A 60,948-nucleotide genomic window follows, 5' to 3' on the forward strand; every position below is an offset into this window, starting at 1 on the left:
TATGGTGGCTAAGAAGAGATTAGTGTTCAGCAGTAAAACATTTGCATTCTACCCTGTTTACTAGGGAAAGAAATCATAGAAAATCCAAAAGGGTTGAGGGGGGTGAGGTCAATCTATTCATTCACCCGGTGGTCAGTTTTGTTTTGTTCTTTTGCTGGTAGAAAGACAGACAACGGCCTGTTCAGTTAGTATCAGCCAAGGTCTCACATGTTTCATGACACAGTCACAAGAGTTATCATAAGTTCAAGCCCAATTAGGGCTGTCTTGTCACACAGTAAAGTCTGAAATTAGTGAGTTACTATCTCCATTTCTTTCCTTCCCCCCGCCCTTTGACTCTTTTCTCTCTAAATAACCATAGCTTTTACAGCTTATAACACAAATACATGCACCAGCACCCTTGGCTGCAGCACCTTCAATTTTATAGAAGTCATCTGTGGAGAAAAGAAAGGTGACTGCTATTTTTTGAAGCACCTTTTTTGATACCAATAACTTAATTGCTTCCTCAACATACCAACTTGGATGAAAATTAAGCTGAGAAAACAAGGTACAGGAAGGAGTAGAAAGCAGGAACATGTGCAGCGTTACAATATACCTTTTGTTTTCAAGCAAACTGAAGGCAGCCATTGTATTTAGGATTCAGCATTCCCTCCTCATCTATCTCATACCCTAGTCAGATGCCAAGCAGAGTTATAAGATAAAAGGCCTGCAGGATCAGCTATTTAACTGCAGCATTAAGATAACTAGCACAAAATCTTGACACAGTAGGAGCTAATGGCACAACTCCATCAGGTTCTGATAAGCTAAGATTTCTTCACGTTTAGTGTTTGCCTGAAATCTAATCTTCAGCTTTACCTTTCTTATGTATTAGTTAGTTTCTTGTGATCTCAATTCAGTGAAAGTCAAAGTCACAGGTAACACTGCACATTTAGGAAGGACTTGTCCCCTATGTCCACAGGAACACACTTTATGGAATTTGTGTGCGTACCCCCAAATAATAAATCTATTGATTTAGAGGTCGACACCAACTCTTAAAGATTGCATACCCTCCCAAGGTTTATCCTCTTCAAATACTAAACATGATTCACATATACCAGAAAACACACACAGAGCAACCTTTCCCAGCTGTTGGAAGAGTATGATTTTACAGTGCTACATGATTTACATTATGATCAAACAAACATGGCTTCTGAGAAGATTAAGAGCTACTTTGCAATCTCCAAATACTCCCTCACATACATACTTTCAAGCCAAAGATGTCCTTAAATCAATACTTCACAAGCCCTCAAGGAACTGGGATGTAATTATTGGAACACCAGCTCCTGATTAAGGACTTGTTTTTTAAAAAAAAAAAAAAAAGAAGAAGCTCATTAATTTGCATGCACATCTGGTTGATTATGATGGAAGGAAGCTGGTAGCAAGTTACACAGGGCACTGGCTCCACTACCTAGTGCTTGTAATGTCGAATATGTATCCATTAGAAAGAGAACTGCAACCTATTTGTCTTCTAGCTCTTCCAGGCAAGGATCTTAACCCCAAAAAACTCCAACCTCCTATTTTCTCACTGGCCCCAAACAATAACAATTCCATGCAATTCTGTCCACACTGTAAAGGCAGTCACAAAGCACAAAATAATTCAGAAAACTGACCTGTTTTCGAAGAGTATGTAACAGGAGAGAGGAAGGCTAACCTAGCTGGGGAAGTAACGCGCTTTGAATTATCCACTCCAATCCACTGCTACATGAAATAAGGTCATTTTAGAGCAATATTAAAAGTAGCAGTATACAATTGTAAACATTATATGAAGTACTGCTGATGGGAAAATAACCCAATTTTAAGAGTACATTTTAATAAGCAGAAAAATTTAATCACCGTTTTACTTGCACTGTGAAAATGAAGTAACCCAGCCTTACACCAATGTTACAAATACACTTCCTGCAGCACACTTTTGCAGCTTTAAGCCAGGGGTATGCAACTTAATTGCCAGGGCAACTGGCCAGAGTTCTGCTTGAAACCAGAAGGAAGCTAGCTAAGACTACAGCACTGCTTAAGCAAGGCAGAGACTGTTGAAATAGGAATTACAGGAATAATAAATATATAGGAATACGGAGGCCGATTGACCCAGCAGTGTTCCTCCAGTACCAGCTAATGCGACCACAAACCAGCCACAAGGATGGATTCCTGCCTCAGGCAAGCCCAGGCGCCAAGAGAAACAGTTCTCTCCCCCGCTCTGCCCCCGAGTCCTGTGCACATGTGAGCTAGCCACTTTGGCTTCAGTCTCTGGTGACTGTGGAGAGCTTGCAGGAGGTAACTACAATCTGATTTTAAAGACAATATATGTACCCTCACGCTGACTGTTTTGATGGAGCATTCTATAAGAGATGGAAAAAAAAAATTAAGTGGTTGTGCAGGGATGTCAGGAAGGCTCATATTCACCAGCACAGTAGTAAAGCAGAGTTAACACCTTCATCCTCCCAGTTACTTTTGCACTTCCTCCAGTTGTTTACCACATCCATTATTTTAGGTTAGACTCCTGTGCTTTCACACAAGCACCACACATTGCACACAAAATTCCTCATGTTCTTAATTTCATTAGTTCTGCAAGATTTCTCAGTCCCAGGGAGTTATGCCCCAAATAAATGTTTGCATGCTCTTTGGGTGCACTGGCTCTCTCTTCCCCCATCTGAGGAATATTTGACATCATCATGTCTTTAGGCACTAATCTCTACTCAAATACAAAGATTACACCTACAACACTAGCTTTTCACCTACTGCTGATTCCAGCCAGTCTTTAGCTTTTTCCCAAGCTGCAATCATTTTTTAAAGTATTCACTTGCTTATTGTATTTATCTTGGCAAAAACGTTTCTGTGTTCACAGTTAAACTTTCAAGTACCTGAAGAAATCCAAGAGACTTTCTCTTTCTTCCCTCATCTCAAAGGCACCTCTGCAGCTGGTATCACCCTTCCATACGGGGGTTAGAATGTTCTTTCCAAAAATCATTTCTCTTCTCTCCCCCTCCCTAAGGATTAATTCTCACACTCCTAACAACCGAGTTTTATTAGATATCTAGACCCTGGAGAGCAGTTTTTATCTGCAAAAGGACCACCATTGATGTGGACAAATGCCGGGTATTCTGGCCTTTTACATTTTTCCTACAAAACTTTCGCAAAGAAAAGTCTGCTGCTCTGCCTTTCTATTCATTTAATTTTAGCTTTGCTTTCCTTCCTGTGTTCCATATGCTTTTATACTGGTGATAAAAACTAAGGACTGATAGCAGTGAATATACACAGCTCTCTCTTGTCAATAGCTGTTTAGCAACTAGCAAGCACCAAATGCTCAGAACGGTGATCGGTTCCTCGGGGGATTATTGCCTAATCCAGTATTAGGGCCGAACCCTTCCCCAGCATCCCTGCAGTTCTGACAGCACTACAACCAGAACTGACACACCGCAGTTCACAACGGGCGTTTGCATGCTTCTGCAGCGTGCTAACTGGGGCGCTTCAGCAACTAACCTGCTCCCATGAAGTCAATGGGAGTTTAATCATTTTGGAAGATTTGGTCCCATTCTTCTCATTTCTGTGTATCCGACACCCCCTCTCACACACACACGCTTGCACGCTGTTCCTACTGCAGAAAGGAGATGGAAAATTACCCAGCAGCCAGACTGGTTGGCAGCTCTACGGTAACCTCCCTTCAGCAGGGAAGCGGCTCTGCACACCAGACCTGCACGCCTGGCACGAGACGACTTGTTTCAGCACCTCGTGGCCTGCTACAGGAGGAACCGTTCCGAGAGGAGGGTGCCTCACACCTCGTGGGGCCCCGCCAGGCTCCCTGCTCCAGTGCTTAACTCAGCCATACTGACACTGCACCGATACAGAGCCCCTGAGCCCAGCTTCACCTCCAAGCTCCCGGAGAGCCTGCACAGCGAGGATCCCAGCCTGAACTCAGATGCAGGTTTCAAATAACCCTCAGGGAACAACATGTGAAAAAGCAAAAGCCCACAGAGTCCCTGGAGAACGGGCTCACACTTGGCCCTTGTCACTGCTGCCCTCCCTCTGCCCAGCCTTTGCAGCGCTGTCCCAGGTACAGTCCCCACAGGGAGGGTGGGATCTGTAGGCAGCCCAAATTCAAGTTACTGCAGGAGGCAATAAGAAATGTAATGAATTTGAGTCCACTCCCCAGCCTCGCCATTACAGACAACCCAGCAAGACTGAAGCTGGCACAACTTCAAATCTGTTTCCCCATCACTGTTCCCCATCAGTATGGCACAGAGAACAGTTTTCTTCAATCTTAACACCTTGCCTTGTCAATTCATATTGAAGACAACTGCATAAATCAAGATCAGATATACTGCAAAATTCAGAATTATAATGTGACCTACTCCACCCACTGCTCTTGTTGATGGATGTAGAACCAGAATACAGTTAAGATTTAAAACAATCATAAAATGCAAATCAGCATACTTAAAGAAACACTGTCAGCTAGTATTAGGTCCAAGAAAATCTTAACTTTGTATATAAATAAGGTTTTTAGTAAGAGCCCAGTAGGAACGGAAATATTTTCTTGAGAAGCAGGAGAGAAAAATGTTTTAATCAAGCTGTCTCTGCATGGCTGCAAATCAAATATTGTTCTGGTGCATGGGAACTGTGCAGTTTATAACCTGACTCTAGAAGTACTAGACAGATCAGGAAAGAAAAGTAAGAGTTGCTCAAATGAATATGAACATGAAAAAGTTCAAAATCAATATGAGAAGTGACTTATTTTCATTGCTCAAACATGGAACAAAATAAAGCTTTAACACCTGCAGGTAAATCAGTTACAGCAACCCTGGTTAAAAAGTTGTCCTTACTCCTACATTTTTTTGATATTACCAGGACTGATGGTTGGGAAAAAATGAAATAAACAATGTCAATAAAAACCTAAATATTATAAAAGTGTATTTGCATTCTATTTAGGAAAAATCTGACATAGAAAAGCTAAGAGCTGCTGATTGTTGCTTTTGTTTCAAAAATGTAAACCCAGTGTACATTGTAACATCTACAAAACCAACAAATATGATGAGTTCATTAAACTAAATGTTCACTTTAACCCCAGCATATATTAATCTGTGTACAAACACTGTGCAAGAGCAGCTTTCTGTTTCTCAATTACACATTGTGGTTTGTAGACATGTGGTAAATAACCTTTAGAAAGACTGTCTCCAACTCCCTTGCATAGTCAGCCAAGTCACTGCTCAAATGTGAAATCACATACTTCTGGGGAAAAAAAGTCTGCTTTTTGTAAAAATCCTGAAAAGTGGAACCATTTGTCATGCATTCAGTATGTGTATTTGGAAAAAGTAACTTATAGGGACAGCTTAATTCCCTATACTACTTTTCATGCCTGGGAAGAACACAGTAGAGGGAGAGACCATCTTAGTTTTGTTTAAAAAAAAAAAGTTTGATGTTTTTCAAAGTTACTATATGATTTAGGATACTGAAAAATAAGTGTCCATTACCAGAAGCAGTCACCGATGAGATGTTTTTAGAAAGACACATGGTCATTACATTGGCATAAGTGCCATCTGACAGTATAGGAAGGAAACACAGCACAATTACTCAGAATCTGCTTTTCCAGATCCTTGCTGAGGCAAACTTATTCAGTCCTTACACACCACACTTGAAAATAACCTGCAAGCACTCAGACCTCGGTGCAGAGTTTGTATTTTGCCTCACCAAGACACAATTTTAATCAGTAGCAAACATATACAGCCCTAACTTGTTATGACTCTTTTGAAGTAATCCAAGCCAGAATGGAGGATAAGGGCATTTTTCTGTTTGTGTGAAGTAGTATGTACTGCAGTCTGGTGCTCCTCTGAATATTCTTACGTTTCTTCAAGGCAGGAGCCTTTAACTGCTGCAATGACTAACCTGCAGCCTACTTGGGAGAGTGAGCTCAGACAGAGGTAAACTCATTACCCTGGGCTGAGGCCTGGGCCATGAATATCATGGCCTGCTTGAAGAGCAAAATTTCCTATTGATGGGTTATGTGTAGTTCTTCCAAAGCACTTAAATGAAGTCAGCAGGAGTTCGGCACCTATATATCTTTGGATATCTGGGCCTTAGTGCCCACAACAAGTTATACAAATCTGAGCAATGTATCTGTTAATAGGAAAGGCAGAAAAAAATGAAATACACCATGGAAAATGAGATGGTTCTAAAAGACACTTTCTAAGAACTGAAGCAGGATCGGTTCTTAGAGTCTTCATATAGCTTTAAAAAGTTGTATACACACACATATACACATGCACACATATACATTGGCTTCAAAGAGTTTTCTGCAGAGTAAGAATTATAAATCAACAATCCCATAATGTATATTCTGGGTTTTTTTTTTTTTAATAGAATTTTTGCTGCAACAAAATTGCAAAAAGGTTTAAAAACAAAGAAAGCTACAGTTCCCACTTCAAAACTCTCCTTAGGCTTACTTTAAGTCTCCAGATGTACTGCATCCTACAATACCTTATACAGTACAGTGACATTTATGACACTCCTATATTTCACCGTTCTGTATCGTCCAATTCCTCTAGAAAACAGAGAATGGGGAGTATACCCAGGAGTGTCTTCACGCGGCCACTGACTGCCTTAGCAGCCCTCATATTCCAGCCTACTTTTTGTAACTTCCTTTTACCTGCAGAGTGAGATAAATTAAAGTGTTCTTCCTAGCAAGTGAAAGGATTTGGGCCTGTCTTATAGTCTAAGTAGCTGTGAGTCATCAACTCTCTTCTGAAGCCTGAAAAGCACCCGACTACTGGAACCAATAACCCAGCACCCTTGGTGAAAGTTAAGATGGCAGTGGGGAGGGAGGGCCTCCAGAAATAAACTGAAAAATAGTTTTAGACAGGTGCTTTTAGACTTTTTCTTCCACCCTTTCTTCTACAACACAGTTTCGTCTCAAACACTGTCACACAACGATTCTATCTAGCAATATGCATCCTGTTACTCTAATCAAGCATTCCCCTCCTTGTGCAATATTGCTGTAACCGCCAACATGTGAGAGATGTAATCTACTTTGCCTCTGGCATAATCAGGAAAAACCTTTAGGTTTGAAGCACTGCACGATACTAATGCTGAAGAAAAGGGAAAACAAAGATGCCCAATTTGCTCTTAACAGGGGGAAAAAAGTAATTGAAGAAATGGAGAAGGATGAAGGTAGAAGGCTTCTTTTTAAATGACTATTTGCAAGTGTTTTTGGTTTTGCCTTTTTTGTTAAAGAAGTGAAAATCTAGGTCCTGATTTAAGTGGTATGTTTTAGATGAACAAAATGAAGGTCTGGCATGAGAAGTATAGCAAAAACTCTTGAACATCTTTAACTCCAGTTTAGTAGAGGACAGACACAGGAGTAATTCCCTTACCACAGTGGTAACAAGAAAGGATTGATTTCTGCCCTGTCAGATGGACACCTCCTGCTGTTTTCCAAGGAGTCTGAGACAGCAGCAGGCAGCTCTGTTTCACTTGGAACGATCCCAGGACAAAAATCCAGCCTCTCCTGCTTCAGCTGCAGGCTCCATGAATCCCCAAAGCCTTAACACAAAAGACCTTTGTAGAAGTGCCGAGCCACCATTACACACGTAGCCTTTGATTTTTATTTAGAAAAACCTTTAAGCAGCTTTCTGGCCCAACACAGTTCCATGCTGAACAGCGGAAGGATGAACTCGCAAACGAACACGTGACCTGGGACTCCAGGCCATTTAACGCAGGATGCAGACACCTGCAGCCTCTCTCTCTCAGTGCGATGACAGAGAACTAGTGAGGAGAAATGCTCTCCTCCTCTCTCAGCTCAAGAAACAGAATATTGCCAAGACATACTAGAGACATGCTGTCATTTTAATACATCTTATTACCTATCTCCCTTAAGTCTGGACAGTTAAAACTGCTTTTATTTTAAAAGTCTAAGAATAAATCATGAAGTCTTATTTTCAACAATGGTGAGTATCTGTTACTACTACTGCTTAATAGGAACTGGGTTGCTTTCCATCTTTGAAAAATGAGGTATTTGTTCATCTAAATAAAGGTGCTTAATGCTAGACACCCAGATTTGAAGATTTTGACCAAAAGCTAAGAATTTATTACAACTGCTGAAAGCTTGTTTCCAGCAGGCACGGTTTAGTATTAGAGCAGCAGTGCAGGAGAGAGCATGCGAAGAGAAGAACACCTGATAAAAATCCAGTAGAGAAGAAAGCTCCTTTAAGTGAGCTGCAAGCTGTAGGTTTACTTTAAAAAGCCATCTCATCTCAACTTAGACAAGAAGCATTCTAACAGCAAATGTACGAGAGCATGTTCTAGCTATTTCTTTGCTGTCCTCTAGCGTCAGCTTTTTATGCTAAACAATTGGAAGAAACCTTGTTCTGTAGCCCATTCTATATTTTTTTTTAATGAACAAATACCTGTCATATTGTGAACTTCAGCAGGGATATCGATGCATGAGAAGAGGCCAAATTTTGATCCAATAGTAAGTTTGAGACAATGTCACAGCAGCACATGAATGCAACTAGAAATCTTCAAGTAGGAGATTTACCCCACAGGGAGAATCACAGCAGAATACAGAACAAAACTGATTTTGCTCCCAGCTTTTCTTTAAACAAATGTTTGTTTATGCACATCGTTTGTGTAACTGACACTAACAGAACTATCTTTCCCTCCTGACTGTTTACAATATACCTATATATGCAGGTTGTTCTGCTTAAGAGCATCTCTAGCCAACCCCAGCCTACACTAAGCAGTTTTACCAGTGGTTTCAAGAGCAGTCATAAATTTTACCAAAGTAGAGCAGCTCTATAAAATGTACAGTTGTCTCTGCATTTAGGGGTTGGCACAGTAAAGTATCACAAAATTTAGCTATACTAATTTAAAATTTAAAAATTTAATTAAAAACAAACAAAACCACAAAAACGTTAACCAAAATAACCCCTGCACAAAACCTGCAAGTATATCAGCACAGATCAGAGCTGGCCGAAGACCTCCAGCACCCTCTTCTGGTTCCTAGAGGACACGCTGCACGCTCACAACTAGAAACTCCCCCTCCTGTTTAGCGGGCACCAACTATGGCCCAGCTGTGATATACCCAGATGCTTGCTAATTGCATGCTGCTGCCCACACACAGTGGCACTGCAGTGGACAATACAGGACATCCTATTATTTTAAAAGTTTCAAGAAGAAATTCCAGTCCTTGCAACACTGTTCCTATCAGTCTCAGGATGCATTATTTGTGTTACTGTATCAGTTAGAAGCTGTATGTGCAGGGCCAGAACCTTAATACACACAAAGTACAGACACAGGGAAAAATTGCTTACAAGAGGCAGATGGAAGAGCAGAGGACAATTAACATGCAATAAAGTCCGAGAGCCCAGCAGAGATCAGAGCAGTCTGGCTTGCCAAGACTCCTCACTATTTTGTTTCATTTTGGAAGGTTTGAGGGGTTTTGCCAGACACCATCTCTGGGAAGGAAGAAAACAATGTAATTTTGCTTGCCTCCAGAAACAGCAGAGAAGAAAGCATAAGGATGCCCTCTTCAAAACTGAACACATGAATGACAGCCTCTGGAGTCACTGGCTAAAGGCAGGTGCCATCCTCTTTGAGATGAATGAGAAGTGATGCATAAGTTAGAGGTGTCTACATTACAGAAGGCTTGAAAGCGGGACAAGCAACCCATGTTTAAAGTAATCAGGGCAGGAAACAAGAAGAAGGAAGGAGCCAGAGATGATCCACGATGGGAGAAGATTCTTTGCAACATCACTCTGAGACAGGCAGGGCAGCACTGTGCTACAGCCAGACAAAGAGATGCTGCTGATTTGAGAACTAAGTTGATGAAAACAATCTCAATGAATATGCTCTAAACAGACAGAATAGGTTATACCTTAGAGATGTTACCCAGCGTAGATCTGCAGTATTTAGATGCAATACCAGAACCTAAAGGTTTGGAAGATTGAGACAGACAAGATAAATTAATAATTAGGAAGTGAAACATGAAACAGTCAAAAGATACTATTTAGAATTAAGAAAATAGAAAGTAGACCATTGATTGGGAAGTCTGTGCTCTCAGTTAAGCGATATCACTTCCACACTGCTTGAAGCTACTCACTTTTCTGCCTGTAGTGCTGACACTCTACTTCCTTCGTGCAAATTGCTCTGGGGGCCAGGCTACACAACATAAAGCAGATTTCTTCCTCCTTGGGTACTGCAGAAATGAGCAACTACAGCTCCCTTCTAGTCTCTTTTAATCATATTGGGGTTTTTCTCTCCCTGTAGTACTTAGAGAGTAAGAAGTCCTAAGTGTAGCAAAGTCCAAAGCCCTGGACTTTCATCACTTTGCATAGATACAGAAAGGGGACTTTTTGTATCTACTTAAGGGACCACTATACAAAGAAAAAAAATGAGGCCTTGACCAAGCAGCTGGAAAGGGAAGGATACAAGCACAGTCCTGGCATGGCCCAGGACTGACTTTACTCTAGGACTTTGGCTCAAGTAAGCCAAAGACAAAATGATCAGTGTATCCCTACGTGGTCAAGGCTTCTTGCATGACATGAGCAGAAGAAGGTCATGGCATGAGATACCATCAAGGCGCACATCACAGAAGAGGTTAACAAGAGAACCAAAATTATGCCGAAGATGATCTTGGGAACAAGAATTTCCTCAGGACCAGAGAGATCAACCAGATGCCTACACAGCTAAAGCGACTCCTACATGTACTCCAAGCTAAGCCACTACTCCCCCATTAAAGACCAGGAAACCAACCATGAGCACAACCATTAGATCTGTATACATCAGTGTGTGATGACAACAGCAGTCAGCATATTTTCTGGGCATGACTAACATGAGCAAGCATTATCAAATACCCTTTTCAGTGCCACTCTCACCCTTACCATGCAGCAGAGCCACCATCCCTCACCATGCAGCATTCCTCTGCAAGGCAAGGGCTCACCCTGCTCACCTTAACATCCATGCCTGCATACTGTTTCCTTTCTCTAACTGCCTGATTAAGCCAATTAAAATATTTGTGCTTTGTTAACCCACAGCTTTGTCAAGATTACAGTTGTTTCAGAGGTCATGAGAAACACTTCTTCTTTGCTGAGGTTTTTTATTTATTTGATAATAAAGTCAATCTGTCCTGGTTTGGCAAATCCTAACACAGTTACCTGACATTGCAAGTGGTGCATTTATCATTTTTTTCCTTACAATTCCTTTTTTTCCTAACAATTAACACTGAAACAGAATTGGTCTCCTCTGGTTAGCCCTGGACATCCTGCCTTCCCATGCACTCCCCATACATACAATTCCTTCAGACACTGCCCAGCAACTCATTGCTCAGGAAGAAAGTGAGAACTTCACCACCTCCACTTCATCCACTCATTTGTGCATTTGCTCTTTGACAGGGATTAAACACCACTAAAGCAATCAAACACTGACCGTATTCTTGTACTTACCAGTTCGCAATCAACACAGCACTGGAACCAGGTTTGCAGGTCTTCACTGCACTCACCAGGTAACTAGCAGTGCCACCAAAGACTTCCAGCTCAGGCCAGCAGCTCTATTGCCTCTCCCACAGCAACTGCTTTCCATGAGTCTTCCACCTTGCAGCTTCTCCTCCCCAGCATCTTGCTCAGTATTTGCTCCCCCCAAATCCTACTCAGCACCTGCCAGTCCTCCAAACAGCACAGCACAGCACAGCACAGCACAGCACAGCACAGCACAGCACAGCACAGCACAGCACAGCACAGCACAGCACAGCACAGCACAGCACAGCACAGCACAGCGACCTGCAGTCTTCCTTGCACCGCTCCTCACAGCTCCCCTTCCTTGCCAGCCTGCAAGGCCCCCTTGCTTCCCCCACCCCATCAAGCTGCTCAGTTCCACCTGAGAGCCAATTAGCTGCTAATTAGCTGCTGCTGCACTAGACTGTTGGGCTAACCCTACCTCAACTCTGATCTGAACCATTGTCCATTCTTCAAACATTTACCTCAGCTGTTTCTGCTAAGAACATTAACATTGAGCTCTTTCACTGCCTAGCTCCATGAGCTCTGTCTCATTACAGTCCTCTTTGCCTTATTCTTACTATTTCTTTAGAAGCTGTTCTCCACTACTAGAGCAGTTCCTGTTCCAGCCTTACCTCACCACATTTGCTCCTTAAAGCAGCTTCCACTGTAATCCCTTCCCTTTCATCCTGCATCCAGGGGAAGAACCCAGCAAGTGAATCTTTGCAGTTGAAGACATCCTGCCCTATGTCCTGCTGAGTCCAAACGGGGCAGCTTCTGGGCCTGTTTTTTTTTCTTTTTTGCTACTGACTCATTGGTTCTGCACCATAAAATAATCTGCCTAAAATACAAACATCAGAAGATAAGCCTTTAGGAAGTCTAATAGAAGCCAAGCAAAAATATACATATATTTGCTAAAGAAAAATGCAGATTAACTCACACTGCAGTTGCCTAGTTTTGACCAATGCAGGAGTTAAGCCATGCTGCATAGACTCTTTTGATTTTGTTCAAATAACAGCCTCAGCTCTTTAGAGAGCTCTGGCCTATTCCCCCTTTCTGCTCTACTCTAACAATGGTGCACCCTTCTGCAAGGGCACTTCTGCACCACTGGGTTTATTTGCAATCTGCCTTCAACCCTTACCTCACAGGACTGTTTTGAGGTTCACTCCTAAATCCTATAAGGATTTTACAGAAGCTCTAGCCTTTTTTCCTAATCCATTTTTCCCATTTTGATTTTCCCCTTCTAACAATAAACTACTCTAAAATCAGGACCACCATTGTTAAGCAGTAAGAAACATACCCAAATAAAAGTAAAGTCAAGCATTTGCGAGATAAGGAACACAGAACTTGACTGAAGGCTAGGTAACGTAAGCCTGTGTAATCTTCACACCCTTGCAGACATGCCTTATTAGTTAGTCTTTAATTGTACAAACACATACCATTCACTTGACAGTACACCTGCTTATTCAGTAGTTTGTTTTTACCTACCTAACAAATGTTGTCCAGACTGTACAAAATGCAAAACCACTGGCCTCCTCATAAGTATCTCTCTGGTACTGTTGTATTGAGACCTTAACCAAGACAAAACTTCTGTTCACATTCTTGTGATTAGCCCATAACATTATCCACTTTCTCCAAATAAAGTCATAAATTCAGTATGAAAATTTTCAAAAACATCTACTAAATTCAACATCTCATTGACTGCAGGTTTCAATTAAACTATTCTAGTTTATAGCTAAACTGGAACATGGATATAGTCCCACATTTTCAGAATTTAATAACTAATTTGTTAACCTCAACTAATCAAACGATTTTATTCTGTAAAAAGATTATTTGTGCACATCCACTTCAGAGGTGGACAAAGCAAAAATAAAATCGTAAAAAGTAACTCAGAGCACAGAAAAAGTGCTCAAGTGAACAGTTTGTGTAAAATATCTGTGTACTTTACACTCCTACTCGAGCTTCTTTTTGAAATAGCTTTCCAAGGTAGATAAAAGCATCTTGCAACTTTTGGTAATGAAACGTTTCATAGCTTAGCACAAACAGTGGCTTGATTCAGTAGGCTACTTATACTCAAACATATTGATTTCTATGGACCAGCTCATTTCAGACATTACCATTTAAGTAATATCTCATTACCTAAATAATGTTACAGGAAAACAAACAAATCTGACAATCAATGAGGAAGTCTTTCTGTTTGGATATAATTTAAGTTTCATGTATCCTGGGTAGCAAAGAACCTGGATACTCATATGAAGAGTCACCAATGATATCCAGAGGTATAAATGGCAAGAGTAGGAATAACTTATTTTCTAAAAGCATTCTACAGTGTTCCCTTGTATACATGCGCATATGTACGCCAGATCACTCAAGTCTTGATAATATTTTACCCATACATAAGGCAAGTCCACAACCTACACATCTCCAGTTGTTTCCTGAAATGCAGGATCCTAATGACTGCACTGTCAGAGACACTGAAGAAAAGGAGGAGGATAGGAGATAAGTGCACACGTGGACAACACATCTCAAAGTAGTCTGCTAATAAGAAACTTTTCTTTGAGTGACTGTCCATACGCATATCTTCACTGAGTGACTCCAAAAAGCAATACTATATAGTTATAATGGAACAATGCAGAGTCCTTCACACAAACAGCGATTCCAGGACTGCTCTCTACCAAGTGATATTTTGGCTCTAAAATATACTCCAGTAGTGCAGCATTTGGTGAAGGCATAAATAAAACTGGAGATTAATGAGAATAGACACTTAAGCTCAGATAGGATACACTAACTCACTAAAGGTGGTTCTGCTTCAGCAGTCTTGCAACAGGAAACAACATGAGATGGAGCATGCGAAGGTTAGGATAGCACAGAACTCCCAGAGACCAAGCTATCATATAGAGAAGAATAAGAAACAAACAGAAGTCACCATACAAAAGCAGCCATATTAGGATAAGCCAGATCAAAGCAGTACATCATTTCTTACTATCAGCTAGACCGAGTAACAGATCAGAGGAAAAGCTGCATCACCTGCCTTCACCCAAATGTGAAGCACATATGGCAAGAAATCAGGAGGCTGGCTGGTTTCAGAGAAGGTCAGAAATTGTCTTCTGATATGTGATGCAAAGAGGTCCATTTCAGAATATCTGTAGACTTGGAAGATGCTAATTCAGGACACCACACTGTCAGTCTGGTAGTGCAGGAAAATGAAATAGCTCAGGCTACCAGGTGCTTAAAGTTCATCTTCTGAGAATTTTGAATCTGTTGCATCAATTCCAAAATTCGACCTCTTCCTGGCGGACTGGAAGGAGTTTGCAGTTCTTTACTTCTGAAGATGAAACTCTGTAGTATATTATCACCTGAACCAGGAATCTTCCACTTCCCCTAAGGGGACATCTTTCCCTCATATAGCCCCAAACGCCATCAGGCTGATGTGGAGATGCTTGTCCAGCCACCAACAACCTTACCACTTGCTGAAAAGTATTCCCCCCCTCTTCAAAGCAAGATCCTTGATCCAGACAGGACAGGATGGTAAATGGTCATTTGCTCTGCAAATATGGAAGGGTTACCATTCCTCTACAGGAATCACGCTTTTGCCAGGGGAACAAATAACCACATACCAAGACGCTGTCTGACGAAGACAAACAGAATCAACCTTAAATAGCAAGCATGCTCTCAGGTATCCTTGCAGGAATTCAAGACGCACATACCACCACAGACCCTGTAAAATCTCACTATGAGATGGAACTTCACATCTCCATCAGAGGATCATATCTGCACAAAACAGACCAACAGAAGCAAGGTGTTGGTAGGCACTGAGTTTAGTATCAGAGCAGTACTCTGCTTACCAAGAAGGTACAAACTTTTTTCTAAAATTGAGGCTTTTGTCACAAGTAAAATAGGATAGATGGATTTTTTCAGATGCAATTGTGTAGGAGAACACAATTAAATTTCCTCCATACTTGATAATATTTACCAATGATTGCAATTACAAGGAGAAAAAGTCTTCTTCAGAATTTTGACTGGGTCCAATATGCATCAATGGACAACTTTACTGTAATCAACACTGCAGCTTCTCTTACCAGTTAAGACAGAAAAAGGCCTTATACAAACTGATGAGGAAGGTCTCTGTCGTCATTCTAGAAGTAATGGAGGAGCCACAGCTCCCCTACTATAAACAAAAGTACCCTTCATACCTTTGGCAGGCAAGAGTGTATATCCCTCATCACCAATTGATCAAAAACTGACAACTGACTGATTAAAATTCTTCCCCTCAAAAGGAGGATGGGAAGGGGAGCCAAGAGGATACAGTACACTGTCAGCAAAGACAGGCTAGATAGAGAAGAGAAATTGTAGTGATTACTGCAAATCATACATCTGCGCCAAGTCTGTACGCAGCATTCAGTGATTACTTTCATTAAAGTTGAGCTTTCTGGACTCGGCACTGACAAACTCTATATCCACTAGACACAAAAATGTCTGTGAATCCTTTCCAGAGCATGCTAGAAGCTAACTAAAGGATTAGGCAAGCTTAGTCCAGCAACTTTTTAAGCCTTAAGGCAGCCATTTTTCCAAAGAAACAAAAATGTATCCTGGAAAAGGATCATGATACAGGGAAGACAGAGAAGGAAGGTTGATGAACAACTAAAATTGAACTGCTCTGGGACAGGAACAACCAAAGTTAGAGGTGAAAAATTTGTATTGTTACATACTAGTGAATCAGTGTTCACTCTGCTTTATGTACTCATTTGGGGAGCAAAACGGAAGGGGACAGGGTGGGCAAAAGACTGTCTTCATGTTTTCTGAAAGTAAAACAAGAAAAACAAACTTTGATTTAATAAGCCAAACCATTTGAAATAATGTCCATATGTATATTCATGACTTCTAAGTGTGAAGAGGAGACAGGATTCCTGATGAACAAGTGAGCTAGCTAGGAAGACAGCAAGGATTGGAAGGCATCTCCCAGGAAAATCAAAGTTGAAAGCTCAACAGAAAACTGCTGAGAGTTCCTCAGTGAGTAAGTAAAGGAAGTGTTTCTTAATAAGGGGGGAAGAAAGAGGCCCAACACACTACTCAGCTTTGCCTTAACTAATTATAATGCAAGGCTGGCCAGGTCCTTAGTGGGAAGATCAAAGCTTCACCACTTCTATCTCTTACTACAATGAGGGGCAAACTAAGTAACAGAGCAGGCAGATAACCATTTAGCTAAGGGTTATGCAGAATTTGACACCCCTTTCTGAACGAGCATGAAAGGTACTCTTACAGTTTCTGCATCTAGAGAAACAAATAATCCGAGTACAACTGTTATTTCTATTATCTCTAAAGAGAGTATTCTCTGTTAAAACCTGCAAATTTCCCAAGTCCATAAACTTATTATAAAATAAGTGTTCTACGATTATAGAATCTTCCCAAAGGATGAGAAGAGGTGACTTGTCACTAAACCGAAGACAGGAAAAACACTGAAGTCCATGTCCCACTTTGAGAGATGCCAAGGCAAGAAAGTTTTCAATTAGTAGCAAAATGAGTGCACTTACATACCACGAAGTAACTAGGATAGGCAGAAGACCCTGTTGATAAGATGAAACAACCAAAAAAACCAATAAAAACTGCATCAAGATGTCAAAGTAAATTTAAAAAAATGTGGGAAAGGGAGGAAGAGATCTGCAATGCATACAAGTACCTAAAGCATTATTGATGTGGCAGTTTCCCCCTCCCCCCCAAAAAAATCCCTTTTATCCTTTTAAATTTAGACAAGAGCACAGCATAATATTCCAATATATAGTGTCAAAATTAACTACACCAACACTTGTATGCCTGTTCCAAGTAAATACCTTACTTAATAGAAACCTCTATTTAAACTAAAAAACTAAAAATCCCTAAAAAACCCACGTATTTCACATCCTTATCCCAAAATTTTTAGGTGCCACCATATAATCTTTTCCTAAAAAAAAAATTTAAAAGATGGAAAAGAACCTCAACTTTATAAATATTTTTGCTTAAGTTTTACATTGCAAATCAGTAATATAAGAAAGTGCAATTCAAAAACATCTTGAAGGAGGGAATGTCTACATATAAGCTATGTTAAAAAAAAAAAGTATGTGACATCACCAAGACCAGTTGTGCCTACAGATTAATTCTATGTACTGTTTGTACAACCTTGGGAAATATATTTAAGCTAAAATGAACCAAATAAAATTAAGTAACACCATATTAGTTTAAGAATGCGTGATTATAAAGAAAACAAGGTTTTACACAAAGTAACTGAAAAAAGTGCTTATTGCATCGATATACTAGCATTGCTATAAAAGCATGATCTGGTGATAAAAATATTTTTACTCATTCTGAAATGCAGTAGTGACTGCTGCCAGAGTACATTTAATGTAAACGCAAACAGAACTGTTACTAGATTAAAAAAACCAGTACCCTTGATGCTATGCACTGAGACATTACTCTGTAAATCAGTTTATTTCCCATGTAGTGGACAAATCCAGTCAGTGTAGTTATTTTTCTGCATGTGAATAATTTATCAGTGTTTATTTTCCCACACAAATATGTTCACTGTGAGAACACTGGGTCTTGCAGTACCCCATAAAGCTTTCAAATTAAAGGTTAGTTCTAGAAATTTGGAACTGTAACATTAGGGTTTTTTTGCTATAACAATGACTACACTACAAATGGCTAAAGAGCAATTATGTGTGGAAAAAGTAGAACAGTACAACAGCTCAATTAAGGAAAAGAGTTTTAGTGCACTTTGCTCATTTTAGCCAACATGCTACATTGCCCTTTTTGCGTACAAAGTGGATTTGAGGATTTCCATTGTAAGAAAGAAATGACCTGGCAAGCAAAACACTGTGTCAACTGCCCTTTTTTTCCTCATAGTCTTGGACATTTTAAGACAGAAGCTTTGCAAGACATTACACAATTCTTTTTGTTTTTATTATTAAATGAGAAAGTCTGATTTGTTACATTGTCACATTGCTAGTCAGAAATGCTGCAGTGATGAAGAAAGTCAATGCTGGGTCAACCCAAGTCCTCATTCTACAACATTCGTTTACAAAGAAATTATAGTAATGTTCAACACACCCAACACAACATTCCTCGCTTTCTTCAGAGAGAAGTCCATCATTCGTTCTCTAATGGGGTATGTTACTACATAAATTAGATTTTTTTTGGACAATATACCCCCAAATTTTCGTGAGATCAAAACGAGCTTCTACAGATGTTAGAGAAATCTTCACACATCATCATCATCTGATGTATCGCTGCTGCTTGTCTCAGAATCCTCATTCTCCAGAGCAGGTTTGAAAGTGCTGTTTTTCCAGGGGCTAAATTTAAAGTCACAGATGAGGCCATTTTTCAAAATGCCATTTTTCCGAAGGCCATTTTTTTGCAACTGAAATAAAAAAAACAAGATGTATTTAGAGATATAAAAAGCTAAGTACTACAATTAAGCTTCAATATTTTCTGGATCTTCATCTATGGGCTACAGCAAATCTACAGTACTACCTATTATACATATACACACAAAGAAAAATTCAGCTGAGTGCCTTCACTTTTGGATCAGTTACACAGATCCAAGAACCCCTAACTGTGTTAAGTTAGGCTCTTGCAGTGAACAACAGCTTTATCCTCTTCCGCCTCCTCAGATTCCTTGTCCCAATGATCACTCCTACATGTTCTCTCCTGTGATACAATTCCCCTTTTTTCCAGCCTGCTGCAAACTTCTGTACTAAGGGGGGCAGTGTCTGAAAAGAGGAAGGGGCTCAGGAAGAAGACATGGGTATTCCATTCTCCATCTACCTGATGCAGTTGGAAAGTTGAGGACGGAAGAAAAAGGAAACAACTAGTTCTAAGAAAAACCCCACAAAACTGAAATGTCAATCTCCCTAACCATCAAAATTACTAGAGGTCCCCCTCAAACACAGGTATTAAAGACATTCACCTACAAGTTCACAATGGAACATTAACTTAGCATCACCTGTTCACTAATGACTTTGAATTCCCTCATCTCATCCTCTGTTAGTGGAGCGCATGTTTCATCATTTTCACTGTCTTCCTGCCAGCCCATCTCCTTTAGCAACCTTTAAAATAAAGAGAACATCATCAAGGAATTTGCTTCATGCACTCAAGACTTTTCAAGCTTTGCCTAGGTAGATAAAGATCTGTAATAAGTAGATTAATCAGTCCATAATTATTATTTTAAACAAAGAGCTCTTATACAGAAGTATACATCTTTAACTTTTTAAACATAAAGCACAGTGGCTACAAAGTTACCAGGTCCTTCACAGCTGACCTTGTTTTACCTCTACACACTTGATTTCGAAGGTTGCAAAAATTAAATGGTTAATAGTTTAACAACAGAATATATTCTTATTTTCAAGCATATATCCACACCATCACTTGCATGTACCAAGTATTACATTTCCTACCACTAGGCTTGGCATACAAAATACAGCCTGCTTTCTCTGCCAATCCACTAAATGTAGGGCTGCAAAAGCTAAATTTCATACCATCTTGGTCCAAGAGGTAGACCTTTATTTATTAATTGACAGAATTCCAAGATATAACTGTTCATAGCATAAGCAGCCCAGTTTTTCAAGTAAACTCTTAGGGAAACCAGCCTAAAACTGATGGCTTTCCATATCCTGTTTCAGTGGAATGGCTGCTTTCCAGAACTACAGCAATAAAGAAAGCAAAAGAGACAAGAATTTGGATCGTACGCATGTTCAGCTGTTGATACATAGGGTTTCTCTTAAAAGCAGATCTGGAGTTGGCATTATGAACTTTTGGCTATGGAGGTATCAGTTTAATGGGCTGTAGAGATTGACATAAGAAGGTATCCAAGCCAAATGCATTGAATACATCCAGTGACCTTGGCTAGAATACGGTATTTGTCATATTCCCAAGGTTCAAGCAGCAAGAGAGCACAATCCAAGCCAGTGTACCTTCATTTTAAAGCAAGAAATTTCCCCAAAGAGGAAAAGAACGAACACATTTCCTTTGTAAAGCTGGTCTGGCAGAGCAGCAGTAAACATCCTCACAATTGGTGTGAAGCAGCAAAGACTCACACCGAGCTAATCTACAGTTTTGTGGATAAAAGAGCAGCCATGAGGAACACTTATGGTGTCCTTCTACAGCAGCCAACACCAGAGACTGTTTCTCACCTCAGATCCACAGTATCTTATGCATCAAGTCTGCAGATGGGGACAGTGCACACTGGAGGAGCTGCACTGCTCCTCAGTGATAGAATGGGCAGGCATGATTCAGGACCCAATGGCCTTATGTAGTTTCTTTTCTAGCACATGCTAACGTCAGAGCCAGGAGAGATTTCTTGGCATTTGCTTGAGTATCACTCTAAGGGCAGATGCTGACATGCCAGCATAGACAGACTACATCTAGGAGTGAGTTTTGGGATGAGGGAAAGGGAAGAAATGGGGACAGATTCCTCTGATGCCAAGAGGTTTACAAAGTACATGCCAGAACTGATACAGGAATCCTAGGGCTGAAGAACACTGAAAATTTGAAAACAGAAGTTAGATAAACTGACAATTGATGTCACATCACGTACTTCATTTAGCCAGATACCAACAAGAAAAGCCCTTCAACATAACCCTCCGCACACCAAACTCTTAACAGGTGTGCACTGGGCCGACCAGCAGGTAACCAGTGACAGCACTGACAATTCTTAAAACCAAAATAAAAGCCTGGAATTTGAGGGGGAGAAAAGGAGAACAGCACCACACAGTTTGTAAAAGAGAAGTTAAAGAAAAGAAAGGTTTAAAGAACAAATAACAGAAATGGCATCCTCTGTAATGTTTGGACCAAACTGGACAATGTTACAATGAGGAACGGTGTAATCATCAGAAAGCTGAAGAAATAATATGCAAGTTTTTTTTTTCTTTTAGTAAGAGAAAATGTGCATTTGTACATATACATACAGAAAAAGACTCTCCATTAGTCATGGCCAAATTCAGTTCAAGGACAAGTATATTTTTAGCAACAGTAATTTGAGTCAAAAAATTTTACTGCAAGCAAGCTAAGATGTTAATGCTATTATATACAACACAGTGAAGAGTTATACAGCTTCTGTTAATGTCAATAAAATTTACCTAATTAACTTCTAAGCAACTAATTAGCTAATTAACTTTAAGCAATATCATCTAAACTCAGCAGGACCACTGTCACTTTAAAGCAGCCCTAGACTTCTGGAAATGCTTAAAAGAATGTGAACCACATTTAAAAAAAGAAAAATATATCTGAAATGAGCCAAATTTGAAACCAACAGGATGAGTACACAGTCACTGCATACTGCAACTCCCTCAGCGGAAGGGGAGCCTAAGACATGCTTTATACAAGATGTGCCAATAAGTATGCACAGCTATCCAAAAATTAAGCTGGTCACTTCAAGTCAGATTTATCAGAAACAGACTTACCATACCATGTGTTTACATGCATGTAGAGGTCACAGCTGAAAGACTGGTACAATACAGAGACACTATGTCTCCAGAATACCACAAGGAAAGAAGCTTGCCCAGAAAGCTGTGAGGGATACTGTTTGAAGTGACCAGTGAGATTTAGATTCAACTCCTACCTTCTAGTCTAATATTGCTGTTAATAACCTAGAGCAGCAAAGGATTTTTGTCTCCAATACCAATATGGAGGAAAATAAAGGTGCAGAACAGAGCAGGGTGCATTTCACTTTTCATACTCCTGAGGGAAAAGAGGTCATGAGAGTTCCCTCTGTAGCTACTACAAAAGAAAAGTTCTCTAGTCCTATGTGTACATAGGATCCATCACTAGAAAAGGATACTGCATTTCTTTAGTTACCAGGAACAGGAGAAATTAAAACAGACCTCACAACAAGCTCCCCTCTAGACTTTCAGAGCTGTGATTTCCCAGCAGCATCATTCTCTATCAGCTGCTACTAGAGTTACTTCTATGAGATACTACAAATATGTTTCAATCCTTTTCTGAATTTACTTGCTCCCTTTCCATTGTCTTGTGATACCACTGACAGAGTCGACCAAATTCAGCTATATAAAAATAATTAATTTCCTTATTTCAACAATGAGGAAAAACTGTGTTACATAAGATGTTAACCTGAGCATTTACAGTACTATTAATACAGACAGGAATTATATGCATTGTTCTTTCAAGATATGCACACATCACTATCAGAGATGAAGGTCATAATGCAGTTTGCTTTACTTCTTTATAAAGAAATACATCAAAAATTACTAAAAAGCAAGTTTAAGATGTCAGTACCCAACTCTAGGAGAAGCAAATTACATTCCATGTTAAATTAGAAACCATCTAAGAGTTAGACTTTTACAGTATTTTTATGAAATATTTAATACATTCTCAGTTTTCAGATTCTGATCTCTGAGCTGGTAAGAATTTAAGACAAGCTCATTTACAATGAAGGAACACCTTTTATATAAGAGTACATACCTATGTTCTGCCTCAAGTGAGCTTGAAAGAACATCCGCCTGAGGGAAAGTTGAAGATCGAATGATCTGTTGAGAAGTAATTGAATCATTTCCATTCTCTTGTGGAATTTCATTTTCAAAGTTTCGGTTTATATCTCTCTCATGATGAGGACTGTTGCTGTTGTGCAAGTTAAAGGAGTCATCATCCTGTCAAAAATAATTACATAATTCCATTCACAAATAATCCTCTGCAAATGCTGAAAGTCAGTGATTCTGTTTTATTTAAATTACTTTTACATGGAAAACCTCTATACTACTTCAAGAAATAATTTGGTTCATACTTCAAGAGCTTACAATATCTAGATACTACAGAAACCTTAAATTATGCCACTGATCAAGTAAAGTAGAAAGCAGTAACTCCATGCTCTGCCTCAAACTGTTTTTCTACACAGTTTGTTTCAAACATATCTTAAAATCCAAACTTAATAAGTTGGCTTTCATATTTTAAGAAATGGTAAGTTATCTGTTGAAATTACTAACGAGGTTTCTAACTGAATAAATATCAGAGCTGTATGTGTCAGGAACAGTTTGAAAGCAAGAGAATTAAGTTTACATCATTTAAGAAGCAGGCTACAGCCACCATACTGCAACCAGCAAATTCATCTGCCACAAATTCAAAACAATCAGATGTCGCTCTTTAAACCTAGCCAACATCTTCCCCTACACACACACACCACAGCACTTCTCAGGCTGTTGTTACGGGAACGATACCTTATCTAGCCAAGAAATAAGAACTAGGAAGAAAGTGCATTTAAAAAGCTGATTGTTTAAGTTCACTCAGATATTAGAAGCTCTTGAATCAAAAGAAACATCTCTGGCTAGAGGATTTCACTCATTCAGCAACTTGTAACTCTTAGTCAGTAATTAGCCAAGTAAACGTAGAAGTTTTATCAACTGTAAAAAACAAAACAAGAACAAAAAAGAAAGAGCAGGATTTTCTAGCTAACACCCTTTTGACCATAAAACCCCTACACGTGGTGTGTAACATCATTATCCACTGCAGGAGGCAATCACTCAATCAGCCAGCTCTGCACTTGTGAGAAATCATACTTCAGAGTCCAGGATCAAGACCATCATCATCATGCCCCTTCTGTTCGCAGTGTTACCTGCTTCCAGAAATTTTAGAATGATGAGCAAATATTTAAGAACAAATATTCCAGTAAACACATGTTCAGCTGTTAACCTCTAATGTTAACCTCTAATAAACAATATGTTGTTCAGATGATCAAAGAAAATCCATAGAAATATTAAACAATTTTAATATATTAGGGCAAAATAAGCATGATTTGGCCGCCGAATATGATTTGCCTCATTATTTTAGAGATGAAGTCTGTTACAGCAAGCTTTAATATCCCATCACCAGGATAATATTATGGAAGACTTGTGTGGATATCTCCCTGTCCACTCAGGTGCACACTATGCCTTCTCGTTATGATCACTAAAATGAATTTGGAAGTAGGACAACTATTACAAGTACATGATTTGTTAACCTTTAACCTCTTTTGATGTCTGTTAGTGAAACAGCAATGGCAGGGAACAAAATATATGGACCTAACAGCAAATACTACAGATGACACCTTATGTATACCTGTCCAAGGACTTTAAGACTTTCCGCAACTAAAATGCTATTTTTTTCAAAATGTACTAATTCTGAATGTCAGCTGTGTACAATGGGATAACCAAATGTCTTTGGTGTATGTATCATCAAGATATTAAGAACTCAAGACAATTTCAGGACCAGAAACTCCCACCAAGCTCATATATTATTTTACAGAATTCTGAAGTTCAAGATAGCACTTGCCAAAATATCTTTTTAATCTTAAAATCAAACTCTTTCTCCACTTCTTAAACACACACAAATATCATCACGCCCAACACCCACCTCAAGGAAAACATGCTCAGCCACATAATACTTAAATATATGGTCTGTATCTTTCCATTAAGTTGTACAGTCCCATTACAGCAAATTTTATTAGAAAACATGAAATAAAAACAGGGTCAGAAGTCACTCATCCCATTATAAGGAATGCACACTGGCATCACTTCTCTTATTTCTCTGAATCATAATAATCCTTTCCCCAAAACATCCATTTTATTAATTTTGCTGATTTGTCCTTTGTGCCTTTTTCACACTCTAAACCACTTCACTCATTTACAACAAACATAGGCTTGGAATAGCTTCATCCTGGAAAATACATTACTTGACTAAGCATGACAAGAATGCTTATGGCTTATTGCTGGCTGGCAGCACTGACGCATTATATCCTCAGGTGCCAGCTAAACACTGCATAAGCTGATCCATGCTGAAAGAAATCTGACACATTATATCATATACAGAATGTACATATACATCCCAGTTCTCAATTAGGAAATAAAAAGACAGATTCTTTATATATGCATAAATCAAACTATTGCTCCTACGACTAGACTAAGAGGAGAGAACTTCTGGCTATCTAAACACTCCAATTCGATAGAAAACAGTCTGAGAAATAGAACTCTAAAGGCTTGGATCACATTTTTTCATCAATTGTTTTATAGGATGACAGTCAAGATGTGAAACACTGCTCTACAGAAAGATTAGGTTAGTGTACTAAGCTTATTCTTTTTGTTGTTTCTTAAGATACAGGACTAAGACATGGTGCTATTCATATACATGAACAGATCCTGCAGGAAAAAAAACAGCTAAGTAGCACTGGAGAAAGAAGTAACTGGGTTTTTAAAATGCATCAAAAAGTCTTGGTTTCCTGTATTTAGAGATCCAAGGCTTAACTGTATCACAAGTGTCTCCAATGAACTTATTTTCTCGGCATAGCGTATCTGTTTACAGCCAAAGAAAAAGTAATTTATGTTCAGTCCGAAACCTGTCATTGCTATATCTATAGGAGCTTTGAACCAAACTACCTTCTCTTGCCCAGCATGATTCTCATCTTCATGTTCCTCTTCCACTCTATCTCGTTTCAATGCTTTCAAAAATTCACTCTTCTTATCAGTTCGCATTCTTGTCAATTTTGTTAAACGAGGCTGACCAACTTTGTCAACAGGGGATGAAGAATTTGACCGATTACACTAAGGGAGGGGTGAGAAAGATAAGAATATTAGAAGATTATTCATTCAGAAAACTTTGAACAAAAGACAAAAAGCTTCTAAAGTACCTATAGTTTCAGGTTTCATGTATGTCCACATTCAAAACCAAGGAGAAACATATTTCTATTTCAGTATAAATAGTTCTTATGTGTGATGCATATTTATGAATTTATGGAGATGCAGACTTATGGAGCATTCTTAATGAAAGGTGGACCTCCATGAAGCATATCACACATTAGCAGTTTTTAAGTTTAAACCTATGAGGTTATACTTCCCATGCATCATTTTTACTGCATATCAAACCTGCAAAGCAAACTGTCAAGCACTCAAAGGCCACTGACATTCCTTCCCTATTTCTATATTAACATCCACAAAAATGCTATTTAAAACAGTTCTACATAAATGTATTAATCCAGTCAAGTAATCAAGCTAAAAAATGGACAGATTTGATAACAAAGAAAAAAACCCAAAGATTTGCTTTACCTCTTTCACTGAATTCTGTGATACACTAAATGCCTTGGCAGTTGATTTGAAAGCACTGAAGTTGCCAATACTATATGCAGATTCATGAGGAAATGGATTCCCAAGTTTATTTTCTTTTGTTTGGCTTTTCCACTGTGTCGGCTAAACAAAAGTTTAAAGAAAAATTTAAAGACTCATTAACTATAACATGATTGTTTCCAAGAATCTTTAGAAAAATGATTAATCAAAACTGAATCAGCAAAACTAAATCTACAACCATAATTTAGTGCAAACACCTTTCTCTTGTGGAAAGGACAGACTCCTTTTAAGTAATTCATCCTCTCTCAAATACTGTTCACGCCTTTAACATAAAGAGTTAAATTTAAAAACAATCAAGACCCTGATATTTGATGCATTAAGAACTGAAATGTAAGAGCTTTTCATATCTGAAAGTATTGTTTTTAATGCAGTAAGTAAGAGAGCTAATAACAACTCCATGAGACGCCTTCAGGGGCACAGAAAAATTCCAGAAGGAAATCAGGAGATGAACAGGGAATGTTGCAAAAAGAAAGGGACCAAAATGACTCTACTAGATTGCAACATCACTACATCAATAACTGGAATAAGTTCTGAAGGTAGTTTTATGCAAACTAAAGTTTTTCAGTAGGTATTTACTCTTCTGTTAAAAACACACAGAAAAAAGGCACTGCTACTCCATAAGTTAGAAAATCCTTCTCACACTCACCTGGACAGCTCTTGCACACCTCAAAAAAAGGTAAGTCAGAAATAAAGAGAGATCAAAACACAGTACAGTTTAAAAAGAAAAATAAAGAAAAGTGTTTCCAGACACTTTCAGGGTATGCTACAATTAAAGTACACAAGACTTGAAAGCATAATACTCTAAGAACAGTATTCTTCGGGTGAAACAAGCACATTCAGAATTAGAGCATAATTTTTTTCAGCATGTTATTCATGCCACCAGTATCCAAAACTTACTTTTGCAGGTGGAGTGGCTGGTTTAGGGACTAATCCTTTATAAACACTTGTGCCGGTTCCATTCTTGACTGACTGTGAATGAAGACTTCCTACTACAGGGAATCCAGATATCTGCAATTCTTTAGTACTGCCCTTCTTAATGACCAGCATTCTTGGAGATCTAGACTTAGGATTCAAAGGATACTCTGAAGGGGGGGAAGAGGAGGGAGGAAAAATGTTTTTATTATATAAAAATACACACACACTTAAGTTTCTAGTTACAGGGTGCTAGGTAGTCATACAGTCCAGAGCAAACAGGAACTTAGTCCAGCATTAGCTTCATCAGTAACACACTGTACAAAGTTGGATAAATAGAAGTTCTGCACCATTTTCTACAATCATCATTTGTAGCGTTATTTGACTTGGCATGGTAGGAATTCTAGCTTTTGGAAAAATAAAGCTATTCTTCAGTCAAAGAAAAGAGCTATATAGCATTTGTTTGCAAATCCAAATACTGTTAGTGGTTAATAATTATCTAATCTTCAAAGTATTATTGTTTCTAATTTCAGTTTAAGGTTATAAAGAATAATTTTATATATTTATTAAAAGCTCACTTTAGAGTCAAGTGTTCCACACTGATGCTCCACAAACATGAGAAAAGGATGCGTACTACTCTAGACCATGGCAATGACAGCTTTCTCTACCTCTATGCCTCAGTTGAGCGTAAAATTTTTGAAGCTCACCCTATTATTTCCAGGTTCAAGAGCACACTAATTAGAGATACAGTCAATTGCCATACTCACTAAGCAACTGACACTTAACAGTCTCAAAAACACCTACAAAACAGATCTAAAATTTACAAAAAGTGAAATAAACATTTTAATTGATTTTTTCTGCACAGGTCTTTCAATCCTGCAGTAATAAACTTTTCCAACATCATTTCTTCTCCTCGTATACTACTTCTAGGACAAGAACCCTAGCTGTGCTGGCATCCACAGACCAATAGAATGATACCCAAATAGAAGTATTACCTCTCTTATGAAAAGGCAGTTACATTATGGCAATACCAAAGTTTCCTCAAATTCAAATACCATTGTAATATTCCAAAAAACAACACCCCACCACCACCTGTTTCAAATAAAACAACTTCAGATCTCTGCTAGATTTTTATATTACAAAGTCAACAATACTCACCCCACACACCTGCAGCTAAAGATTTATTCTGGTTTGGTTCTCTCTCATATTCAGGATTCAGTGATGGCTGAAAGGAAGTTTGAACATTATTAAAATGAAATTTAACAGTAAGTTCTTTAATCTGGAATCAGTGAAATAAAGAATCACAGTAAAATATGAAGCATACCCTCTGCTAACAAAGATTTTTAAATGGAGACGGATTAGACACTTCCCCCAGAACACACCCAAGTAACTCATTGCTCACTTGTTACTTTACTCTTCTCCAATAAAATAGCTCAGGCAGTACTCAATACAATTATATGAACTGTGCAGAGAAAGCAAAAAAAACAGTGACATGTAGCTCTTGAAGAAGGAAGCTTACTCTTCCTCTTACTTCCTACAATTCTAGGTTGAAGCGTGTGACCTCAAATGGCAGGTGGCAGAAAGACCATTTTGTTAGTACTTCAGATTTCCATTAATGTAGTCATGTAGAATTTAATACACACACATGCCACAGTAAACTGCAGTAAGGTATTATGATATAAACTTAGAATCCAATTGTAGTTTCACTTATAAACACTTGAGCTTCATTTAAATGCTTAAGCAACAGTAACAAAATAACAACAGTAAGAACTAGAGATAAAAAGAGAAACAAGTTAGTGGACAGATGACTAACACCCTCTTACCTATGGAAAGGGTGATCCCTTATAAGATGATCTGTAACTGCTGAAATCTCATCAAGTAGCTTGCAATGGACAAAATGGCACTTGCAGAAACAATGAAAGCTTGTTTATTATAATTACAATTAACTTACAAAATCCTCAGCCTCAAACTGTTTGGGTTCTTCCTTGTCTTCCTTTTTCCCAGTTTCATTTTCAGGTACATTATTTTCATGCAGTCCTTGGCTTTTTCCACAGTGGAAAGTGCTGGTACGAGTGCGGGAGCCTCCGCCATGATATCCCCCACGATGGTTTATATTTTCTGTACCATTTCTGCCTTGTGAACGCCAACCATTTTTCTCTTTTCTCCCAAAATGCCCTTAGATTTTTAAAATTTAAAGAAATGTAATTACAAACAGTTCTGAAAGAATGTTTTACTTTTGCAAAATTGTTAGAGGAGTTAGGCAAGCAGCTCTGTACTCTGGGATGCGATAACTTAGTTTACATTCACATAAGCAGCAGGGTAGAATCTCACAGAACAGTGCTAGAGAAAGAAGACAATAGTCTGACACTAAGACTAATCAAATCCCTTTTCCGACTGCTCATTTATGTCACTGTCTAGAAAGTTAACTCCACATTTTTCTTCTTGTTAAAAGAAAAATACATCAGCAAGCACATTACTCCAACCAATTATTAGTCATCATATCCTGTCCCAAAAGAAATGTCTTTCCATATCTGTGTTCTACTACAGAATAAGGCATCTAGCATAGGACAGCTATTATCTTCAGATTTTTTTCTAGCTAGAGCACTACAAAGCAATAAGGTAAATATATATAAGATGTTACAAGAAAGACAAATCATACCTCCATTATGCCTTCCAATATTAGGATCAAACCCATCTGAAGAGTTGTGTCTTCTACGATTTGCTTCATAACGACTCTCTGTCCACGAGAAATTTTCAGAATGTTTCTCAAAGTTCAGTGATGACTGGAAAGGAGCAAAAGTAGTAGACTGAGATATCTAATTACTAATAAAACTGGGTTATCAGAGCTGATGTACACATTATTCATGGTATATACAAACCATTTTAAAAAGGACTTTGAATGCCAGCCCATACACAGCTCTCAAGTATGCATATGTTCAGAGTTACATCATTATCTTCTATGCTAGTAGAAGCTACATCTTCCACTTCAGGACATTGAAACAGAGTTGCTTGTGTCATTGTGTCATAAGAAAGGAGGACATAGGGTAAAAGTCTCAAGTATTTTGGTTGTGGTTTGCCACCAGAAGGGAGTAAAGAACAATGTATGTTGCAGTAGAGTTAAAAAAAAAAAAGGGGGGGGGGTGTAAGAAATGACATAAGAACCCAGTTTTGAAAGCAAGAGAGAAGCATGGGATCTTGATTTGGGCAGTCAGAGATTGCACGTGTGCATTGCATAGAAAGCCAGGAGAGGCTGCTACTACAGGCAGCTGAAACCAAAAAAGCCCAGTTTATAAGCCTTGTCATTACAATTTAGTACAGCAAATGTAACTAATTATGAAATACAAATAAAAAAAAAATCTATGGAAGAGTTGAAAGTTCAGATTCACCAATATACTTCAAATTATCAGAAAAGTAGGCATCAGAAATTTTAAAGTAATAAATAAATAATATATCAGTAGGAAGTACTTTATTAACTAAAATCTTGTGCTGAGAATAGCACTCAAAGAAGTCAAGATACATCTTTACTAGAACTCATACCTTAGGGAATTAAACCTAAAAAAACCACATCTTACAGCAGCTGTCTTTACTATTTTAATACTACAGCATTTCTTTCACTACCACAGCTCAAGAAATAAAGGACAGATTTTCATCCTACAAAAGCAATGCTTAGTCTTACTGTTGGATGTACTGCACAGCTGCAGGTGACAGAGGAAGACTCTGTTCCCCAGCACCCGCCTGCCACAAAACCCATTTGGTGCAGATGAAGGAAAGCCCCCTTCTCTCAGTACCAAACCTACTGAGCACATATATGTCCACTGCGCTGCATGTAACCAAGAGATCCAGCGCTTCCAAGTGCCATATTACCTGTGAATGCATAGATGAACAGCTCTGTGAAAAGGTACAAAGTCAGAAAAGTAGATCTAACAACTTCAGGAAGCATCTGCTTTACTGCACAAGTATCCATTTGCTGCCTGAAGCCCTTTCCCTCTCCAGATCTGAAGAATATTCAGGGGAGAAAAAAAAAAAAAAAGACAGTAATAATGGCTTATTCACATAATCCTTGGGATCATACAGCCCATGATCCACGATGTACCAGTTCTTATTCTTACATATTCTGAGTTGAGGCAAAAAAGGTGAAACATTCTATTCCGATAGCAGCGTGTCTAGGATAAAATAATCAGTTTGCCTCCTGTCTTGATCTAGACCTCATTTCATCATGAAACATTATCCCTGCAAAATCCTCAGAAAGTATCTAAGTTTTAGCTGCTACCTTTCCTATACACCTCTGGAGAAAGAAACAGAGACATCCATTCTACTTTACCTAAGTAAAAAGGCAGTTCTAAGTTCTTCAGACTACATCTGAAAGAAAAAAAAAATCCTCTGTATGCTTCAGAAGGCTTGAAGAAGCCTGAAAGGTCCCACGTTTGACTGAAGAGATGCCAATTTCTGATTCAAATCCTCAGAAGGAGGCGGGAAGAAAAATGAAAGAGCAGAATAGTAATACAGTTGAAAACATTTAATGAAGAAAAACAAAAGGAAATACGCAGAAAGGTCCTGGCTTTAAAGGAGCAAATGGAATCATAATTTCACCTTATAAGTTTAAGATGACTATCTAAAGGAAAATCTTTAATATTCACTTGTAATTTAGAGAGGGGGAAATCAAACAAACAAAGAAAAGCAGTTAACCTGAAGTCTAAGGAAATACGGAGAAAGACCAAGCATCACCCTTAGAAAAGAGATTTGTGGAAGGCTGTAGGTGAGGGGGTGATAAAAGTACATTAGAATAAAAAGTAAGGATAAGCACAATCTGCAAACTCAAACTTCCTGAAGGCAGGGGGAATTGCTCATTATCATGATAAGAACCTCAAGCTTCACATTTCTTTTTTCTCTCACCAAAAAAAACCAACCAAACAAAAAAACCCCACTGTTTGTCACATGCTAAATACTATTTATGTGAAATTTAGTTTTAGAGACCTTGTCATCTTGCAAGGGGCATCTCAAAAGGCCATTTGTGACAAGGTTTGAAATCCATATAGCCTAAATGCAAGGGTCATATTAACACTGGTACTAGTAAACTCAGATTAAGAGCAGCTACAGCTCTTCAGCTTGGGGTTTGATGTTGGCCTGACTTCATTAAGCTGACTGCTTTTTGGTGTTGATTTGTAGCCATGTAGACACTTCATATAGGCATTATCCATCCCGTCCGTCACATTAACCTATGAATTTTCCTAGTCAACCTATCTAGAGATACTGTGCAACCTTCATGACTATGAAGGAAAACCTTGACATCATGATTCAAACATAGCCATAAATAAAGCAGGTCTGAAAAAGAAAGCCTGAGGTTACATTCCAAAAACTATTAGCTATTAAATATGAACATAGCTAATTTAGGAGTACTCCACTGGTCAAAGAGAATAATTATAAAAGCTTGAATTACAGAGTAAGAAGTTCACCTCTTTTGAGAAAAATGTGGCAGAAAATGATTTTCTTCTTATCCCTCCCCTCTCAAGACACAAGCACACAACAGATGACATCTAAGTTCCACTGAAGATGCCCTCAGGAGAGCTCAATGTGGTATTCAGAACCTATTGGCTTAAATTCAAGCTCAAGTAGCCCAAAAATAAGTTTAAAATAAAAGTATATTTCCAGATTGTACAAAGTCAACTTGATAGGGACAACCCCTTATCATTAGAGATCTGAACAGTGAGTCTCCTTGACAAATGCAGGGAAGAAAACAGAAAAACCACAAAAAGCAATCAAGAGATCTAAATAGTTAACAAATTATCATAATGAATCTTTCCATTACAATTAAAAAATATTTATAAAGCAAACTTTGAATAAGCTACCAAAATTTAAGCAAGCTCCAGATTTGTTGATTAAATATGAAATTTTAGAAGATAGCTCTATATTCATTTACATATGAAGACAACCTTCTAGTATTGCCTTTGGAGTTTAACTTTCATTTTTTAACTGAACTTTTAAAAATACATTTTCACAAAGTTTAATTGAGAGGATTTTTTATATATAGTGTTTGAGTTGCACATGCTATAATGCATCTCAATTCACTAAGTTGTGTGCAAATATTGTGCAGTTTGCATTCTCCCCACATGATGGAGGTATCAGCCTATAAAGGTTTTTGTGGCAAAGATGACAGTAAACTTTCTAATCAACAGGAAATCTATTGGTTATTTCTGGAAGCTGAGAAGTTATCTGACTTAATTCAGCTAGTCAAAAACAAAGCAAAATGATTTTCAAGCATAAGTCTTATTGCTTAACATGAAGGAATAGGACAACCTTGCAAAAACCATGAGTATACCAGCCTGTCTACAATCTCCTCATACATATTTTACAGGAATGCTTTCAGAGACGTTTTCTCCATATCCCAAGCTGCCTACACTACTGATGATACATTCCTGTTTCCACCTGCCCAGCTGCAATACTGTACTGATGCAAGTACTAGACTTAAACTAAAGCTACCCAACAGTGGGCTTTGCTATGTAAGTAGCAGGCAGATGATATTAAAAACAAACAGACAAAAAACCAACAACAAACAAAAAACATATTCATAGCACTTATCCTTAAAAGGAAATCAGCAGCAGTAAGTGAGGTGGATTTCAGCCAAGCTGTTACCTGTATCAGTCACATTAAGAAAGCTCATTCACAATCCTTATTTCCTGGTATCTGGTTCTTCTGATGTCAACCTTTTACCCACGCAAGGGAAAACTTCAGCTATCCAGGACTGAGGGCAACTAAATCCCCAAAGATGTAATACCTAAAAGGTCCTCTTCCAGGAAATAAAAACCTGACAGGATAGAGCTCAGTTTCTCTTCTCAAGTTTAAGGGATGTTGATACCATAGCCTCATCCCAGCTCCACTCTGCACGGAACACGAGACACCTTCCCCTCTTCAACCCATCCTTCATCTCAGCCCTTCTTTTCTGCTTGCTCTGCAGCTATATTGTTGAGATACGGGGAGAATAATAAACGGTCTGTCTGCTCTAGGAAATGATGGGTTGGAGGGGGACCCTTCAGAAAGACCCACATTTTTGAGGAATGACAGAATGAACCTTATGCTATAAATTAAGAGTCACTACACGTCGTGTCAGACCAAAGAGACACTGAGCGCTTAATGTCCAAATGTGCTGTATATCATGAAAGGCTAATCACAAGGGAACAGGTGAAGCCAGGAAATAAGCGCCATTTCAAAAAGTGTAAGATGATGCACAAAAACCATAATTGAGAAAGCTCCTGTGTAACCTACTGTTAAGCTTTTCCAAAAAAATAAGAGAGCCTACCCTAAATCCCTTGAGGCAAAGATTCACGGGAGAGCGCAAGATCCACAACAGATGCTTACAACGACATTTCCCACAATTCAGGAAGGAAGTGGCAAAGGGAAAAAAAAAATAGATTCAGATAGTTCTGAGGTAGTGCTGGAAGTTATTTTTATCCTGCTCTATTGACATTTTAAGTGTGCAGGTAAATTTCTTCCAGCAGATTCTTGAAATATGCAGAGAAAGACTGTTGCGTAAGTGTGACACCATCTTAATCTAACCTCTGATGACTGTTCCTGTAGGTAGAAATCTATTAAATTGGAAAAAGGAGATCAAAAGCAGTTAAATATTCCAGAAATCAAACAGAATAAAAATAAACAGACCCCAGTTACCATCTAGGAACAGATAGGCCTAATGTTCCCAGAAAGACAACTGACAGTTGCTTAAAGACGATACTAAACAAAGATAGCTAGATCAGTGCAGAAGAAAGAAATAAGAGGAATATGATGACTCAACTCAACGACTCATCTTTAAAAAATGCAAGTGCATATGAATGTTCATATATAATGTACATACACTTAAATAAAGCAAAGAGGACACAACTAACACTGACTCCGCATTTAACAATAGCACAAGCATACAGAAGTAAGTTTATAGGGGTTATTTTGCATGGATATGAAGGACAAGAAAGTTACATAAATACATTAAAACAAGGCAATGCCATTCTCAGAGCTGCAGACCACTGTGGACATTGCATTCAAAAGGATTTATAATGAAGATTGTTTTATTTCTCTGTTAAGAAACCTAACAAATGACAGTAATTTGAAATATCCAGTGCTGCCTCTGCTTCTGCATTCACCGAAGATTTTTTAAAGAAATGTAGGAGCATAAGGCAGAGAGCAAAAACTTAAGGAACACTTAGATGACACAGACATACTCAAGTCTTCCTAGAACACTTACAAGTCCTAATGATTCAGGGATTGCACTTTCTTATTCCCAAGCTAACTGTCCTGTTGCATAAGGTGAATAAGGCACTGTAGATAAAACAGCCACAGGAAGGAGACACAACTATTTGAAAGCACCACACCTCAGCAGCACTCACAAGCATCCCACTAGCAACTGAAGAGACCTTTCGGAAAGTCTATTTCAACTTTTTTTTTAAGAAACATTCAAATGACAGAATAAATGCTTTTCTGTGAAAGGTATAGGACACTAAAGAGATAACATATACCCGTCTCATTTCTTTTAGTACAAAAATACAGCAATTCAGCTTAAATTACTGATGAAAGTAAACTCAACCTAACAACAGTTCTGACAATGTGTCCAAGCACATATTTCTTTTCTTGAACTCAGCAGCATGGACAAAAAGAGATACAAACTTGACAACCGAGGTCCAACTACTTAAAACATCACAGCAAGATTTACTAGAAGACATCTGTTATCACTCTTCATGTATTCATAAAGAGATTTATATTTTTACTATGATTGAGGTGATAGCATTTAAACTTCTTTAATAAGATTGTCTATTCAAAAGGACAGACAAGAACATACCTTTGTTGATGATGGCGGAGTAGGAAAATTAAGCCAGGCTGGAGCAAAGTCATGCTGCGCCATTTAGGTCCAGTCTCTCCGAATCAGTGAAACAAGGCTTCAGCACCTCATGGCAAGTCCCTGTAATTGGAAAAAACCAAGAAATTAGTACATTTCAGATGTTTATCTTAATAGATTATTATACTCATGGTGTTTCGATCATTATTTCCCTTCTGTTTTCTAGTACTATTTTGTCAAACAAATCTGTTTTTTAATCTAACATAGTTTCATCTGTCATTATGGCAGCACACTTGCTCTTTTAATACCAAAGTATCACACTAATATTTTACAGGTATTGAAAACAGAACCATACCATTCACCTCATTTATAAAAGGAAATAAAAAATATGAGGCATCTTGTGTGAGGCCAGATGAGAAAGCTGTGGCAAAATTAGCTTGTGAAATATTTTCTGGTCCTGTCTGGAATGGATTAGAGAGCTATTTCATTTGTTTACTAGGAGAAGCTAATTTTTCAAGTTAGTTTCTAAAAGTTCATCTCAGAGGCCATACTAAGGTTTTTCATGAAAAGACTGGATGCTCACGGCCACAAAAACTCCCAGATTTTCTCTAGACTCAATGGAAACAGGACATACAATTCCAGAAACACTTCTGAAAATCCAGTAAAATTCTCTAGTTTCACTTTTTTTTTCCCTGGAAAAGCTGTCTTCCCTCCCCTCCAAACAAACAGCATTTTCTAACAAAATAAAAAGCTTCTGTAGATGAACTATCTTCTTCATTACCAGTAACAACTCAAAGGTAATGAATGACATCCCAAAAAGCAACTATCTGCTCAAACACTTGCACTCATTCTTCTAACTCAAACTAATCTGCCGCCATGAAAAAACACATTTAGACATGTTAAATCAGTTAATTTCCTGTACTCGGTATGCAAAATTATACTAGGTTTAAACTTCTGCAAACAGAAAAAAAGGCAGACTTTGAAGATAACACCAGAGTCTGCCAGTAAAAACTATTAAAAATAAACCAAAATATAGTATCTTGTTTAATTTACTTAGTTTACTAAGTTAACAGTTAAATTACTAATATTATTGCACAAGCATTGAGATGCAATACATTTTGTGGCTTACCGCAGATAACTGACCACTTCAGGTCAGGTCCCTCCCAGCAAGAAATCCTGCCAGATTTTGATCATGAGAGAAGACCATTAGAAGAATGGGCAAGAGAATGGCTTAAGATGTTAAGACCCAAGAGTACTTCTTCTACTCCATGTTCTCCTCACAGATGGGAAAACATCACTCAGTAAGCAAAAAAATACAAGATAATGTTACCCATATAATTTGAAGCTGAACTATAGCACAGAAAGGGAAGAAATGGATGGAACTACCTAAATTACAAGGACATCTGAACCACGGTCTGTAGTGAGCGCAGTTATTAATGATTCAGAAGTATTTTAAGTGTGATATACACACAGTTAGATATTCAGCTACTGAAAACATATTAAATATCTATGTGCATTTGCTTCGGGGCACCAAACAAACGTGTATTCTACCTCTGCATAACTCCCCTTCCTTCATACACAGCTCGCATCTCCTAGTTGAAGAATCACTAAATCTTTAGAAAGGATGAGGCAGATATCGGTATTGGAAGATTGGCACAAAAAACAGATCTTCAGACCAAGGTACTCACAGTCTAAAAAACAAGTGGAGAGACTCAGCATAAATCCATTGAGAACATTAGAATCCAAAATACATTATCAAGTTATTGGTGAATCAACTATCAGGAGTGGGACAACAAAGGCACTAACAATGTGATTTCTTAATATATTAATCTTACTGTTTAAACAAAACTAGCCAAGTTTTTCAATACTACTATCTATCCAACTGTCATGAGAAGAGTTTATGCTTAACTCACTAATATTCCTAGCTTTAATTTTTTTAACCTTAATTAAAAGTTGAGGTGAGACCTGGTGACCACCAAGTATCCCAGGACTGGAAAACTTTTACCAACCTTTGTCTGCAGCTTAAATGCAGGTTTAAATCCTTTAATGCAGACTTAAATGTTTATTCACAAACTATGATTCAAATCTCCATATTTTCAGTTCTTCAATTAAAACCTCTAAAAAGGTTTTTTGATAATGTCACTAAAATAAACAGATTTTCACTACAAGCATGAGTTCTGTTTTAATGACCTAGCAAATATTAGCTAGCCCTAGGACACTCTACCAAAAATATCTTCCTGAAAAGGAACACAACATCACAAAAAGCAAGAATGGAAGGTCAACAAAACTACTCTACTGCCTCAGGCTATATTTGCCTTAAACAATTCACGGTCAGCTTGGTTGCCAAACATCAGTTTGATTTTCGGTTGCTTTTCAGTTTAAGTTAAACCAATGACACAGACTGCAATGTGTCCCAGTACTGAACTACTCTTCCACCATCAGAAAAGTTTCTTCTATAAGATCTGACCCAAATCTTTTTTGCTGCTATTGAGCTACATTACTTCTTAAGCCAGCAGTCTGGGACATTTCTGTATACTACATCCTCCAGAGCACTTGCAACTTCTACCCAGATTAGTACCATCTACAAATTTCGTAGCATTTCAATACTGGAGTTATTAATGAAAAAACTGAATACAAGAGCAGCTCTGCAGAAATTTAGATACATGTTTCCAACTTGACACCAAACAAGAGTTGCCTTTACAAAGGCTGAGGAGCTGCTATGGCTGATAAGTAACACTGATCTTCGACAGTTGGTTTCCCCACTACTATGTGGATACTAAAGCAATTTTATTTTAGTAGAACACTTCTGCCTTTCACAAACATGGGACAACTGTCCTACTTTTAACTAAAAACAGAATGAGGGTTAATAGCACCCATACAAGCATTTACAAGAATCTGCTTTAATTGTACTGACAGACTATGAAGAACTCAGGTGACTGCTAGCAAGTCTTCTCTTACACATACACCATACAACAGATCAGCTACTTCATTAACACCGATGGAACAGCTGTTGTTTTCCTCACATTAAAACTGCTATCAGAATTAAGCTTATTCAGGGAAATTGCACAGACCCTAACACAATGCCTCCACTGCTTTCAGAATCTCTTTTGAGAACAAAAGATTAGGCCCAAAATTCATCATTTAGTTTAATTCTAGTAGCACAGCCTCAAAAATACAGCTGCCATTCTCTAATAAGAAGTCAAAAATGCTATCTTGGTTCAGTCTGTCTATTACTGAAGCAGCAGAGTTGCACAATTTTAAAAAGGCAAGAATAAAAAAGGTACTGAAATACTGCTATCCTCATATGATTAACATTCAAATGCATTCAAGTCTCTTCAATCAGACTGTTCAAAATATTCAATTTAATCTCAGGAATGATCCCCAACATTCGATTCAAGAATTGCACAGTGACTTCAGAAAGACTGTCTTCTATAGACAGTGCATAAATTCATCTAAATTTTATGTTTTGCTGTGTATGTGGATAGCAGAATATTCTGCAGCAAAGAGACTGTTCTTCAATTTTCAACTGTTCTTCAATTTTGCTTATTGTGGGGCATATGAGAGAAGCCTGTAAAGCATTTGTTTTAGGTAGCATGCAACAATTGCTCCAATAGCCTAATATTTAATTATACAAAATTAAATTTATTAATTTTTGTGGGGATCTTCAACGATAAGGCAGCAAACGTCAAACGATGATGTTTCAAAAGATGTACAGTGAAGATATTTGTTATAAAGATAACTCAGTAACACACCTTTGAGCCACAGTAGCAACTGAAATAAGAAAAACATTGCACCAAGTATGCTGAGCCAACATCCAAAGAGATTTTTTTTTTTTTTTTATTGTTTGGTTGGTAGGGTTCTTTTGTAACAAAGTATTTTTCACCAGTTAAAGTAGCTGGAAGCACTCATTTTTCACTTATTTGCCTCTGAAAAGTAGCCGGGAAAATGCAATGTATCACCCTTCCTTAAAATAAAGGCAACACTTGAGAAGTATAGTAGAGAGCAATTATATGAATTAAAATCAACACTTCCGTGAAAAAGCTAAGAAAAAAAATCTAGAGCCAACTCACAACAACAATAAAGACTGACCTAAAGAAACAACTCCTAACATTAACTTGTGCTGACCCTATTAATTAATTATTACCCTATTATACCCCAAATCTGAAACAGTATGGTCAGTTTTCCATGCACTATTTTTTTTGTGCGAGTAAGAGTACCACCGCAGAACATGATCACATTTAAAGCAAAAATTCTGAAATTCAGAACTTTACTGAATACAACAAGGAACTATTTTAGTGATCAGGGTCAAGAAAAGACTAAGAAAAGAACTTGGCTTGCTTCATCACCAAAAGAGGGCCTATGAGGTATTAAACAGCGTTTATGAATATCTGTTAAGGAGTGAATTCCACTGAGAAATGAGATGTCTGTTAATCCAAAACATCGTGAGAATCACAAGATAACGGTCACAGCAGACTGAGGCTAGAAGTGTAGTAGTTTTAAATATCTAAAGAACAAGATTCTCGAACACTAACACAAATGTTTGAATCTTTGCCAATTGTTATTATGCTTCAAAGTCAGAAATTAATAATTGTAATTAAGCAGTTTAACTTATAACACATGTATACAAAGATAATACTGTAATAATGAATCCATCTTTCCCCATCTTATGATGTAGCTACACAAGAATAAAGTTTATGCAGTTTTTTCCTCCCTCTCCCCCCACTGAACTACGCTCCTTTAAGCCAACATAGTGTCTAAAAATCAAATATTTTAAATGTGAAGAACACACCACAATCAATATATAAATTGAATTCTTAATTTTTTCTGCAATAGAGCAGATAAAATTCAGCATAGTACAAAAAAGCAAAAAAACAGACTATACTGATGAACTTGCGGGTGAATTTATAACAAATTGCTTCTTCAGGCTTCATCTTATGTTACAATTTTAACATCAGATGCAAACTTTAATCCACTAATACTGGGAAAAGTATGCAACAGCTGAAATGACTAACATCTAAGTTTTGCTTACAAAGCTTGTTTGGAAGCTAAGGGCCTCCATGTGGTTAACACATAAAACGGGCGTGAAATACACAGATAAAGGAGAACCAGTTGAACAAACTACCTGAGACTGTTATGTAATACACCTTAGGTTTAACAAACATAAGCACTCACATTTTAGTAAAATGTGCAGTTTCTTGCAGCAAGAATAGAACGTTTTCCCTCGTGTTCACCGGGGGGGGGGGGGGGGAAGAGTATTTGTCCTAAATTGGGGACATAAATATGTCCAGTTACAGATTACACCTTCCTTCACTCCTGAAGGATTTCACTAGATAGGCAGGTCAGAAATACAGGGCAGCAGTTTCCAACAACTAGTGAAGAGTAAGAGCATTATCAGCAAAGCATAGTGTAGAATCCAAGCAAACATCTGTTAGTCCCACTCATATCTCTGCATAGCATACTAAAAATCAGAATACAATGCAGACACATATCAGACTCATTTACAGACAGGGTAACTGCAGAGTCGCTACAGACAGAATCAGGTGGATTTATTAACTCACTTAGCTACACTGATAAACGAAGAAGCAGTTATGCTGGCAAAAGCCATGGAGCAAAAAGATAAGGCAAAGAGTTATACCTAGAAAGGTCTGCCTCCCCACCCCCATCCTCCCTCCCCATACCAGACATCTATAAGAGGCTGGAAATAAATAGAAAAGACAAAGCCTTAAAGGGAACAAACAAACAAAAAAACAAACAAAAACAACAGAATCAGATACTGGAACCATTATGATCTAACCGGACTTCCTTCATATACCAGAAATTCATATAATGTCTCCTGCGCTGCACCTGTCAACACAGATGAACAACAGTAATTTCATTTACAGAGATCTCCAACCTGGCTTTAAAATACTGACAAGGAAACAAAGGTTACGGACTCCTTGAATGAACTAGTTATACAAAGATAAATTTAACTGATCGCTGTTACCCTAACATAAACACATTCCTTCTTCCAGAATTTTTTCTAGCTTCATTTCTATTCATTAGATCTTTCTAGCATCAGAAACCTTCTCTCAGAATTTGTACACTTACACAAGACCAGGAATAGACAAACAGCATCTCGAGCTGCATAGCACTCATCAGGAGTTGGAAAAGTGACTCTCATAAAAATCCTTCTCAGCGGAACCTGCACTGGCCGCCTACATGGACAGAGTATCAGCAAGCTGAGGATGGGAAAACCCACAGACAAGGAGGAGGGAGGATGGGGAGAGAAGCGATATTCCAGGATACTGCAGGGACAGAGAATGGAGGAAGTAGGTGCAATCCAAACATTCTGAATTTTAGTTGTTTTGTTTTCTATAAACAGGCCAAATAAGAAAAAGTGTATCTGATTTTTAAACAACAGAGTGCTGAAACAACTGTGGCATATAATGTAATTTGTACTGACATTTAACTATTGTGATTTGTTGAGATTTTCATTTTTGTTTTTTAATGGTTTAAGTAGCTCTTAAAAAAATGCAAGGCTAAATGCATTTTGTTTTTATATTTAACTATAAACACGATCACAATTTTGTGACGCATTAGAATCAAGCTTTAAAACATGTAACACTACCCTTTAACAGATATAGACCTTGGAAAATAAAGGTTAGAGTAGAGATGTCTCAACTGAAAACGTAACTCTTCAGCTTATCAGAGACAGGGTTACAAACCTTAAGCCTCTCCTTGTAAAGAAACGTGCTACCTTACAACATCCTTTTGAGAGCACATTGTCTACTACTGTGTCAATAGTTCTGATAGTTCTGTCAATGGCATTAACAAAGATAGTGTCTCCCTGACTGTCTTCACATTCACAAAATGGTAAATAGGAAAGCATGCTTAATTGCTTACTAGTTCTAAAATTGGAAAGCATCTTTTGAAAAATTAAGACATACCACTTACAAATGTTCAAAAAGACTAACTTGTATTTACTTAGAATATCAAGAAGTTTTATCCTGTAACTTAATCATAAAATTTTCTTTAGTAGCTCACCTCTTGCTCTGATACCTTAGAAAATAGGTGACAGTTTTAAACACTGAACCTCCTTAGGATCAGACAGCATATCTATACACAGGCAGTAACAATCACATGTACAGTATTCTCTCTATATATATATCCTACATAATACTCAAATATAGACTACTAAACAATAATTAGGAGTTCCTATGCTCAAGCCTTTCCCATCAGCATAAATATAGCACGAACAACTACACTGCTGTAATTGCATTTAAAATATAGCCCAAGAGTGTTCTGAAACACTTGAGAAGAGGCAGATTCTTCCCTTCATGTAACTTGTCGAACCTGATTGTGGGCCCCAAAATAGCTCTCTAGATGTTCTCTCGGAACATTTGTGCCAGACTTAAGAAAAACAGTTGCAAAGGACTTAAAGACAACTGCTTTTCTGGTAATTCCTTCAAAGAGCGTAAAACTCCTATGCAGACTACCCCCTAAGCAATGCTGTCTTCTGCTGTCATAAGAACTTGAAGAAACATCTCTACAAACAATTTTCTGACAGTTACCTGAAAATAAGAAAAGAAAATGCACATACTCTAAAACAGAAGAAAGCATATCAGAACATTTAAGATGACAAGGACATGAGATCAGAGACCATCCCCACCCAATTTTAAGGGCATGTTGTTTAACTTGTCTAACCAGTATTTAGCTGGCAGAGGAAGGACAGTCCCTGTGCTGTTCTGAAAAGATCCAACCTCTGTTCTCATTGTGAGGGAGGTAAAGCCTCTTCAACATGTGAAATAAAAATATTGCTCTAGCTCAGAAAGTTGTCTTCAATAATTAAGACAGATTTTTTTACTGTTGGTAAAATACACTCAGTCCATGATGGCATCACTTGTTCGAACTATCATAATAAAAAAAGCTTAGCTTTTTCATGTCACTAGAAGGAAGACACAGTTTAAATTGGTGGCATCACTGAAGTAAGGGAAAAGCTGGTCAATACCATAATAAAATAGCCAAAACATCAAGAATCTAAAAGTTTAATTTATGAAAAGATCATATGGTTTGTCCAACTCAGGAATTTACCTTATTAAATTAATTCCATTTAAACGGAGCTGACTAAAATTTTACAGGAAAAATCATTTTTAAAGTAATACTAAAAAGTACAAAAACCCTGGCAGCTGAAACAAGCCCACTAGAAGCTAGAGATGAGGAAAAATAGCTCTGTGTTTTCAGCTGGGATACTTTTCACACACTCTGGATATCCTGAAAAATTTTACAGGAGAAAGTTTCTGTAACACAAATTATTTCAGAGATTGTTAGAAGAAAATTAAAATAAAAGGCAATTATAAACTCACAAGCTTCAGGTATTCTTACCTATTTAAGTGAAGTAGTAAGCTTATTAACAGAAAAAATTAGAGAAGCTTTAAGCCATGAATTCCTGAAGCTTGATCTTAAAGGAATATATGAATTCAAATCTCTCAATGCTCCCTAAAGACCAGTTAAAAACCTGTCTATTGATTTGCATAGAAAAATTCAGGAGCAGCATAAAGATGTTAAAAAGCACATGGATATTTGCACATACATACACAGTCTTCAGAAAACACAGAATTACCATGTATGCATACCCTATGCTCTTTCACCTACTGTCTCACAGGTTACTATTACCATAAGTATGGCACACCACAGTGCATGGGAACCTGAACTCCACCCTTCAGCTGCAAGCTCATTTGATAATCCACCCTCACCTGTCATCTAATTTTTAGCTTAATATTTGCAAATGGGGCAAAAGAAGGTTGTAAGCCATCAGCATCTTGCATTACACTCTACAATATACTATAGCGTTGTTATGACACACTAGATGAAGTATACAGAGTTATATACTAGTCAGTGGCTCAAGTTTCTCCTTGCTCTTTCTGCTGTTCTTCTTCCCTGGTTATCAGCTACAGCAAGTATTTCAAATTCTTCAGTCAGGAAGATAAACCAAGCATATGTGAAATTCAGAGGGGCCCACTAACCAAGTCCATATGACATTTTAAAAAAGATTTACCATCTACAAGAAGGGAAGGGAGGGACACAATTTTCTAGAAGGGAACTGGAACAGAATATTCCCTATCAAAGATGTATCAAACTGACTGTACTGCATTTCACGACAACTAAAGAGAAAGCTATTTGCCAAGGTCAGAAGTTTTCTGGAAAAAATATCATAATCAGGCAAAATTCTCACCAAAACAGAGCAACTCTTGAACAACCAAGCTGCAGAGCCTACAGTTCTCCATCTTGGGCCAGCTTCAGAAAACTTGCTTCACCTGATCTAGCATTAGCCAGTATGGCAACGACAAAATTTTGCTTTTAACTAGGCAAAGACACTATATGCTCAAGTCCCCCCTATCAGATGACACAGTCTCTCTTCTTTATGAATTAAAATGTTCGTAATTTTTTAAAGTTAAGTGGACAATTAAAATAATCTAATTCCAAAAATTTTTCCTTCTGTTGCAAAACATTTTCTCTTAAAACATCAAATTTCTTTTGTGATGTGCCCTTCCCCATTACCGCTAGTCAAGAGCAGCACTAATTTGAAAAAAAGTTTGTTTCAAACAATACTTCTGGTCTAAGACCTTGTACATTTCAATTTTTATTCCCTTTTTGAAGGCATGTCTTATTAAGAGACCTTGCTTGCTCTGTCATTCATTTAGCTTGAACAAAGCAAACTAGTTAATTTCAAGTTATTTTGCTGTCCAAACACAAACTTTGCAGAGTTTTTCAAACTCAAAACATTATTTCTACTAATCAAAATTTTCTGCAAAAGCATGACTATTTGACCTGAAGATTATTTCCCTCATCTTTTCTCCACCTAAATGCACAGCCACACCCCTAACAGAATCAGCTGAAATCTTTACAGTTAACCTTTAATGCTTTGAAAGCAACATAGGGGTGTCCATCCCCATTACAATGTACAAGAGGGCTTACAAACATCAGCAAATTTACGAATAAAGTGAAGTTTGGATACGATAATTCTCTCAACTTCTTTGGTTCTCAGAAATGCATTGTCAGCAATTCTCATCTCTAATTGAAAGGGAGTCGAACCTTTAAACATTTTCTCTCCCACAGGTTCAACAGATATTAAGTTTCTAACAGTCCAGTTGAAGCCCCTCTCCTCTCAACTGTGCTACTGTAGACCAACTAAAATCTGCAGTTTCAGTTTCACTGTTCCCACCATCCAACTGTATTGACACAAATTTTCGCACTGGACAATAAGGAAGATTAAAGGAAAATATCCATTCTTTTTTTCCTACCTCTTATCTTGTCTAAAAAAAAAAAAAAAAGTATGAGAACTACGGTTACCAGCAGACCACCAGGGGTGGGAGGATGCACTATGTCAGAACTATCTGAACACCTTCTAAAGTCATATGCCACGCTGAGAAATGAGTATATGGAGCCAAACTACGTTAGTCAATTTTTCAATCATTTAAACCAACACATTCTCTAGTACAGACACAGCCCTCAAACCTAACTTCATAGCGAAAAGAAAAAAAAACCTGTTTCTACCTAGCACTCAAGTACCTGATGAGAGGATGACTCAACTGAAGAGCACTACCTTTGTCTTGTATAAGGATCTAAAACGTCAGCATACTTTGTAAGACATTCATGTTCTGAAAATCCCAAACATGTCCCTGCTCTTTATCACACAGTCCACTTTCATATATAGATATCATTTAAATACGCTTTATGAGCAACACGGATTAGGACACTTCCCTGAATCAAATATATTACTGTCACGGAAATCAAAACACCTTTTAAAACAGATATTTTAGGAACAGTCAAAGTTAACAAGAAAGCTTAGAATGACTTGTTCATTACTTTTATTCCAAAAAGCTTCTTCCACTGTAGCAGAATCTAAGAATAGAAGAACTACTTCATAACACAGAATAATTTCATATTTAAAGGGAAAATACAACTAGGTTCCTTCTGCTTGAAATTCTACACTTGCAGTACCATATAGGAGGAAGATACATATGTACTGATCTCTTTTCCTCTGCAAGTGTCAAAGTCCAAAAGCTGAAGCATTGGTGCAATAAAATTGCCACTTAGTTCAACATACATTATGCAACAAAATCACTGGGAATGCTTCTGCACTTCGGAGTCTTCACAAGGAATCTTAAGAAAAAGCAGTTAAAAAAAGGTGGTAGTTTTGACATATACCAAGTGTATAATGCAGAAGGACAATTTCTACTGTTTCCCAGAGTATGCTTACCCAAAGTAGGAAAGGAAACTATTGTAGAAGAGTTCATGGCACCAGACTTCTCCCCTCTACATACAGCTTATCACTTACTGTGTAATACTACTGCACAAAAAACACACTAACAAAAAATAAAAAGCATGCTAAATCTCATTCATGTTTGCTTTAAGTAAGGTCTGCAAGTAATTCTTTCAACAGAGCGGAACTTGCTCTTTTTCCTTTTCAGTACTAAGAACTCCAGAAGTCCTCCATGAACCAACACTGTCAAACTGTTATATCCTCACATTTTCAGCAGAGGAAACTCGCAACAGAAAAAAAATAGCTTAAAGTATACTAGCTTGTAAAGTACTAATAAATCTAAATATCTGCACAGTTTCCCTACATCACTTTATAGATTTAACTACACTTCAGCTTTGTTGCAAGTTTAAACTCTGCTTACACTTAAAAGCTTCCAACACCACAGTTCATTCCTACACTAAAGCAACCTACACCATTTAAGACGCCTTTACAGTACAAATGTACCCATTATAGGATTTTACCAGAATAACTGTATCAAGCTGCTGACATTACTCCAGTAAAAAAAGCTATGTTTACAACAAGGCTTAGAGTATAAGCTCTCAGGGGCAAGGACCTTATCTTCATACTTGTCTGCAAATCACTTAGCAGACTATCAGCATTGTACAAGTAAAAACCTAAAAAAGGTATTAAAATAGACCAGCATGCTAGGCATTTTCTCCTCAATGGACCCAATACTGTGAATTTTGCTCACGGTACACAGACGCAGCAGTAAAGCGCACCTGACTCTGTCAAATACATATGTATACAAATAAGATCTGCAATTCTGAAGTAAAAAAAAAAAAACAGTGAAAAGAGAAGGGAAAAAAAAAAGAAAAAAAGCAGCTCTCCTACCAGCAGCCAACAAAAGAGTTAATTTAACAAGACTAAAAGGCAAACTTTTCAACACATCAAGAAGAGAAAGAGTCCAGAGAAAGAAGTCACTCTAAACATTAAGTGTTTCACAGCAGGGGATGCAGCTCCCTGATTTCAGTGAAAATCCCTTGTCAAGGGGTGCAAGTTTCTCATACCACTGAAAGTTAATAGCTTGGAAAAAGTATCACTTTTTCTAGGAGTTAAGAGGCACTTGTATTACTATGTGATGGGCAAACCACAGACAAAGTTTAATGAGATGGTCACTTATGCTTGTATTCTTTCCATTTACCAAACGGTTTGAAGCAAAACACAAACTACTCCAACTAAAAGGAGGAGGAAGATAGTATTTCGGTTTGCTTCCTCTGTATGTGGCTCAGTTCACACAGTCTAAGCAGTCAATTCCCAGCCACAGTAAGAGACTCGATGTAGGAGAGCCCCAAGCCACAGCCACAAGAGACTAGAAACAGACTCCTATTTATGTTCAGCAGTCTTCATGTTTTCAAAATAGCAAAATTAAAACAGAAGTTAAAACAATAAAACAGCAAGGTCATTCAAAGAAACCAAAATACTGAAGCTAGATCAACTTTTAGATACTGACAAGACAGCTCACAACAGAATTACTTCAGTGATCCCAGAAATTTATTTAAAATATTGATTTAAATGCAAGTCTTTTACTTGTGGTCAAAATAAGTTACAGGGAAAGAAAAAAAAACCTACCACAGTAATTCCTACACTCCATTTCTCACACTTAAAGTTACTTTTCTACTAGGCTTTAATACAAGGCACCTTCCCAAACATCTTTGCAGTGTTCTTAGAGATCCAACTGTTTTAATTGCTCAGTATTACTGGTACTTCAGTATTGCAGAAGCTCTGAAAAACTTTAAGAAAAGGTGGCTACTAAGGTATATGTGTCACCTTTACCAGACACTCAGCCTACAGTCTACCCAATAATGCTTTAATTATTTAAAGCTTTATGAATAACGGGGGAGGGGTGAAGAATTTAATAAAATTACCACTGACTTTTGAATTAAGTTGTTCTGTCCATCTTAATTTTCTTTGAGGAAGTAGCAATTCAGCTGAAAGCAAACCTGCAGAGAAATTATTGTAAATACATTTATTTCAGTATTTAAACTATATCCATTTCCAGAAACATTCCCCTACTTGGGAGGAAAGTTGGGGGGTAAATAGCAATACTTCTAATAATAAGAACATGTAAAATTGGTTAGTTAACTAGCCTGCTGATACTTGAACCCTTCCAAACAGTTTTTGATTATGCTATCATTTCAAACTAGATTCATATTCATTCCCATCACAGAATAGGAAATTACCCTGAATACAACCTTAAAACATCAAACTACTTAAAGAAAAGAAAACTTTGCATATGCAGTAAACAAGTTTTTGGTAATGAATATTTAGCTGCCATAAGTGTGGGAGGAGGTGAAAAAAAAAAGTCATGCTACATTATGAGACCTTCATGCTGAAAAATGTCTAATACAAATGTGAAGACTGAGATGCATAAGCCTTTCAACAGACTTGTTCAAGGAGCACAACAGATCATTCCCAAGATTACACTATCAACACAGAGAAAATAACTGAACTAGGGATTCAGTCTAGAAGTACGTATTTTTTTTAATTCCTTCCCTGTCCCCCCAAAATTACACTCCTACTTAGGCACTGCTCTCTTCTGTAACACATATATGCTTCCATTTCTTAAAGATATTCATTCCACTAATTAAGCACTGCAAATAAAAATTAGATTCTGCTAGCTCATTTCAAGCTTCTCAAAAAAATCCAGCATCATCTTTTTCACTATTCCACTGATAAAAGGTTTACTCAAGTGTAAATTGACTAATGAACACTACAATACTTACCTAATCCAAGAGGACTGCACAAGGTGTTAGTTCTCTGTGATTTATACTTTTCCAGTTTGTTTTCCTTGAGATAATATCCCAAGTTCTTGCTGATACTACATTCGTAGCTGTTTGACATAGATTTCACCTCACAGAATCAGCTACCCATCCTTTCTGCTTAGATTCCGCAAAGCTATTTCCAAAATTTGCCAAGTCTCTGACTTAAGCTTTTTTTTTTTTTTTTCCTCACAGCTTTTTCTCTTCTTTATTCCATGTACATATCACTATATGAAGCATCAGCTCCAGGTGAAATAAATATACTTTTTATGCCACAAACAGTAAAGCTGAAAATCCAAATTTCACATCTGAACTGAGGAACATTTCCTAGCTTCAGATAATAGAGGCATCTGTAAACAACAGCTATCTAGATACCACCATATTGCTTATTGGCAACAACATTTTTCAACAAAAATATTAAATAAAATATAAAAGAAAAAATGATAAACAATTTTTTATTAGACTCTTCATTTAGAAAATAGGTTTCATTGCAAGATGAAAAAAGGCTATGTCAGAAAATCTAAAAAATAAAATAAGAGTAAAAATATCTGCCATGAAACTTTTCAACAATGTCTATCCAGTGACTCAGGCTGCTTTTGACCTGGAGCCAGTTAACAAAACTGGTTATGCCTATGACTCAAACAGAACTTGGCTTGGAAAAGAAGAGTAACTAAAAACAAAAAAGCACTTTATTCTGACAGCAGAAGTATTCAGAACTTGATAAATTTAGCCACGTATCCATGTCATGTGGACAAAAGTGTCCAAGGGCAAGCTGCTCTGCACTTCTTTTCTTGAGAAAGCTCAAGTCTTCGAACTTTCAATTCACTTCTTAGATGTGTATTGATTGGTTCAGAAGCGTTTGCAGGAGGAAGTACTTGGACAAACAATTCCAGGTCAGTGTCTGATATTTTTCTCCCCTTTCAAATGAAGCAACTGCTGCAGGTCAGTTTTCACCTTTCCCCCTATCAGCTGAAGCAAAAGGCTCCAAACATCCAGAACTCTCTTTGTAATCCAAATTGCCTAAGGGAAAAAGAACCAGAACAATCGTTTTTTCCTCCGAGATCTGAATTGACATTAGACAAGTACGTAAATCTGAATCTTAACAAGGAGACACACATGCAATCAGGCCACCAAGCCGAACACAGAACCATCAGTTAAACCTTCATTCACATGCTGGAGAAAGAAGTAAGGACATTTATTAGGGAATGCAGTCTAACAGTGAAAAGGTTCTCCCATCCTTCTACACACAGGCCTCTCTTCCAATTTCTAAGAAGCAAAAACCAAACAGAAAGGAAGGGGCTTGCTTTTTTTTCCCCCCTCTTCTTAAAAGGGGGGGGGGGGGGGCGCTACAAAAGGCACCAAAAGAGGAAGCCGCTGATCTGGATTAAGAACACCCAGTAAAAGCGCAAAGCGAGAACCAACAAAACCCCAGACCCGAAGGGCGAGGAGCCGCCGGGGACTCCCGAGGGCACCCCGCCGGGGCGCCGAGCCGCGCGGCGCTGACAGCGCAGGCGGCCCCGTGGCAGCCGCCCGCCCGCCCGCCGGCCTCGGCCGCGTTTGTTTTCAAAGTGTCCGGGCCGCGCACGCAGCCGCCCCCTCGCCCCCCCGACGGCGCCTTTTGTTGCCGAGACGCAGCGCGGCCCGGCAGGTCTCCCCGGGGCCAGCCCGCGCCGCCCGCCCGCCCGGCACCCGCCGCCACGGGCCCCCGCCGCGCCGCGCGGCCGCCCGCCGGGCCCGTGAACCGGCTGCCGCGGCCGGGCGCGGGGGTGGCTGCCGATCGGCGCCCGCTGCCCTTTCCGCGGGCGGCGCGGAGCCCCCGACGGCGCGGAAGGGGCGGCCCCGCGCCCGCTCCCAACACCCGCCCCAGCCCACGGGCCGCCGGCCCCGGCGCCGCCGCGCTACTGCCCGCGGCGGCGCCAGGCCGTACCTCGCGGGCGGGCGGGCTGGCCCCGGCCCGGCGGCGGCTCCCCCGAAAGACGCGGAGGGTCCCGGGCGCGAGAGCGCGGCTCCGCTCCGCCCCGCCCCGCACACGCGCGCGCCCCCCCACGCGCGCACCGCACTCACACACACGCACACGCACCGCTCGCCGCGCTCCCAAAATGGCGCCGCTCCGAGCCGCAATGCTCTGCGCGCCCAAACCTCGCGAGAGCGGCGGCGCCGCGGGACCCCGCCGCGAGCCAGGGGCGGGGTTTCCAGGGGCCCCGGCTGCGCCGAGGAGGAGTTTCCAGGCCCCCCCTCCCTTGCCGCCGGGGAGCCCCCCTGCTGTGACGTCACGGGAACAATCCCGAACGTTCCGAGCGGGGCGGAGGGGGAATCCCCAGCGCGCGCGCGCGCGCGCTCCCCGGCTGCGGCGGCCCCGCCCGCGGGGACTCCCCGCCGCCGCGGCGGGAGCGGCTCGGCCGTAATTAACCGTGTGGCGGCGCCGCCTCTCCTCCCGGAGCCGCTCCCCGCCGCGTTGCCGCGCACCCGAGCGGCGGCGGGGGCAGAGCGGGGCCGCGTGCCGGGAGCGCGCCGCGGGAGCGGGCCGGCGCGGCGCCATGGCCGCGGGGGCGGACGGGGAGCGCAGCCCCGCGCCGCCGGCGCTGACCTGGCGGTCGGCAGCGTCCTCCGGCTGCGGCGAGGGAGCTGCTGCGTGCGTCTGGGGACAGGTCGGGGGCACGGGGGTCCTGCTCGTTCGGGCAGAATTAAGCGGGGCCTTTCGGAAGCGTGTAACCAGAGCTAATATGTGCGACAGAATTAAATCACTGCATTAACCGGACTGGAAGCGAGTAAGGGAAAAAGAGGCTATAATCACCTTTTTAAAAAAATGAAACGGTAGTTTCATTAAAAATAGCTTAAACTTATAAATGTAGTGAAAATACGTTTCACCCACTTGCAGTCACTCTATCTGGGCCTTTTTGGAAGAAACATGGATTTTGCAGCCTTTGGCAGGGCTCGTAACTAAATGTCTGGTTAGCTTGTTGCAATTTTGAAATCTCATTTCCGTTGCAAGTCAAATTATTTTGCAATTAATTACATGAAAAATTAAATATACCAAATTATGTTTAAATACCATTAGGATACTTGCAAGTATTTTTATAGCTTGTATTTGATCCCGTATTTTCTTTTATTGGCAGTTTCCTTTATGAGATTTAAATTATTGTGGCAACTTAAATTTTGCCTGATTTTACAAAAGTCTTATGAGTCCTGCCAAATAACAGGGTTTTAAATGTATTGTAAAGGTTTATATGCCCTCAATCAATTTTGTATCATTTGATAAAATTATTGGAAAACAAGAATAAACAGCTGAGAAAATTAGAGAGCAGAAAAGTGCACAAGCATTTCATTTAAAAAGCTCGAGAAGACCTCAGAAAGTTCTGTGGTCTCATTTGCCTTCTGGCCAATTCTGAGTAGTCAACCCCAATTCTATTAAATTTCTAATACTCTACAGCAATGGTATTTTTTTGGGTGGCCATCACAATCTTGACTGCATTGCAATCTTATTTCTCTACCCCGGCCTTTAAATCGTTTGGTCTTCTACTTCCATTGACCTGTGCTGCAAAAGCTTTCCAAGCCGGGTGAAGGAGAAGACACCTTGCCGCTCAGACGCGTTCCCGGTCTGTTGTCCAGCCCGGCAGCACAGGCAGGAGGCCGGGGCAGCTCCGACAGGCCGGCTGACTGTCAGCCTGGGCACTAGCAGCAGAGCCAAGTCTGATGGATCTACGTGTGGCCACTAGGACCATTAGTACGAAAACTGTTCCCACTTTCAAGTTTCATTATTAAAATTTTCTTCAGTAATTTATAACCTACATATTGATGAATTTAAGACTCTCACATATGCTGCAGTAGTACCTAGGAGCTAATGGGTTTTCCCAAGCAGGAAAAGTCACGAGAAACATCTCACAGGACTCCCTGTGCTAAGTGCTTCAGACACATAATAAAGAGAAAGCTCTGACCAAGAGGAGCATATATGTGACCCAAAGAGACGTATAAATCCTAAAACTTGATGGTTAACATTTATAGAAAATGAGATAAGAGGGGAACCCAAAGCAACATGAAAATATACAGAGTCAAAAAAGCAGAATCTTCAGTCCACCCTGACAACGCACATTTAGGGCAATTTTAATGTTCTAAAATGATCTTTCAACTCTGCCCAGCTATTTTGAGCATCTTCTAGCTTTGTAATACATCGTACATTGTGGATATCAAAGCAGACAGAGTATGCAGCAGGATACTTTCAATTCATCCATATCAATCCCCACAACAGGCTACTGTTTGTGTTGCTTCGTGCATAATCCTTCTATTTCCTTCCTGTGACAAGAACCACATCAGTGTTAGTAACCACAGAGAAAGCTGTGATAGTCACTGGGGAAATTACTTTAAAGTAGTAATGGAATATAGGTTTGAGTCATATCTCTTTAATTGTTTCATAAAAGAATGTATAATGACATTTCTACCTCAGCGAAAGCAAGGCTCTGACTCTCCAAACAGTTGAGGTGAAGTCCTTGCCTTATCAAGTTCAATGGTAAAACTCACACCGATTTCAAGTCAGTTTTCCTATTTTAGCACACTTAGGTCACATGCTGCGAGGGTTCAAATAGTTCCAGCAAAGTCAACAGGACCATTCTCAGTGTGTGAAGATTAGTTTAAAGGAACTGGCACAGCAATGTGAATTTGGTTTGTGAAGAGGTGCCTACCATGCAGACATGTACACAGTACATGTACATGCACATAGTACAACTATACCAGCAGATTCTCCTATAAAATGCACACATTTTATACCAGCAAAACAATGCTTTTACCAGTACAGGTTGTTCTGCTCATGTGGAAATGATTACACTATACTGATAGAAAGCATATATACTCCTGTACTGATAAAGAGCTCCTAGCATAAACACAGTCATCATCTGTCACAAGCAGCAAGAGGAAGGACAGACAGATTGTCAGACTGGTAAATTTGTCAAGCGATATTTATGGTAATTTTTGTTGTAAAACATGTTATTTGGTCTTCTGACCCTCAAACTGTATCTGGACCTTCAGAAGTACATAGAGCACAGAGGAGGGTGAGAGCCTAGGAAAAGTTTTTAGGCCAATAATAGTTTCACGTGTGGCAACACTCTAAACATATAGAAACCAAAGACAATTTGAACATAGTATTTTATTTTACATGCCAGGAATCCCTCCCTGGTCAGTTACTAGCTGCCCTTTCCAGTATTTGCCCTTCTGCAGGCAGCTGGCCAGTCCATCCCACCGTTCACTATTAGCATTTCAGATATTGTATGAACTCCCACACACAGAAGGCATATCAGGATGCATCTGCTCATCTTCTGGCCACAACTGGCTGCTCCAAACTATTCCTAAATCTTATCTCTTCCAGGAACCAACTTCCTTAGCCTTGTCCAACCATAAAGTTTAGCCTGACGCCAGAAACATCACCTAGATTTCTTTATTTGGGGAATACAGCAAGTAGCAAGCATAACGCCATGTGCTGCTGACAAAACAGCACACACGGGGCCCTGACCATTCAGCCACAAATCTAGATATCTCCTCCACACACATGTAATTGCTTCCTTATACTTTGTATCATGATCTTTTTTTAATTCGTTGTTTTATTCATATGCTAAGCACATACTGAAGCTACAGTCTTCAGTAGCACCATGTGTTTAAGTCACATCTCTCTTTACGTACTACGTTTGGACATTTCTTAGGGTGTTCAGCCCTAATACCATTGATACATGCAAATCAGTTAGATTATGGACATCCTGCTTTTTTAACCTGTTATCTTGCTGCTCATTAGTCACATTATCGAGTTTCTTCCTACTTCAGTTGCATAGCTGTAGTAATTGGCTTCCATATGTTTCAGGTCTGCATAGGTGTGAACTTTAAAGTCAAATTATCAGGAAGAGGGGCATGGGAGGAACACTGGAGAATAGGGCCCTTGTATAGGGGATTTCTTGTCATTAGCCCTTGCTTATGCTGGGTTTCCAGGATCCACCTGGATATACAGGAATCTGCCAAATAAAAAGTAGGCTCCTTAGCCTTTTCTATAAAAGCTGATGGATGCTGGTGGAGCCACATAAGACAGTTTGAATTTTAACATGATTTTGCCTCTAGTGAGCACAAAGCTAATCTGGAAGGATGTTAGCTGGTCAAAATCATTGAGTTTAACTAGCCAACAGGATATTTAATAGGATTAGCTGTGAACAAGATCACATTTAACATCATGCTAGGGCTATAAATGGATGAACTGTAGGAAATCTTGCTGTAGTAATTTTAGCTGTTACCTTGCACGCATATTTATTGCACACCTTCTCTGGAAGTTACAATCCCTTCCGTATAATCAGTAGATGTGGACATTTTCTTGCATGTCAGCTGCTTTTGTTCAGTCTGGCAATTAGCCCTTACATACCACCACTGGAGTTTCAGTGAAATACTGGCCTTTGTGTAAGAGCACACACCATTACTAAACTCAGCCTGGGCCAGTATTGGACTGGGTTTCATGGACACATTCTAGTTTTTAGTAATCAGGCATTTTTGCACAGACACGGTATGAAAGACAAACATCTCACGGGCAGAACTCCATTCTTTTTAATTTTTGCCATTTGTTTGAACACTAGACTTTTTTCATGGGTAAAAATTGAAATTAAGTGGAGATTAAGGCAAAATACATATTGACTCCCACTGGTCTTTTCCCTATGTATCTGTATCAAAGTCTCCTAATTTTCTAAACCAACATTTTGATCAGCTTCACTTTCTAGCTACAGTCACCTGCCTTTGTAATCCAGAGACTCTTGTGTCGCTCTGTTGTCATCTAAAACGTGTCACTTGGGAAAACTGAACACGATCAGTGCTTCTTCATTTATTTCTTAATCTTACTTCTCTGGGTATTTTCCACTGTCTAAAAAAAGGGAAGCTGATGTAATAGGAACCTGAAGACATCATTAGAAGCTCCTTCCTGGAGGGGTAGGGGTAGGTTCATAAAGGCTTGGCAGAAGAGAGCCTCAGGTTGCCTCCCCGAACTCTGCCGAAGCCCTGGCAAGGCAGGGCACCGCACCGAAGGGGCAGGGCAGGACGTCAGACGCCTGCCCTGGGCAGTCCTGCTAACGGCAGCAGGAGCGTGCTGTGGCACCAGCTTCTAAAGAGCGTGAGGTTTATAATGGGTAAGAAGGTGAACTATAGTTTAAAGAAAGCAAGCACATCATTGACTGTATTTCAAAGTACTTCATGGACAGCTGATAGTTTACAGATGACAAGAAAGTTCAGAAAGAAGCATTACGACAGAAGATGACAAATACTGAAAAGCTACGACCTAAACTGCTGATCATTTACAGAAAATAAAATGTAAAATGCAAATATAAACAATTAAAATGATTTATACTTAGAATTTTCAAATGATTTTTCCATTTTTAACGTAAAAATCTAGATTCCAGATCCTATTTATGACTCGCTTTACTTTTGTGAACACAAAAATCTGGTGTCGCTTCGTTGTTCAGAATACAGCTGAATTCCACACTGGTGTGTCCTAATGACTGACCACTTATACATGAAAACTGTTAAAACTGGGCAGTGTTATTTGCATTTAGTGAGATAAAACTGATAAAGGGTTCAGTGTCATCTAAACCACAAGAATTCACAAAGATTTGAACATATTGGGATATAAAGTGGTGCCATCAGTACACAAATGTTATAGTACACCACGCTAACAAACAACTTGCCTGAAGCAATATACATTTAATAGCAGGCACTAAAATCAAAGCATTAAAGTGATCTAAATTTAACAGAAAAAGCTTCTGGAATAAGGTAGGCTGAGCAGAACATACTTGTTGTGGAAAGCTACTATAAGAGGTTATGATGACATTAAAGTAGGAAATGAATGTAGGAAAAAAGATGTCATCTCCTTATGAACAGTTTTCTTTTGTTAAGTGAACTTGGAAGAGCTGGCCAAAATTTTTGCCGCAGATGCTCAGACGTGTTTTTAAAAGTCTTTTTAAGATGTCAGCACAGGGTAAATCATGTGGAATTTAGACATCAGATGAGATTTAAGAACAAAGATAAGAATTACTGGTTTTGAATGACTGAAGTACTTCTGTGTAATATGATGAGGAGAAAAAATTAAACACTTTTAGCACATTCATTCAAATTCAGTATTCTGGGACTATATGTAATGTAAGGTTAAATTTGGGTTCAGCTCAGGCTACAGACTCTGAGATAAGTGAACAGATATGTAGTATAGCTCATATTCACGGATTGTCTATATTAGTACATGGAAGCATTGAACAAATACAATGAAATAAAGAACTTCAGGAAATGCTGAAGTATAAGAAATAAAACCAGAAACATTTTAACTCCCACCAAATACTACCCCCCCCATATTTAAATATAAGTCTTAGAGCTCATTTTAATATGATATATATATAATGAATTTAAAATTTAATCATTCACTGCTCAAACTTTGACTATGTGAAGAAGTGCAAGGCCGAAAGTTAAAAATGTATTTTGGCAGGCAATTGAAATGTCTTTGACTTTCATTTGTTCTATCTGTAAGGCACAAGATATTTATGCAACTAAATTATACAATCAAATAGTTAATTTAGCGAAGAGTAAAGAAAAAATAAGGAAACACGTTTAATTCTTTACCATGAAGCATTTAAGTGGCACTCCATGAAGACAGTACAAAGTACTTACTGTGTGCTAAAGACCCAGTATGCCCAATATACAACCAGTCTGAACCAAAAAACTGGGCAGAAGGACAAAATCAAAATTTTGATATAACAGATTTAAAACCTTATTAGTACAGATTTGATTCAGAAAGCTTCTGATGCAATGAGCCCAGTATTTAAAAAATGGAAAGAAAATGACCACCTAATATTAATAATAAAAAACAATTCTAATGTATATGCTTTTCAACTGAGGAATATTTGTATAGTAGGATTCCAGACGCAGTGAGAATTCCTCAGTACAAACACAATTCAGATAAACAGCCCTTATTTCAGAACTTTAATTATCTTTCAGCTACACGTTCACAATATGAAACATTTTAAGGAACAAAATTAAAAGCATGCAATGGTTATACAAAAGTAAGTAGCAACACCTAGTCATTATCATTTGGAGTAACACAAGGAACACTAGTACGAAGTATCTGTGTTGTCTATGTATAACTGTTATCTCTTCTAGGAAAGGAAGGTAAGATGACTTCTCCAACCGCTACAGGATTTCAGTGGACCCGCTATGTAGGGGTGAAATGTAGGATCTACCTACCTACATAAACAAGGCAAAGGGAGTCGACTGTATTAAGGAAATGACCATTATCACTTGCATCATAGGATATATAACCCCTAATTGTTTGATTTTTCAAGAATGCTGAGCATCTCAGCATCCACTACACTTAAATACCACTGACAAGTGCTAAATATGCCTGAAAACTGAGACACAACTGCTTCTTGATTCTTTTCTCAAGAACATTAGTATTAAAATTACCATTGACTTCAATGGGAGCAGCATTCATTCTGCGCTAAGGCTGAAATGAAGCTGTAGGTAACAGGAATTCATACTTTGAAGCAACACTTACGTATTTATTTTGAATGACACAAGTCTAAATTTGGATTAAATTACTGAAATTTCTCTTTCTAAAGACAACTGTTTCTACCTGGAAGAATCAATATTTTTGTCACACTAGTAAAAAACCAAGATAAGAATCCAAAGGCTATTTTTTTTATACCAATTGCATGATTAAAAAGATTGAGTTAAGTTTGTAAAAGAACAGCTTCTCCATTTCAGGTTTTTCACTCATATTATAATAAAAAATATCCTGACTAGTAACTTTTTCCCCTTTAACAGTAAAAGCATCCATCTCCAACAAAAAGACTCGGAAACACTGGGTGATTTTAAAACAAGGGTTATATAAAACTATTTTTAATGGTTTATCTATCTTAAGCAGTATTCCTTTTACATAAGTTATCCAGCTAAGGAACTGAGATTAAAAGTGTGCAACTATTACCTAAATATGTCCTGACTGAGTGCTGTCTACATATTTATTCTGTCGAAAGATAAAGTCATGCTATAAAGCTGTAAAATAGTAAGGCAAGCCCCACATATATTCAATTTCTGTTCTGTTCCACACAGGAAAGTGAAATAAGAGCAAGTGAATACCCACTGTTTTAAATTTCACAAAGAAGCCAAGATACTAACTGTTAATGATAAAGAACAATTTCAATAAAAAGAAGCAAGCTGAAGGAATTATAAACTGAACATATGATACTAAATTAATAATTTTTCATAAGGTACTTATCTTTACTCTATCCTTTTTGCTACAAAATGAAATCCTTCTATTTTCCCTAAAATGTAACTAGCTAAATTGTGAACTGAGAGCATGTTAATTTTGTAATAAGGAAACCAGATGACCAGTAATGATGACAGGATCTAGCACATACTTAAATATGATCAGATCTCATATTCTAAAGCAGGTTCATTTCACAGTCAAATTTATTTGTTCTATCCCTTTTTCTTCAAATTTTAAATTGACATAACTTAATATTTTATT

At 38.6% G+C, this 60,948-nt stretch overlaps 1 protein-coding gene across 7 annotated transcripts; it reads right to left on the reverse strand.

Annotated features, from left to right (window-relative positions):
• Positions 1-18,418: 18,418 nt before the first annotated feature.
• Positions 18,419-52,655, reverse strand: LOC112995757 (vasculin). Of its 7 annotated transcripts, XM_064500744.1 has the most exons (14): positions 52,510-52,655; positions 50,394-51,449; positions 49,543-49,610; positions 37,920-38,059; positions 36,372-36,491; positions 30,210-30,333; positions 29,502-29,725; positions 28,709-28,775; positions 27,536-27,720; positions 26,561-26,701; positions 25,895-26,059; positions 22,956-23,140; positions 19,483-19,585; positions 18,419-18,897 (listed from the first exon to the last, which is right to left on the reverse strand). In XM_064500744.1, exons 5-14 carry the CDS (start codon positions 36,432-36,434, stop codon positions 18,739-18,741), a joined length of 1,416 nt encoding a protein of 471 aa, XP_064356814.1. In that variant the 5' UTR covers positions 36,435-36,491; positions 37,920-38,059; positions 49,543-49,610; positions 50,394-51,449; positions 52,510-52,655; the 3' UTR covers positions 18,419-18,738. The 7 variants fall into 7 exon arrangements, with proteins under 7 accessions (XP_064356814.1, XP_064356811.1, XP_064356813.1 ...); XM_064500741.1 differs by lacking the exon at positions 37,920-38,059; XM_064500743.1 differs by lacking the exon at positions 37,920-38,059 and having other exon boundaries at positions 52,504-52,581.
• Between the last annotated feature and the right edge of the window lie 8,293 nt (positions 52,656-60,948).

This window comes from Dromaius novaehollandiae, chromosome W (genome assembly GCF_036370855.1).
Source record: "Dromaius novaehollandiae isolate bDroNov1 chromosome W, bDroNov1.hap1, whole genome shotgun sequence".
NCBI classification, from domain to species: domain Eukaryota; kingdom Metazoa; phylum Chordata; class Aves; order Casuariiformes; family Dromaiidae; genus Dromaius; species Dromaius novaehollandiae.

Coding starts and splice junctions, on each gene's coding strand:
- LOC112995757 (XM_064500745.1), bottom strand. CDS start 36,434: ATGGCGCAGCATGACTTTGCTCCAGCCTGGCTTAATTTTCCTACTCCG. Junction 28,776..29,501: donor AGTTTGAGGCTGAGGATTTT/GTAAGTTAATTG, acceptor ACTTCCTTTCAG/CCATCACTGAATCCTGAATA. Junction 18,898..19,482: donor TCAAAGTCATTAGTGAACAG/GTGATGCTAAGT, acceptor TTTTTATTTCAG/TTGCAAAAAAATGGCCTTCG.